We start from the raw sequence: 72,089 nt of genomic DNA, 5'->3' as shown, positions 1-72,089 counted from the left end.
CGGGGAAGTGCCCAACAGCCTCCGAAGAAGAATTATAGATTGGCTGTGGTACGAGCTGTCAAGCCACACACTGTGAGTTTTGTGCACTTGTTTAACTGAAATTGTACCAGACAAGCCTTACTTCAAAGTGACCACATTTTCAAAATTGCTAGTTAAAAATGTTTGTCAAGTGTTTCACGGGCATTGAGACGTGTAATTGTCATTACTTCCTGACGTAATGAGCTAGTGAATGCCATAGCAGAGGTCATTTTTTATACAGTGTTCTTCCAAGTAGTTAATGCAGTTTATGCTAGCATTCTGCAGAATGGGCAGGCAGAGATTTGAATTTCTATCTTTCCATAAACAATTCAAACATATTATGATGACTGCTTCCCTAGAGGCAAATTGTGCGTCAGGGACAAAGGCAATCTGCCAGTAGTATAGGGTAACATGTCCGTAGAAGTGTCAATGAACCACTTGTATTTACACAGGCTGTTTATTCGAATGTTGACATGACTGTCCTCTCAGCAGTTTTGCCTACAAAGCAAAGATTACTGATAAGCTCCAATCTTTTGCTGTATACTATATTGCAGGACTTATGTAGCACAGCACATTTCTAGGTCAAGCATTTTAACATTGCCGAATTGCCAACATTGAAGTTAGCATGTGTTGTGTTCAAAATTAGGGATCTATGAAGAGTAACCTTTGATAAATGGTGTTGCAACATGCTGCAAACTGTCTATTGTACCGGTGTTTGGCTTGGCTACATAGGTGTACTGTGTTTGTTGTATTTCTCTAAACATATGAAGTGAAGAGACAATTGGCCCATGTAGATACAGGATGTTAAGTTTCTTTTTACTTGAAACATACAAATAATAAAGTGAAAGTAAATGAAATTGGATGAAAAGTAATCTTCCCACATTTGGGAGATCCCACTTGCACCAAGTTTTTATTGTGATTAGTACTCTTTTGGGAATTTCGGCCAGTTTTTGGTATATCTGTCTTTCTAACCTCATTCATGCCAACTTGGGTCAGTGGGTCGTCCATGGTCTAATCGGTAAAGCATTGTGCTGCCGTGCTAAGAGTTTGAAGCCGATCGTCAGGCAAACTTGGGTCACTGAGCATGTGACACTGGCTGGTGATGCTCTTCAGTGGCGAAAAAAAACTATTTACAATTTCTCCAGTGCTTGACAGAATCTAACCCTGAATCCACACCTGAATGTGCATGATATGCCTGAATATACATTCACACATGCGCCACATGCAGACTTTGCAGTAGCAGTGTTAACTGGCGCACCTTGTCCAGAGAGATGCATGAGGCCGACTGCATAGACACCTTATAAATGCATTTTGGTGGTGGCAATATGGTGTGTCACTTAAATGCCAATCATGCATTTCTTCAATACTAATCACGTTAACAAAGACATTTATGTGTGGTTGGTTCTGCCAGAATTTTCTTTGTCCACCTTCATTTGAACCCGCTTGCCTTTATTATTCTCACTCAGTGTATTGCTAGTGTGACAATGCGTGCCATTTTTTTCCAATATATTCAGCTACCCAGGCCATCTATATTCAGTTGCTGCCAGGGAGCTTGTCTACAAGTTCCCACAGCTGAAAGATGTATGTGGGGAAGGCCACGTGAGTACTTGAACATTTTATCTGTGGCACTGCTAAAAGTTGCATATGTACGCATAGGAGCTTGGGAGATGACAGCGTGACAATGACCTGGACAGTGGTAATGCTATAGCAGCATGCATTGTTAGAAAAGATTCTATATTGAGCAAAGGATAGCGGCAAAGGAGGAACAACAGTGCAAAGAGCAGGTCTCTGTCATTCTGTTCCAAAATGACATTGTAGCAGAAAAGTGTGCAGTCTGTGCCAAAGAGAGCATAGAAGAGAGAGCCTCATTTCGTCCATGCTGCCTCGCTAGCAAAGCTGAAACCATAACCTTAAATACATATTAGGGTAGAGGTTTGGGCGAGTTGGTCGTGGTTAATAATGGTGGAGTTTTCGTAGAGCGAGAAAGTAGGAAAGGAAGGACAGACGAGTAAAGAGCGCTAACTTGCCGCCGCTTGTTCTCACGTTTGAATTACCCAATTCAAACACCCTTCAATTTCTTGATTTGAAGCTTTTATTCACACCTACATAAGTTTGCTGGATGTACGTACCAAGAAGTGGTAAACCACCTCTCTGCCTTTCAGCTCGGCCCACTCAAAGAGGAGCATCACTAACCTTTGCTATGCCAATGCCCTAAAGAAATCTTGCCCCCGCACCAATGCTAAATAGCTTCACTTAACAGGCGAAGCACCTAGTAGAAGCAGATTATCCAGTACACTTGCTTTATTTGGTGGCTGAAAAGTTGCTCAAAGTCGTGCAATGAGGACATAAGCCCGAGAAACGTGACATCGTTGAGGAGAGCCGGCCCATTGTTCTGCTGTATGTGCACAGCACTTCGAACAGGTTAAAGAAGATTGGCCAGGGCGGTAGAGTGTGCATGGTTTTCTTGGCCCCAGTGAAACTACAGAAGCTTTGCAAGCGAGTCGATGACTCACCACGCACTCATTTTTCTTCCCGCTTCATCACGCACTAGTCTGGTTTCGTCCCATACGTAGAAGCGGTCGTTTACTCAATCCCAACGAAGTGCGGCAAGACTTATGTTGGCCGAACTGGCAGATGCCTCAACGACCGCTTCCGCGTGCATCAAAACAATGTGCACAATACGGTGCAGAGGCATCTTGGCATTCATTTCCGGGATTGCAAGTGCACCCCCCTCCTTGATCAGCGCGTGGTATTGGCAAGGCACTGGTCACAGTTAACTAGAGGAGTAATAGAAATGGAGTACATTCACAATCTAGGTGACCGCTGCGTAAGCACCCCTTCCATTGCTCTGTCACGACCTGAGAGAGATTACCTAGCCGAGTGCACGGCAATCGTGGGCACGTGATCTGATTTAACTTATCAGTGATGTGCAGGTTCTACATATCGCCCTTTTCTGTGGATTTTCCTGTTTGCCGCTCATATACAGGGTGTTTCAGCGAACACTTTCAAAAATCGTTAACAGTTGCCTGTGGCAGATATCGCAGTTCTAGTTCATGAGCTGGTCTACTCGAAGCGGCAGACAATACTTGAAAAAAAAATGACATGCAATATCACAAAAATCGCTAATTAACTGAACTGATTACCTTGTGGCCCATATTGCAATTTACCAATTATAGCCGTGGAGTTCACAAGGCGGATTCACTTGGAACGAATTTTCAAGATGACACGAGTTTTCAAGATTCCCAAACTATGCAGAGAAATGCATTGGCGTTCCAGTTCATTTGTTAACAAAACATCATTTCATGCACTGAAGCACACAAGTAACTGGGACACCAATGCATTTCTCTGCATAGTTTGGGAATTTACATCTCGAAACTGGTGTCCTGACAATTCGTTCCAAGTGGATTCACCTTGCGAAGTTCACAGCTACAATTTGTAAATTGCAATAGGGATCATAAGATCATTAGCTCACAAGCTAATTAGTGAAGTCTCGTTAATTATTCTATTTTACATTTCAGTTTTTTGTGCTAGTAGCCACTGCTTCAAGTAGACCGGCTCATAAATTAGAATTGAGCTATCTGCCAAAGCCAACCTTTAAAAAATTTTGAGTGTTAGCTGAAACACCCTGTATATTAAGCTCGTCCGCAAATAAAGATCAGTTGGAAGTTAGGGCTCTTTACTGGTCTCTGTCCTTCCTTTCCTACTTTGTTGCGCTGCGCAAACTCCGCCCTTAAATACATTATCATCAACCTGAATATCAGTGGAGTGGGCATAGCCATGGATATTACAAATACTTCTAGTCCTTAATTCGTTGCATTTTTATTTGGTGAAGCGTCCAATGTGCTGCTACTGAGCTGTTCTTATGCATAATTTTTTCCCTGCAGTTCAGTATTCCTGGTACTACCGTGTTATCGCAGGGTTTGCCAGTGGAGGTTGTCATATGAAAAAGAAAACCTGATATAATGCACAGTGTCATATTGCTTAGCATAGATGTTCTTAATTCTGCACAATTGAAAGAGCTGATTAAATGGTTGTAATTTTACAGCTTTCGTGTGGCCCAAGGCACAGTTATCGAATACTGATTTGGCACATGAAATGTTAAAAAAATAGACTGTACGTCCTCTCCATTACGTCGGTTGCAGATGTCTTAAGGCATTGTATTCCTTGCGTGACTTTTTCTGTGATCACTCTTTTTTGTCGTTTTTTTTCGCACTTGAAACATGCCAACTGCAGAAATGGCTACTGCTAGTCAAATTGACAGAAGCAGCTTTATACCACAATATACACATAGGGAAAACCTCTCCTTTAAAAATTAATGAAACTAGTTTTGTAGTATTCTTCCTTAATGAATCATTTAAGGGAGAACACTACAATGAAATGTTAAACCAGGTTATATTATTTATCTAATGTATGTCGTTGTTTGCTACATGCCAATATATTACTTTGATGCATAGAAAATTGCCACCGAAGTTCCTGCGGCTGGTACACAATTTGAATCGCCCTTGTCAAAATGTATGAGTTGATGTGATTGCCATGCTACCTCTCTTTATACCAGTCTTTGAATCAGCCAGTACTGATGTCACATTAGAAGCACATTTGTCCAAAATACTTAGGTGGAGCCACTCCAACTTTCCATTTTAGTAATTTTCTCGCTTACAAAAGCTCTGTTGCTGCAAATGAATTCGCTATTACAGAAGCCTAATCTTTCAATCTAGCTTGACTTCTAATTTTTTTCTTTCGTGTACCTTTTGTGCTGAAGGACAATCTGTAGGATCTGCTGGCCATTCATAGTATTTTTTGGTAGTACAGATAGTGTGCATTCAGTAAAAAAAAATTCTGATGAGTATTCATCTCATTTATGGTGCTTACAATGTTTCAGTTCACATGGCAGACAGCCCTCAAATTCAAAGCCAAGAATATGAGGAAGAAGCTGCCCTCGGGAATCGCAGAGCTCGATGCGAATCGGCTGAAAGCCAAAAAACGAAAAGCTGCCCATAGTGAGGCAGGTGGCAGCACAAATGCTGCGAAACCTTGCATCAGAAAGGTGACTCATTCATACCAGTGTCCTGTTTGCTTAACTCCCATTTAACTTCACACTATTTGCCCTCTGGTAATTGTGCAATTTTGTGCTGCACTTTTTGCATTAAATCCGACTGGATTATTTGCTTACATTTTCTATGAAAGTTTGGCAGCACATCGAAACTTCATGTCTTCTAATCCGAACTTCAATCTCAAGGAGCCTTTTTTTCCGATTCAGAAATGTATTTTTAAGCTTACTTCAGTGTACAGAATCTAGGATTAACAGTGCATTGCACATTGCAAAACATATGCTTCATTTTCCACTAATGTCGTTTTAGACCTGTAACATTTGCATTCACAGCCACTGCTTAACTGTGTACCATTATCTGTTCAGTTTTGCTACTTATGTATGCCTTGGGTGCACATGTGTGGACAATGCTTATTATTTTGTAATTTCCAGGCAGCATTTTGGAATGCCGCCTTTGATGAAGGCGAAGATGAGAGAAGTCTGAATTCTCACATTGAGATAATGAAACGGGAGCTGCGCAAGGCAGGTGGCAGCCTTGAAAAGGTTGAAGAGTCCATGGTGAAAACCTTTCGCCGCCGAAGGAGCTTGATTGAAGTATCCAAGCCACCACTTGAGGAGCTGCTTGAGCTTTACCCAGCACTGAGGGTTGAGCGAGAGGCAAGTGCTCAGATTGCATTGTCTTTTATATAGGTATTAATCATACATGTATTTCTTTACATTGTGTTTTGCATTCCTGGCCATGCTTACACATTTCTGTGCATCATATTGAGATAAAAATGTGTAGCTGGTCACTTGCAATTTAATTGTAATGCCAGCATTTGAATAGAATAATTTATTTCTTTGCAAAGGTGATTCCACGTGTTCTAAATATCCGCAATCTACTGCCATTGTTGCATATTGAGTCAAAATTTTATGCCAGCAGTATTGGACATTTTAGTCAGCCATCTCAGATTTCTCTCAATTCTAGCAGTTAATTGCATCATCATCATCGCATTGACCGTAAAAAAATTCTGTTCGTCATGATTGAATTTTCTGAGGTAAAACTACCACTTATAGTTAAAAAAACATAAATATAGGTTTCATGCACTACCTTGCTGAAGCACTTATTATGTACTGTAGGAATATTGTTTCTTATTGTTGCCATGTACAGGCGTGGCCACTGCTAGCAGGAACAAGTGCCTCGACTGGCACATTGCGAAGTCTCGCGAAGTGCCAGTCACTTTGCGAATCACTTTGTGCCTGCGCCACATGACTTCATGAGGTGCCGCTTGTGCAGCACTCTGTGAAGGGGTGCCACAGGTTCCATGTTCCTGTCTGGATTGGCTGCGTCTGTACATTGCTAATCTTTCTTCGGTGACTTTTTTTTACATCTAACACTGTTACGAAAGCACAAGGTGTAGCTATTTGTATCTGAAACCACCAGAACTTTGTTGCTGATTCTACAGTGGAAAAAGTCCTATTTAATCACTTGAGTGTTGCTAGTTTCGCAAAGAGCAGGTGTGCCCAATAAAGTGCTAAATTATTTTTAGCAGTGCATTTTTCACTTAAAACCTTGGTAATTCAACATTCGGTTAATTTGAACATTTGTTTTGGACTTGTGAAATCTGAGGTTATAATTCGACATTCGATCAACTGGAACATTTGTTTTGGACCCATGAAATACAATTTAACGAATTTTACTCCATATTGTTTACTTTCACTACATCATGACAATCTGGCCTAAATTTGGAGTTCATTCCTGTAGCATCAATTTATTATTCTAACTTAAAGTGCCAAACTCTGCCTATGTTACAAATATAATAGAAGAAATATTTCCGTGTGATAGTTGAACAATATTTTATGCATCCACCATTTATATAATACTTGACATGAATGCACACTTTCTCACCTTGGAACCTAAATGTTTTTTCAGGGAAGAAATAATCAATTCCAGAAAAACGCAAATTAAATGCACAATAATATTGCACTGTAGTAGTCTAGGTTAAAATATAGAATTGGGTGGTCATGATAGTTCATCTGTCAATTAATCCTGCATATTTTTTCAAAGCGAGCAGAAAGACAATAGGGGCGAAACGCATGAATATTTGTGCACTTAGATTTAGATGCATGTTAAGAACCCTCAGGTAGTGCAAATGTGCATTTTTGGGTTTTGTGCAACATGCTTGCAAGCATGCTTCATGGTCTCTTGTTATTGTTGCTTTGCTGCCACACATAACAAAGCACAGGAGAGCTGCTCTTGGCACTCGGGTCATCACTTTTCACTAAAATGAAGTGCCAAGATAGGTCATATTTTTGTAATCGTGGTGATTGTTCCATTTTAACCACAGTGCTTGTGGAGATTTTTGCTTTCCTGGTCATAGCATATCACGTAAGCCTAAGGGGAAAGTTGACAGTGATGTAGGTAAAAACTGAAATTGTTCTGTCCCCTCAGTAGCTACTTACGGCCCTCTAACATAGTTCGGCTCTGATGTTTTTTTCACCCTTGTCACGTGACTGACAGGACTGTGGCACCATTGAAGTCATGATTGAACCATTCTGATAGCTAAAGTGGTGTCACTGTTTTGTCGTGGAATAGCTCCGAAAATTTTGATTCGGCTGCCAGTTACTTCACTGTATCTCCTATGAAGTCAAAAGCACTTTTACCATCAAATGTCGCAAGAAATTTCCACTCTGCTACCATACTAATATAATTTTTGTCGTGGCAGAGGTTTAAGAAGTTCTTGTTTGTCTGTTGAGATTCTGCACTGTTATTCAAGTAGGAAATCTTTTTCGTTTTCAATAAATAATTCAGCTTGCTTTCATTGAAAAACGAATGCCACCACTGTGTCATACTGCAAGCAAAGGGCAGCAGAGGGCCACACCATAAATTCTACTCTTCTGTGCAAATGTAAATAAAACCATGTGAAGGGTGGCTTGCATGTTAACATGAAATTATGCAGGGCATCTTGCACAATTCAGCTAAGTTGTGGTTTTTGGTAAAGTTTGTGAGACAGTTTTTTCTCTTGCCGGTTCTGGAGATGTTCGATGAATGCAGTGTCAGGGGCATTTGGTATAGATTGACCCTACTAGAAATGCATTTGTTGCTCAAGAAAAATGCATCTAGCTAGACTGAAGCTTACTGTGCTTTCTTCAACTGCAGTGGGAAGTTAGAACTGCCAGTAAATCAACTACTGAAGTTTTATGGTGCTTATCATCTTCAGATTTCTTAGTCATTTGGTGAAGTTGCAGGCCGCAGTTGTCCCTTATGTGCATGCTATCCTTATGGTGATATCAGCATTATTAGTCATGTTTAAAGCCTTTTTTTTTAGAGCTTCGTGCTGCTGAACAGAATACAGTTGAATTAATACTGGTAATCTTGTAGGTGCAGATCTATAGACAACATTCGTGCTCTCCTGTAACACTATTGTTAGTTAGGGTTGCTTACAGGAACTTCAAAACATAGAAAGTGCAGTCGGCTGTTAATTATTGGGAATGTATCATGTATACAACCCCAGTAATGCCATATTGCATACTGAAGAACTTCAGGTGTGTGGTAATCCCAAGTACTACAGTGTGTTGTTTATTGTACTTCAAGCTGCTTTATGTTCATGTTGCCTACTCTTGACATTAGTATTATATTTAGGGCCATCTGTATTCAAGAACTGACCTGATCAACTATCATTGACGTCTGCACTGTGTATCTCCTTCATTTTTCCAGCTCCACAATGAGTTTCAACGGCTCACGGCAACTTCTGCCAAAGCCTTTATAGGGAAGCTCATCGAAAGCAGAGGCGATAGGATTCTCAACCTTGTGCAGAAATGCTCCAAATTGACTGTTGAGAATCTTCACGACAGCAGTAAGTTGTAAACCTCAAAGTGAACCACAGATTCAAAGTAAACCAGTCACATCTTGGCCTGTGTTCAAATGATTCCAAATACTTTCAGAAAATTCCCTGACATAAAAGCGCACTGGAGCACACAAATTTCATGTAAAATTGGCAGCCAGCAAAACATGAGTGGTGACTGGATCTTGCACTATGTCGGATGCAGCAAAGCTTAAACGGATGACCCTTACTAATGGCTGGAATTGTGCTTTTGGGCTAGTATAATTTTGTAATTCATCACTATTTTTTTTCTATAAAATAACAAATTATTAAGAAATCTGGCCACTAGCAGAAAGCCCCTGTGTCATTCTATGGGTGGCCAAAGTATAGCGAAAATTTAACAATCTGCATGAAAGCACAGGTTATTATTAGAGGAATATCGCAGATTTCGTGCCGTGTGAAAATGAGTGACACACGTCTTTGGCTGAGGTGTTCAATTGTGCATTGCTGTTTATTTACCAAGTTTCAATGGTGTTTTAGGGCCCCTTTAACAAATGTCCTCACTTTGACTACAACTATAGCCCAGGTAGCACAAAAGAGATACGTAACGTTTTCGTAGCGTTTATCCAAGACGATAAAAACGGGTTAAAGAAGACACGAATGAGAGAACTTCGGCGGGAAAACGTCGTATATTTCTGCTAATGTCCGGCTTAATTACTTTCTTGAGACGATCTAGAACAGGTCTGCAAGACGTATTCGAAAAGCTGGTCTAGAAATAGGATTGGGAAAGACACAAGTAATCCCTTTGCCAAAACTATTCTTAACCAATTTCTAAACGTTTTTAGGAGGTTATCAAAAAGCTGGTCTAGAAGTGGTCTTGAAAGGTTTACGATCATCTGAAGCTAATTTTCGCGGGTAACGGGTGGGATCAGACATCGTTGTTCAAAACACGCGTTTAGTTTCGCCTCACGCGACTGGCCTATGCCGCGCAGACGTCGTCAGCCGCACCCGTCGGCACGGCCTAGGCCAATCGCGTGAGGTGAAACTGATCGGGCGTTTCGAACAACGATCTCCAATCGCGCCCCAGATGAGTAGAAGCGTCGGTGTTGACTGCAAGAGCCATGGCGCAGTGCCAAGCACTGTTCCCCGCATGGCCGGCGCATCCTCTACCAAGTCCCACGAAAATAAGCCTGTTAGGAATAATGAATCCTTAATACCACCTTTAGTAAGCTACGATGCTTACAACCAAAACGGGAATGACATCCTGCAAAGAACAAATGGTCACGACTTGGCAGGCGGCAAGACCAAGCTCTTCATGCCAAGAGTGCATGAAATGAGAACATTGTGACCAAGCAAAAACACTTTATTAAAATGTAATGCTTATGCAAGCTTCGAACAAACTGTGTGAGAAATGCAAATAGAAGTAAAAGTACATCAACAATGACAAAAGTCGCAGAAAGGATTCGTGATGAACTCGAAAGTGAACATTCACTAGCACATATACAAAATTCCAAGTACACATACAAAAATGAACAGAAGAACCTGGAGTGTACTAATGTTTCTCATTTATCATAGTAAAGAGCACGTGCTATTAGATGGACTAGAGTTATGCAGAAGTGACATCGGAGCGAATGGAAGTAGACTGAAAGATGCAAGAGTATGAATCGGATGGTAACTGCCTCCAAGCAATGTTACCAATCAGCTAGAAGCTTGAAAAGAGCACAAAAAGAAATACCACCGCATACCATCATAAAATAATCCCGTGACAGAAATAAAAAAATGGGAACAATGCAAAATTGGAAATATCGCCTTTAGGATATATCAAAGAAGGTAATGGCGAGAAAAATAACCATACAACAAAAAAGCAATAAAGTGAAATTACTACAGAATACTTAAACGGGGGATTCAGTGTAACAATTGAACACTACTGTAGTACAGCGAACGATGAGACAGTAATGCTGCATCTTGCCACTCCAGAACGTGAGAAATGAATATGCAAGCCTCATATTAGTAACTTACATAAACATGGAAATAAACTGGAATGCACTGGAAGCTGCATTTGTGTAACAAAGGAAGCAATGGTCGTAATAAATAGTAAGTGTTTTATCTAAAAAACCCTGTACAAGAGGCAAAGTTGTACCTCTCTGGCAAAAACAAAGTTGCAACGAATAATTTGCAAACCAGCAAATACATTAATTAGCACACTGACATGTCACACTTTGCGCATATCTTCAGTCTCCTAAAGTAAAAAAAAAGCACTCTGAATGAGAAAAACTTTTAACACCTGTAGCCCAGAGTAAATTCTTTGCCAGTTCACCCACACTTTCACATCCAAAAACATTTGCCACAAAGTCCAGGCACAGTTCCACTGATGTTTACCAATTCACCCCCACTTTCACGTCCAAAAATATTTGGCACACAGTCGAGGCAGAGCTTCATAGATAAACAACTTGAGCGCACCCTACTGATTATACTGCAGTCCCGCTGGAAATAGAACTGCCGCACAAGCTGGTAGTGGTTTAAATGTAGACACACTTGCTGTCCTGGACAGATATGCTCAGATATCTGCACTGATGCTCCGTTTTGTGAAGTAGACACATTGATGCACTACGCTGGTAGTTGAAATGTTTTGAATGCACAAGTATTGGCTTCACCAGAAAGACTTGCCCACATACCACCACTGGCATATATATGCACTTTCTCTTCACTCAGTAGCATTGAACTTAAAGTGTTCCCTATGTGGGAGCCATGTGTAAAACCGGTGTCACACGACCACTCTAGATCGCGATCAAGCCCGATCCAGATCGAAATTATCGATGCGACTGGCTCACTCTCGTAGCTTGCGCAAAGGAGCCAATCACGACCGAGAAATTCGATTTGTAATGGATTGGATAGCGGTTAAAAGAGCCCCGTGTGAAACCGCTATCAAATAATGCACAGGCGTACGCTAGAAAAATGTGTTGCACAAGGACAAAGAACTGCGGCATGCCCTGCTGTGCGAAGCGCGCGAACAGAACACATATAAAAAAAAAAACCGCGCGAGCGCTTCGCAAACGCCATGCGCACACATTGCACCCGCACGAACTCGGCAGGCCGCCGACTAAGTAAAGCGCGAAGGGCGCACAGCGTACATTCCGACACATGTCCCAAACTGCAAACAATCGTACTACCTAAAGCATACAAGTTATTTTTTACCAAGGGCATACTCGACTCACGTATGCAGTATCCACAAGCGAGTTATGCAGCGTACATGCTGTATCCATTCGCCAAGTAGTAAAATTGATAACAAGCACAAAGCTACAAGGGACTCAATACATTAATACCATTTGAATCGTCAAATAAAATAGAATTGGGCCGTTTCATATATTGGACACAATATATGGACACACGTGGTACCCCGTAAGACCATGAAATACCGCTCACGTGGATAAAGGGGGCGAAAACACAATCGAGAACCTGAAGCGTAAACGACAAAAGCACGGTATATATGGTGCACGCAAAATTCTGTCAGTGCGCTGTAGCGCGAGGGAAGAAAATAGGGCGAGCACTTGACCTCACCTTTTGGGATACCGTACTAGTACAGAATCATTAAAAAAAAAGCCTGTTTGAACCAGTTATCTTGTCTGCAACACTCTTGCTAAACGGGAGACTAAAATACCACGATGACGGCTCTATCGCGGAGATTGGCAAGGTGCGCACAGACAGCAATTTTGCCATCTTTCTTCGCATTCTGCAAAATGCTTTCTTGTTAGGATCACGCATAGCGGCCGATCCCGACGCTAGGGACACACAGGCACGATTTCTTCCCTCTAACTTTCGTCCTTATACTGCCCTTAACGCCTGCATTACAGCGTCAGTGAAAAGGCGCCTCAAATACCATGACAATGAACTTGGAGAGCTGATTAGTGCCCTCCACTCGGCGCCCTGCAATTGAAAACACTACTGATTTACAAATTAAAACTACACAAACAGATCGCACAACCCAAACTAATCACAGAATGTCGTTTTCTTGACGGCAAAACACTGCAACACTTACATGACAAAGGGCAGCGGCAGCACATTCAGAACAGCCGCAAACATACCACAGCGCAATGCAAGTGCGATAGCGCTATTATGCCCGGCTCAAACAGATCGCACAACCCAAACTAATCACAGAATGTCGTTTTCTTGACAGCAAAACACTGCAACACTTACATGACAAAAGGCAGCGGCAGCACATTCAGAAGAGTCGCAAACAGACTATAGTGCCATGCGAGTGCGATAACGTAACTATGCCAGGCTTCACGAATAACGTGGCCGCCTTGGTCAGATAACAATTGAAAACACTACTGATTTCCGAATTAAAACCACACAAACAATTTCGCACAACCCAAATTAATCACAGAATATCGTTTTCGTGACAGCAAAACACTGCAACACTTACATAGCAAAGGGCAGCGGCAGCACATTCAGAACAGCCGCAAACACACCACAGCGCTGTGCGAGTGCGGTGACGCGACGACGCGACTATGCCCGGCTCGCCCGGCTGCCCGGCATCACGAATCACGTGGCCACCTTGGTCACATGATAACTAAAGAGATAGAGCGAGTCATATGAAGTCGTTTTCAAAACGTATTCACCCCTCGTTTTTAAGCTGCCTGGCTTCCAACGTTATCCAAACGTATTCACCCCTCGTTTTTAAGCTATCTTGTTTAGAACGTCTTTGATGCGTCGATTTTGGTCAAAAATCCGTTTGAGACGTTGAATCCCTTAATACGACGTTTTCAAGACTTTGTGTGCTACCTGGGTACCACATACTTATTTGCTCACTAATAGGAATTGCTGATTGTATTGCCATCGTAATTGTTCTGTGCTATCCTTGCATTATCTTGCTTCATGCATAATTTGTTTGCAGCTGCTCAACATCGTCATTTCTCTCATGCACTTTCCTCAGATTCATATGCAGTGGGTGTGCTGACAAGCCTTCCACGGCTCTTGAAGGAAGACCCCACTGCGATTCTTTCGCCACTGGTACGCATACTACTTTTATTGCACCATATATAAGTAGCCTCTGTGGGAAATGTTTCTCAGTCCTGTACAAGAATGCTAGTAATAGCAGCAGTGAAAGCAACGTTGATAGTCCAAGAATACTGCTCAAGGTTGTCAAAGCATTTCTGCATGCACAAGTGCTTGCCTGCAATCTGTTCAGTCCGTACCTAGAGTATAGTCATGTCACTACAAATCAACAAAAGTACAGTCAATGCATGTACGAATCTTCATCACCTGGCAAACAGCAGGAGTTAGCTGTGCAGCAAAGCCAAAGGTTTGCAGGATTCTGCGCAAGCCAACCGTCTGGCACTTCCCTTATTTAATTGCTACTGGCGCAGACATAGAGGACTAAGTTGGCGCCACTGGAAACTACTGGAAACCACTCGGGACTATGTCGCTACTTAAGGGGGGACGCGGCACTTGAAAAAACTCAATTTTCAGACAATTTAAATGAAATTTACACAGGTAATGCATTTTTACGAGCTGCTTTCAAAAATGCAATATCTTTTTTCTACAAGTATTTTTTGATATCTAAAACAGGATGTGTTTTGTTTGGATACTAATTAGCTAATTAACAGCAACTTGCACGGTAATGTACAGCACACGGATACAATTGTGAGTGTTCATAGTGTATCTGAAGCTATAAATAGTTGTTTTCGGCCATTTTGAAGCAAAGATATAGGTTGTCAAACTTAGTCATAAAAATGCCCACTTAGATATAAAATATTAACTTGGACATTTTTTATGACTAAGTTTGGCAACCTATAGCTCCGTTTCAAAATGGCCCAAAACAACGGTTTACAGCTTACAACACACTACGAACACTAGATTCCGTGTACTGTATGTTACCATGCAAGTTGCTGTTACTTAGCTAATTAAGCTCCACAAAAACATCCTGTTTTGCATATCACAGAAAGAAAATAATTGCATTTTTGAAATTGGCTCATAAATGCATTAACTGCAAATTTCATTAAATTGGTTGAAAAATAAGCGTTTTTTGAAGTGCTGGACACACTGCACGTGCTGCCTTTACAACTGAATGGCTCAGATTGGGAGGCATTGGCAACATGGCCAGTGGTATATTGTAACCTGAACATTGCTATTTTTGTTAGACTCCACAGCACTATTAGCACCTGTTCATGCGGGCTGCGCGTCAACTATTGAACATCTACCATATTAACTAGAATCTGAAGTGCACTTTTTTTTCCGATAAAACGGGTCAAAAATTGCGTGCGCGATAGAATCGAGTACGACCCTAACTCTGCTTTACCATATCACCATCGGCATTTCAAAGTGGCTGCCTCGTATGCTTTTCTAGCCTAGCTGCCGTAGCTTCCTGTGGTCCTGTTCATGTGGTGCAGTATGTGGGCTTAGGCAGTGCTTCCTTTGGTTTAGGTTAGTGTACTGTCCGTCTTCCCGTTTTCTGCGTTTGCTCTATCAGCATGGAAGTGCCGACTGCAAAGACATGTACCCGCCGTGGTTGCTCAGTGGCTATGGTGTTGGGCTGCTGAGCACGAGGTCGCGGGATCGAATCCCGGCCACGGCGGCCGCATTTCGATGGTGGCGAAATGCGAAAACACCCGTGTGCTTAGATTTAGGTGCACGTTAAAGAACCCCAGGTGGTCAAAATTTCCGGAGTCCTCCACTACGGCGTGCCTCATAATCAGAAAGTGGTTTTGGCACGTAAAACCCCAAATATTATTATTATTATTATGCAAAGGCATGCGAGTTTATCACGATGCCGCAATTAAAAATAAAGCAATCACGCGTCAATCGGAATCAAACGGAAATCGGGCCGCATCACGAGCGTTCAGAGTTCACGGAACTTGCTTGCGGGACTGACGCAAACAGGAGAGGTGTTATACACCGGCTGCTGCTACACTCCTAAACAAATGTACATGTGTACATTTGCCACACAATGATAATCGTCATCTGTCTTGTCTGCATTTCCTTTTTTTAATGCTGCGAGCCCAGTACTTCCAAGTTATGAACAGCATGCACGTTATCAGCATGACACAGCAGTCTTGACAGGAAGGTAGCAAGCGAAGCATTTTAAAGAAAAATGCAAGAAAGATAGACAACGCTTATTGTTGTGTGGCAAATATACACCCCAAGGGGTGTACGTTTGTTTAGGAGTGTACACACGGCATGGCCGCGTGGCCCCTATCTTAAAAGCGATCTGCGACAGAGACAAGAGTCTAAGCAACGTGCTATGTTCTCATTTATTTCGCATTAAAGCGAGGGTGCACACAAAGGTCAATCTCCTCGCTCCTGCTAACGCACTACCACACTCCAGCGTTTTGATAAAGTTTCCGCGGTCATTGAGTGAGACGTGTTCATGTTTGCTTGTGCGCATGCGATGCCATGCTCGTTAATTTAGCTAGGAAACAAATGTTTAAAAGTTTATACAGCTTATAAACCTACTATTACTACTTCTTATATGGCTGTCTAACAATTTGCTATTGTAATAGATACAAGCCTTTCGGGCGAAACTGCAACCTTTTTTATTTATCTGAACTTTAGTGCATTGGGAGTAAATTCTTTCTTCTAAATGAGAGAAAGATGCATTTCTGTATGAAAGAATGAGGTGCGCATTAAACGACTTCTTTTGGTCGCGGAAAACGGGTGTGCATTAGAATCGAGTAAATATGGTAATATCTCAAATATTTTGGTCAAGTGCAACGAGGCTGCTTGATGTGGTGCTGGTGGTGGTAGGCTCTAGGAACAAGTGGGTGAAGCATATGGTGTGCAAATTATGGTGTGGCTGTTGCCCAGTCACTTTTCCAGTTCACAGTGGTCGTGAAATATCGCAGCCACACTAGGTCTGTCGGCTTAGTTCAACTGTGATGGGCCTTGCTTCGATTGATGTATTCATATGACGCATGTGTGGCTTAAGAAGCTGATTGGCTGGCGAGTTCTAGTGTGCAGATTGCTTCATTCCAAATTAGCGAGAAGCTCATGGGGAAAGGTGCAGGGATGCACTTCACCTGATGGTTGCCTATATCCGTACTGATACTAATGACTTCTGTCAGCGCACACACCGGATTCGTGCAAGGAAGTCTAAGGTTGCATGCCACATTTTGCACGAGTTGCATTTTTGTCTTCTCTAACACTTAATATATGGGAAGAAAGGGGGTTAACCGAGGGGCCTGATTTTTATTAGTCATATCTTACGAAACCAACAAACACTTACGCCAAGGACAACATAAGGGAAATTACTTGTGCTTAATAAAAGAAATGGTAAATTAATGGAAATTAATGTGGATGAAAGGTTGTGGAATCATTCCCCACCTGCAGCAAGTTTTTTTCATCCACTTTTTTCCATTCATTCGTTTCTTTATTTCATTTTTTAAACACGAGTAATTTCCCCTATGTTGTCGTCCTTGGTGTTGGTGTTTGTTGGCTTCTTCTAACATTTACTATATCATATATGCATACAATTGAGGGCTCTTTAAAGTAAATGTAGTGTTTTTAGACTTGTACTTCCGAGAGACATTGTCTTTACGATGTATTTACTTATTACCAGTTTTCTTATTGCCAGCTTTGGTGTAGCAGAAATATATCTATGCACATATTGATCCATTAGTCTTGCTCTTCTTTACCTGAATATGATTCATGTGAAAAGAGAACTTCTTGTGCTGTGAGTTAGTTACGCTTTTTGTTTTGCTTCTACCTGCAGGTGCCAGGAGCCACCTCTGCGCACCCACACCTTTTTTATTCCGGCGAGAAGCCTGAGACTTCCGCCACCTTTTTAGTAACATTCGAAAGTTTGAAACTGACAGCCATCGACATAGCAGATGGGTTCGCTTTGCTTCTTGCTGTATATTGGGCATTTAATGTCCAGTATGCACAAAAAGAAAAGCGGACTTTTTTGCTGCTGGAAACCTTGATGGGCATGCAGCCTAGTGCCCTTTTGGCATGTGTTGTCAAGGTGGCAACTGCCATTGACAGTGTATAAAGGAGTTTTTATTCATTTTTTTAATTTATAGTTTTATAATGTGCTTTGTTCAGCATCTTGCCCAGGCAGTCTGTTTCTAAGGTCTTAATCGTAAGAGACTGGCTGGGCGTGTAACAAACTTTTGTCCTAGACCTTATCATTGCAGGTCCTGTTGAGCTCATTATGATCATGTCATTGGGACATAGTTGAATGGATGCAATACCTGGAAATAGTCATTAGCCAGGCTTTTTGATGCCACTAGTCGAAATTTGTATCACAGTATTTATTTATAAAATACTGCATACACGAAGTTCAAGCAAGGTACACAGAACAAGATTATTTGTACAAATGCACGCAAAAAAGTTTGTCACACAGACTGGGCAAATGCTAGAGTTAGTTGGTTCCAGGCAGCCATTCTTTGTAGAAAGAATAACTATGTGTGTCAAATTAAATTATGGATTTTTACGTGCCAAAACCACAATCTGATTATGAGGCATGTTGTAGTGCGGGATTCCGGAAATTTGGACCACCGAGGGTTGTTTAACACACACCTAAATCTAAGTACATGGGTGTTTTCGCATTTTGCCCCTATTGAAATGTGCCCGCTTTGGCTGGAATTCGATGCCTAACCTCGTGCTTAGCAGCCCAACACCATAGCCACTAAGCAACCACGGCAGGTTAAATGTGTCAGTTGTGAAGATTGGTGTTGGAGAATGAGGGTAGTGGTGCTGAATAGGTATTAAGTGGGATAAGTATGTTGGGGAATCTACAGCTAGCTTGTAATTTAGTAGATGTGAAACTAGCCAACCTTTCTTTCATTGAATTTCTAATAGGTCAATCCCGTTAGCTGTAAGTAATGCATTGTGGAGTCAGTGGCCATGAATTGTACTGCTTTTCTGTGAATTCGTTCCAGGTTTTCAATTGTTTTTGTATGAGGGTCCCACACTGTGGAAGCGTACTCAAGTTTTGGCCTAATAAGAGAGTAGAGAGCAGCGTAACACTAGATAGAGCAATTTTAAGCTTGTGGCATAGAAGGCATAGCTTCGAGAAAGTGGAAGAGTAGATGTTGTTTATGTGCATGTTCCAAAATAAGTTACTTGTTATCATTGTACTGAAGTATTCATAGCTGGCTACTTTCAGTAAGGTTGATGATACCAGTTCGTAGACATTTATTTGCATTAAGAAGCATCCCCCATTGCTTACACCAATAAATTACCCAAGTTAGTATTAAAAGTCTTGCTGGTCACTATTGCAGATGATTTCTCTAAGTAAAACACAGTCGAATCTGTGGGGAATCAACCACATTGTCAGTATCATCTATATAAACGAGAAAAAAGGAGTCGCCCAAGTATTCGTTCCTCCAGAATACCACAAGTTATTGGAAGGCAGCCAGAGTTGTTCTCCCACTTGAACGTATTGATTGCAATTATTCAGATAAGCAGATATCTGTGACATAATTACTTCTGGTATGCCAATTAACCTAAGCTTTGTAATTAGTTTACAGTGGGGAACTGTATCGAACGCTTTACTGTAATCTACAAGCATTATGTCAATTTATTGTTATCATCGAGACAAGCTGCAATGGTGTGAACTATGAGAAAATGTTCCAAAAGCCAGGGGAACTCATGCTTCAAAGTGTTGTTTTCACTGGCTTTACTTAACGAAAAATAACAAAAAAACATAGACGTTTCGCCACCTATGCGGGTGGCATCGTCAGTACACAATGGCAACAAATGAGAAATACATCCTATTTATCTATGAAACTGCCGTAAACATCCGGCAGGGGGCCACGGTTAGACTTACATGAAGATTGATTATGGCGGATGAACCATGATTCTACGAACTTTCTTGGGCCCCATCGGTGTTCCCGTGCTAGTGTGGTTACATTGTTAAAATCGAACATGTGTCCCTTTGATAAACAATGATCAACCAATTCTGTCTTGGCACGTGTAGCATGGGTGGCTTTCGTAGCATCTCTTAAATGTTCCTTGATACGGGTGCGACGTCGCCGCCCCGTCTCGCCAATGTAGCTGGCATCACAGTCCGAGCAGTTGACCTTGTAGACGACACCACTTTGTTCGTCCAGAGGTGTGCGGTCCTTTGGCTTCGGGAACACGTTTCCCAACGTGTACGAGGGTTTGAACACAGTTCGAACACCTAAAGGCCGTAAAGCCCTTCTCACTGCTTCTGATACACCGGGACATACGGAATGCACACAAAGGAAGCTGGCCTGTCGGCCTTGCTCTCGCGAGGTTTTTGCATGCGGCGCTGCGTATCCTTGACAAAGTGCTCAGGGTAACTCCGTTTATGCAAAAGAGTGGCAACATTCGTTAATTCTTGCTCCCTCAAAGTTTGCGTTGACGAGAGCGCATCGCAACGAGACAGGAGCGTGCGTGCCACGGCAGTTTTGTGTTCTATAGGGTGGTGAGATTAAAAACTCGGCACACTCCCGCTATCGCAAGATTTGCGATATACGGCTGTCTCCACCGAACCTCCTTCGCTCCGTCGTACCAGCACGTCTAGAAAGGCTAGGCTGCCACTATTCTCCGTCTCACATGTAAATTGAATGGCATGATGGACGGCATTAAGTGCCTCATGCATGGCACGCAGGTTTTTCTTTTCGACAATCACAAAGGTGACATCTACATAGCGACAGTACATTTTGACAGGGAAGGGCAAGGACGTCATCACAGCCATTTCCACGTGTTGCATTAACAGATCAGCCACGATTACAGAAACAGGACTACCCATCGGGACGCCTTCTATCTGGTGATATATGGTACAGGCAAACGAGAAATAAGTTTGCTTCAAGCAGAACCTAAGCAGAATCATGATGTCGTCAACAGTCGGGGAAGTACGACTTTCTAACGTACAGTCCTCCTGCAGGCGTTTCTCAATAATATCCGTAGCCAATGCTATCGGCACATTCGTGAACAAGGACACTACACCGTAGGATACCATAACATCGTCGTCCCGAAGCTGCTGCTGGCGTACCGCGGTAACAAACTCTTTTGAATTCTTGACCGTGAACGTGCTGCCTTCCGCAAGCGGCTTTAAATTTCAATCAGAAGCTTAGACAAGTTGTATGTCAGCGACCCAACAAAAGAAACAATAGGGCGTAGGGGGCAGCTGTCTTTGTGAACTTTTGGCAACCCGTAGGCTCTCGGCGTTGCTCCGTCAGACGAAAAGAGTCGACGGTACAGCGACTGGTCGACCCTTCCTTTCGTTTTCAAGCTGCGCAAATAGTCAACCAACTGCCTTTTGCAAGTGGAAGTGGGGTCGTGCTGTAACTTCTGAAAGTGCAGAGGATCATCCAAAAGCAGTTGCATTTTTCTATCGTAGTCCTTGCGGTTCATTATTACAATACCTCCGCCCTTACCAGCTTCGAGGACCACGACCGATGCGTCAGACTTCAAGTCATGAAGCGCTGCGCGCTCCTTAGTGGTTAAATTAAACTGAGGCGTCTGGGCATTTGCCAAAATGTTCACAATGCGGCTACGAGCAAGGCATACAGCTGCAGTATCTTTCATGTGACGGAAACATTCTTCCGTTTCTACTATAATATCACGTTTCGGAATAAACCGCGGTGTGATAGCAAAGTTCATCCCTTTCGACAAACACTCACATAGGTGGTGAAACGTCTGTTTTTTTTTTGTTAAGTAAAGCCAGTGAAAACAACACTTTGAAGGTGTGAACTATATTTAATTGAGTTGTAAAAAAGCCTTTTCAACAGCCATGTTGACAATTTGTTAAAATCTAGTGTTCCAAGACTTCAATTTGTGAGCCACTGTGTGTTCAATAAATTTAACATGATAATGTTAAGCAGATTGGGTGGCGATATTGTAATGATAGATGGCCACCTTTTTTAAATATCAGCACAACTCGGGCTGATCTCCACTCATCTGGCAAGTCTGCTGACAAGGCAAAGCGACGAAGAAATGTGTTGGGGATACTGTCAGGTCCACAAGATGTTTGTACTCAAGTCAAGCAGTATAGGAACGATGTCAGGATAAGTGAAATTTGCAGCACGGTCCACCTTCTTGATGGGTATGGAGGCACCAGGGGCAGAAAATACACTATGGAGGCATTGAAAGGTTGAACAGTGGCTGTCTGGTCAAAACTTAAGGTCATTTTTGATGAAGTTTTGGAGTGCCATGCTGAAACGTGCTGTCCTTCCTTTTTGTTCGCGTAGAAGTGCTCGTGCAATTGTCATGTACTTTTTCGCTGTACAAAGTATGTACGCTGTGAATTGTAAATAAACATGCTGGTTGTTCTTCGTTCTTTATGTCCCTGTGCTACGCACCCATTTTGTCTTTAAGGGCCCATCAACACAATGAGCTGCAGTGAACATGAACATTGAGGCTCCATGAAAAACTATTGCCTTAAAAATGACACGGCATACGGGGCAAAAATTTGTGCTCTTCATGTGAAAACCACTTTCTGGGATGCAATTTCAGGAAAGCTTCACTATGTTCATGGGTAGTAGGATGCTTTTAATAATTTGAAAAAAAAAAGCCCGCCATTTAGGCTTAATCACGTTTTGTACTATGGAGTAATGGTATGCTGTACCCAGAGTAGCAGTATTCCTCTGGAGAGTAGGGAAATGCTTATCCTGAGAGTTGTGCAACTCTCAAAGGGAGATCATACACTCTAGCTAAATTGCATTGGGAAAACTCTATTAGGGAGTAGCATTCCTCCTGACAACTCTTCGAAGGAGTTCACACACTCTAGCCGAGATAGGATCGTACTACTCTCTGAAGGAGTAGCACAACTCTGCAGTGGCAAGAGCTTTGTAACTCTTGCAAAGAGCACATAGACTCCATTGCAGGAACTCCACTTCACTCTTGTGAAGGAGCTCGTCACTCTCCTACAGCCAGAGTGACAGTACTCCGTTCGAGAGAGTATGCCTGCTGTAGGCAGCAGAGAGTTCCTGGCACTCTCGAAAAAAGAGTGAAATATGGGACAAGCGTTTACTCTCGCTAAAAGAGTTCCCGGCACTCTGTCACTTCTAAGAGTGCATTGGTAGCAAATTTCTATTTGCTTGCGGAATAATGAGCATGGGATTAAGGTAGCTCCGTAACAGACCAGATATGGCACGTCGGGACCACTGAAGGCGATAACAATGGTGGTTGTCGTTCCAATGCGTTTTGCGGCTAGTGCGAGGGGGTTGCGGGTATTGACGATATTGGCGTTGACTTGCTGTGGGGTATCGGAGAGGGGGATTCCGCGGATGACTCCCTTCGTGGTGTCTTCGGCGGCCGTCTCATACGCGTTAACATCGTGTTAGACCCCATTGACTTGAATGGATTTTATGCAGACATACCGGTCGGCGTTCTGCAGACTTGGCGTACAGACAACGACAATGTTTAGCTGGGTGTTGGGGCACACTGTGTCTTGTATAATATCTGCTGGGCTGAGCTGTGCGGCTTGGAGAACGGCTGTAGTCACGGTAGGACTACCGATTTTGGCGATGTTGAGGGCTCCCTTGGGGCGAATGATGATCTTGATTTGGTTGGAAGGTAGCGGAGGCATGCATCCAGCCTTTAGAACTTGTGCCTTGACTGGTGGCCTGGTCTTGGAACGAGAACGAGTGCTTGAGGTTTGGGTAGAGTCATTTTGGGGTGAAGAGTCGTCCCTCAGCTTCGCCAGTTGGCGAAGGCGAGTTGTTCGCCAGCCCGTCTCGGCGGCCACTTCGAGCTCCATGCTCGTTGCTGGGGCAGAGAAACTTGATCGGCGATACGGAGCTCGCTCGAGTGCGCGCCGCGCATCCGGTGCGCCCGGCGTGCACGCGCGGCGGCGGCCTGGGCGATTCACAAAAACGTTCGCAGCACAGGATAATGTCCGTAGCACAGGGAAATGGAGTGTCCCACCTGAAAATGAGGCGTCTACGGAGTCCTGGTATCTTCACGGATCGACTGGTGTAAAAATTAGGCCACAATTCGCACGAAAATGCTGCAAAATCATTTCGCGAACACGGAGCCGACGCGAGCACGTCCACACTCCTCGGCGATCGCAGCGCCTCCTCTTCGCCGAATCTGAGAGAAGGAAACATTTTTCTCTAGCATACCGGCAGCACATCCTCCTACGTCCTGTAACGCTACTCGGCCCAGAACCTTTGTTTGACACGAACACAGTACTAAGTTTTCTGAAAGATGTCTTGCATGTTGTTAGCCCCACAAGTTCGTAGCGGGTCCTCTCTTCAGAGGATGCCGCTGTGATAGCTCTTTCGTATAGCACATGCCTCTACGCCCTTGTGTTTCAAGGGCTCTGGCGAGGCAGCAGTGCTCCAAGTAATTTTACCATCTTATATATTTTCTATTTTGCATCATTCTTCTACGATGGATTTTAATGTTCATAGTATATTCGTCATTAGTCATCGCCATAATTTTTTAGTACGTCGATTTTATGCACTTTACAGCGACTATTTTTAGGCCACATTACAGCCACGTCACATCTTCCATAATACATCGTCAACATTACCACTTGTCATGGCGCTCTTTGGCCAAACCTGGCCCTTGCGCCATAAAACACCACACACACACAAATTGCTCAACCCTTATCAATGCGGATTGATGAGTGTTAACCTTGTGCGAGCTGAGGCACACATACGGGAAGCTTTTCTTCACAAACAGTTCTTGCTGTCTGTGTTCTTTGATATAGAACACGCTTATAACACCGCCTAACGCTACGGAATTTCGCGAGATCTGTCGGAAATGCGTATTCGCGGCAAGACGCTTAATGCAATAAAGAGTTATTTATCCAATCGCACGTTCCGTGTTAGAGTAGGCAATGCTTTGTACAGACCATTTATTTAGGAGACTGGAATACCACAGGTTAGGGCACTTAGTTCTACCCTTTATATTGTAAAAAGACGCACCGATTGCGACGCACCAATTGTATATACCTGTACGAAGTAAGGATAGTAGTTTTATCAGCCGTATAAACTTGTAAACATTCGCTTACTAAATAAATTAACAATGATAGAATGTGTAGGCGTTACTCAACAAGGACGTAGAAGGAAACAGACACACAGAGACAGCGCTGTCTTTGTGTGTCTGCTTCGTTCTACGTCCTTGTTCATACACATTGTGTCATGGATTCAAACGAACTAGCTCGTCAACGTGTTTTAGCTCAATCAAGCCGCACGGTGTCGCGTGCGCGCAGGTAAACATGAACACATATCGCTCGATGACACCGGAAACTATTTGTGAAAACGCTGGAGTTGGGAATCGCGGCCGGAGTCGCGAGCCAATTGTCCTTCGCGCATCGATATGTCGCTTCAACGTGAACGAAACGTCGAAAGCACAGCGCATACGAAGCTACCGGCACTGCGCGCACTCGGCAAACTTGACAAATTGCTTTGAAGATGTGACTTTGGCCACGTCGCAGATCACTTTCAAGACACACGAGCAGCGGCAACGCGTTCCTACGGCATCCGTCAAAGGCGTTCACGACTCGCGTGGTGAACGCCGTAGTAGACGTCGCGGTTGTCTCCACTCTGTATGGAGCGGCGGGCATGAAGGACATCGAGGCAGCCTAGCAGCCGCTAGAGAAGAATGCCCATCCCCCCGCACCTGACCACCCTGCTACGCGCGCCACAGGAGAAGGCACGCATCCGGGCCGCGTTCCTCTCTCGCGCACGCGAGATTGAACCGCGTTCGCCGGCTCATCCTCACACGCTTTCACTGATGCGGAACCTCACGGTGACCGCAAAAATGTGCATGCAGTGTACATATAATTGCTATCGTAATAAAATGAATTCACTACGTTTATTTATTCAACGAAGTATTTTCATTCGCCTGATGTAGACGACGTGCAGACGGGATATAAACCTTGCAACGTCGCCATCTGCAAGCGACAGGTTCAACTTGGCCTGAACAACGTGTCGAGATGGGCAAAGGAGAACATATTTAAGCTAAATTCTTCGAAAAGCTACTCTGTTCTTTTTTTCAGAAATAGAAGCATAGTCCCAGACCCGCATATTGCGCTGCATGTTAAACAGTTACCTGTACGCAAAGAACTAATGCAAAACCAATGAGCATTCTTAAAATCCTTTCACACACAACGTAGGGCAGTGACAGGAAGTGCCTCATGAACATTTACAAAATACTCATACGAACACGTATAGATTACGGGGTTATAGTCTATCAGTCAGCTACTCCTAGCGCCATGAAGATACTGGACCTTGGGCACTACCTAGGTATTCGCCTGGCGACCGGTGATTTAAGGGAAAGCCCCGTCAAGAGTCTCAACGTTGAAGCTAATGAGTGGTCGCTTCATCTGTAAAGGTCATACTCCAGTTTCATGTACTTTCTGAAAGGGAACTCAAACCGACGTGACATCTGCGATGCTGTTTATTAATCGACCAGCAGCTACAGAACCATTCTCTCTGCGCGTAAGAGAGCTTTCTGAGGAAATGTGAGTTGCAATTCTTGAGCATAACCCGATTGTCCCAGTGAAGCCATTGCCGCCGTGGCAGTGGGAGCTCACAGAATGTGATACATGGTTCGTAGAGGTGACATAACGCACCCCATAGGAATATCTTCGAATGCGTTTGGTAGAACTTCAGTCGAAGTACTTGTGCATAGAATTTTCCACTGACGCTTCTAAGTCACATGCAAGCGTGTTTTATGCAGCAATTGGATCGTCCTTTTCCGTCTTGCACCCGGAAACAAGTATATTTACGGCGGAGGCCCATGCAAATAAAAGCTAAAAAAACAATTATATTCACACACTTATTAAGCGTCATAAAAGCCTTAATGTCTCTTCGGAAACACATAAACCCGATACTCACGGAGCTTTATACCGTTCTTTGCACAACGCGTATGCCTCAGCAGCATTTCATTATATGCTCGGTGCCTAGTCATATAGGCATCGAGAGTAATGTGCTTGCAGACCAAATGGCCACGTCGACAACATCGCACGCTTTTAATCCTACAGTTGCTGTCCCTGCCACATATTTGAAGCCTGTCTTGCGAAAGAAAGTGCGTGCCTGCTGGTAAGGCTTTTGGGACGCTGAAAGAAAACACGGTAGGGCGACCCTAATCTTAGACTTAGGTGTCTCTTAGTGGCACTTGCACCTCGGCGCTGGTGTTCGTTAGGTTAAGCGAGTGAACGTCTTTCCTCTGGCACGATATGCGGGCGAGGAGCGAGGGAGGGAGAGGACGAAGCGCAGCGCGCGCCCTCTCTGGTACTGACGTCAGAGCATGTAACGAGCGCGCGCACGCAGCTGTTGCAAGCAAGACAGCAAGCGAGAAGGAGAGGGCTGGCAGGGCAGAAGTGAGAGCGGACAGAGTGACGTCAGATCCGCTGGGCCAGGCAACTGTTTATACCAGGCAACTGTTTACCATTAATTAGCTGGTTAAATACCATGCCCCCTTGTTTGTGACGTCATTAGTGACATCATTACTTCCGATTTCTACTTCCGGGTTTCCAGGAATTTAGGCAATGTCGTGCTGACGTGGCAGATCTCTAAAGTCTGCGACTCTATGCTTTAGTGTGCGGTAATGAGTGATTTCTAACTAATTCTGATTATTCCAGATAGTTCAGTAACTCCACTTATAACTAAACTTGTGCTCTGATATCATATCTATAATGAAACCCATGTATTGTACTTCAATATATTCTCTTTTTTTCTAATTAAATTTCACTTTCTTCCGCGGTCGTCTGAGGAGGTGAACCGGAAGGGCTGCGCAAGAAACAAGAGTGCCATTTGATGCTCGTGCCACTAATTATAAGTTTCACTTGATTTAGCCACACTTATCTTTCTGGCCCTTTAGAACGAAAGCACGACGAACTGATGTCCTATTATGTCGTGACGGAATAGGACACAAATATGGCACCCACAGTTCTTTGCTGACTGGTAATGAACCTCCAACATGCGGTAGATGTGTTGATAGTCTGACTGTCCACCACGCCCTTTTGGAGTGTCGGGAAGCAAAAGTTGAAAGAAAGAAAGAGTTTCCTGTAACATACTGGCAGCGCATCCCTCTTCATCCCGTAATGTAACTTGGTCCAGAACACCTTTTTGACAGCAGAGCGATCCTATCTTTTTTGAACGATGTCTTAAATTCATAATTTCGTAGCATAAATTCATTAATTCGTAGCAGATCTTCTTTCCAGAGGGTGCCGCTGTGATAGTAGTTTTATATAGCATATTACTCCAGGCCTTTGTGCTGCAAGGACTTTGGTTTGGATGTTGTACGTTTATGCAAGTTTTGTATCTGACATATATTGTGTATCGTATCATTCTTTCGCAATGCAATTCATGCTTATAGTACACGTGTAATTTGTCATGGTCATAATCCTACTTCATGTGGTTTTTACGCACTTTACAGCGACTATTTTAGGCCCCTTTACAGCAACGCACATCTAGTCAGAATTCACCACTCCACTGCGAACTCGCTAACACTCACATGGAGCTCTTTGGCCTTACCCGGCCCTTGCGCGGCTAAACAACACAATAAAATATTATCAGCCGAAAGACAAGAGCGCATCGGGGGAATAGCGCTCCTCCCGAGCGACGGAGACGTAGTCTCCCCGGCTCAAAGTAAAATCAAAGGAGGGAACGGGGGTGCCTTGGCTGCGGCGTCGCGGCCAGGCGCGAAACGCAGCGGGGGCCGCGAAACGGTCCCTCTCCCCACTACCCTCCGCAAGCGGGCACGTGATCGTCGCGGGACAAGCGCGCGGCCGCTACGAAGATATGGGACTGCGTATACATCCCCACAACATCTTGCGCAGTCTTTGTTAACTCACTGCAGACAGCTACACGTTCCAGAGTTTGTCGCAGAATGCGCCAATGTACAGATTTCGAATATGACTTGTGCATTTCAAGGGAAATGTCCGCACGCACGCGATGTATTTCTTGGTAAATATTTTTTTCTTGTGTGCTGTATAAAAAAATGCGAATTACTGTTTCTGCGCGCAGAACTGCAGGCAAGAAATGCCTGAGACCAGTAGCTGATGTTTTGTTATTTTCCTTCCACAGGTGCCCCTGGAATTCCACAGAAGCGCATTTCTAACAGCGAAGGACATCACAGTGGGAATCAGGAGACGAGAACACGAAAATTCTCAAGTGTTCTAAATCTTATGGGCGCCTGCGGTTTATTCTCGTAATTGCGTTTGAATGAAGTCTATGAAAAGCGCATTGTGTTGGAATTGTTCTTCACAGCCTGCGCGAACTTACCAGAACTTGCCTATACCCAGACACATTCATGCAGCGTTGACGAACAATGTGGACAGGTGCACGACATTTCAGACTCTACTGATAGAACGGCAAAACGAAGTATTCAACGCTTTCGTCCCATTGATAAATATTCTGAGTAGTCCTTGAACATCTGTGTGCATGCAAAATCCCCGGAAAAATAGAAAACAAGACACAGCGAATGTACAGGGTTCAGGAAAGGTGCATACACTGGTCACTAGTGTAGATGGAGAGATCTAGGCATGTATAGCTAAGTGGGGCAAATGTAGTGGAACTTTTGCGAATAAAAATATTTGTGGGTTCCTTTCCGGATCTGAAAAAGTAATACCGTAAATGGTGACGTCATAGCAAAACACCCCAGAACCCTTCTCACGATGACTGTCGAGAGTAATGCGATTAGGATTGAAAAAATGTAACGACACACTGCATTGCTGCACGGGCTCCATTTCTGACCAAGCTGAAGTGCCGTCATGCTCCTTTGATGCTCCTTTGAGCTTTGGTGGTGATAGTTGTAAATGAGGTACTTTGAACGAACTACTGTTTTATTAGTTTTTAACTTCAATCTTTTTCACCTCAGCGGCGAAGTAACTATTCAAGTTGTTATTGTCAAACTAAAGAGCATGCGGCCGTGACCACCTGTAAGCGCACAGCGGAAAACTGCATAAAACGCCGCCATCACAACATTGCGATGTCAGTAGAGCGTTAGATTACTGAGAAATATTTATGTTCATTAGGCACGTGTATCTTTTTTTAATCAGAGATCAGTGCAGCGACCCGAAAAATATGCCAAACTGGCTGCTCCCAAACTGGCGAGCTGGGCGGAAGGACCACGGCAACTCCGTGTTTACGCCACTTACGGTGGCTGTTCTTTGCGCCTGTCCTCCTCCGCCGCGCGAAAGGGACCCAGCTTCAATGGAAATACGATCGCCAATTGCCGCAACATGCACTGTCGGCAAAATTATTTCAAGAATGGAGTTTTAGTGTCACCAGCATCCTAATATGCCACAAATCTGCCACAAACAGCAGTTCAGGTTCCTTTCAAAGAACCATATAGGCTGTCGAAATAATTCTGGAGGCTCCCGTTTTGGTGTGCCTCATAATCTGATCGTGGTTTTGGCAGGCAAAATTTCAGAATTTCATTTATTGGTTTTACTGTGCCCTCAATCAGACGGACATTCTGCCAAATGTTGTGCACTGTCTGCTCAGTGACGTAGGAGGCGAAGCAAACGTTCACTTATTTTTGATCTCACTTTACCTTGGAAAAATATAAGGACATGCAGGAGAATCGAGTGGATAAAGTATAGCTAAACTCCCTGCCTTTCCTTCCTCCGCGCCTTTGTCTCGCTCTAAGAAGATTGAGTATTCTTCACTATCGTACGCTTGGGAAATGTGTAGAGTAACCAGACCCAGCTATTGTATCTCGCGTCGTGTCAACTGAATTTTGCTCGCCAGATAGATGTGTGCGCACCAGACGCACATCCGTAGCCTAAGGGGTTCAATAATTATCTTGCGGTCGCACATTTTATCATACATGCGTGTAATGATCTTTCTGCTAACTTTACGCGGTCTGACTTTAGAAAAATAGTGTTGTCTCAGCCGAACGTCTTCATCTTCCTGATTCCGCCGGCCATCTCACTTCTCCCCTGGTATTATCTTTCGTTCTTCATAAGATGTTTTCAGATACGACCATTCAAGCACCGCATGGTTCCACGTGCCTAGAATCTTACGCGAACAAGAGGGGGTAAACATTCGTGCAAATTTACAATGCCAAACCTCGTTTGGAGCACGTCGACTGAAAGCTTTACGCCCGGTGATACGGAAGGGGCCGGTGATGGCACCGAACGATGTAGTCCGATGGAGGAGCCTTATGGCGAAGGGGCCAGTTCAGAACCGCTGTCCGGGCGCTGCCATGTTCGAAACGTGAATGCGCCGCCATCGGGTTCCTTCTACTGCTTGACTGATGTCTATTTCCCGCTATATCATTCGTTGATCAGAGGCCGAGCCAGTGAGGAGGGGGGGGGGGGTGAGGGCAGGGGAACCGGGCGCAGGGCGCAGCTACACAACGATACCAATGCCCTCTATGTCCTCTACTGATGTCCTCTACGATGTCCTCTACGATGTCCTCCACGATGTCGTCTACTACGCCCTGCCTGTTTCCATGGACGCGTATGCATGCGTATCTTTAAAGGAAATATCTCCCGTGGGTGCAGCACTGCCGTAAAAGCTGGTTAGCATTTTTCGACGATTTACAGTGCTGGGGCCCTATAACGTAAAACTATTTCAATATGTTTTTATTCTAATCTCCTGATGTCAAATATGCGTAACAGCCGACCCAAGCATGGGCCGCTGACCCGCAGAGTTGTCTGAACAGTCCAATCGAACGCTCTCCTCGTTTATAGGAGGTCACTTTTGTTTACTTTAAAAACGAGTAATATTGCCTAAACTGAGTGGCTTGTCTTGTCTAATTGGCTGACAAGAGCCGAGGAGCACGGTCTAGTGGAGAGGGATTTGATGGGGCCGAGCCAGTGCACTGAAAATCGATAATAGGATGAAGAGGGTGGTGCCGGCGTCTGTAATTGGCCCGCTTTCCCTCACTTAGCTTGCGGTGGCTCGTTTAAAATCACGGCGGCATGCAACGGAAGGTGAAAAATGCAGCTAAAACAGATACCCAGTGGAGAAGAGTTGCCAGAACGAGGTGGTAGACGTGCCGAAAGTGCTCGAAAACGTTACACGGCTACGAAAAAATTTTATTGTACGCGAATAAACCAGCGCTCTCAGGCACGTGCGAGTTGCCAGTGCCTGAGCGATCGGCGGCAGCCATCTTTTACTTCTTTTGGAACGGGGCAGCCTGCGGCTATACAGAAGAAAATTCAGTTTTTTTCGGCATATTAACGAATCTTTAACACTTCCACGTCACTTTGACGCGTGAGTTTTCGTGGTGTTTTGACGTCGCGTGACAGGCAGATGAAGCGGGTGTCGCCTGAAAACTTTTGACCAATAGCCGAGGGCTCATGGTGAAAGGCGTCGAATCAGAAATAACTATTTTTATTTTGTTATTTCAAATGATGCATAATTACTGTGTACACGTCATATAAGATGGGGAGCTAGCGCGGTTTTCGTGACGTCATGTGAGAGACAGGCGAATGGAGGTGGCCCATAAAAGTTTTTGACCAATCTCGGAAGGCTGATTGCAGAATTTGAATAGAAAAATTTTGGAATAGCTTTAGGGTAGAGCGCCCCAGAAGCGTTTAGCCTTGCGCAGTCGTCTTTGCCCTGTAGTAAGATCAGCGACTGTTCATGTCAAGCGCGTGATGTGAGACCGTCACGCCAACCGTTTGCCACAATCGTACCAATTTTATTTTCACTCTGTTTCGAGTAAACAACAGAACACATTTTCCCCTCTTTTTAAAGAAATCGAGTCGTTGCACTGGTGCGCGAATGCCGTGCTTCGGCGACTTGTTGCCGATGTGTTGGTCAAATTGCAATCTTTGTGATACTACGCAACAGGCACGACATGGCGTGAATATCACTCAGCAAAAAAAAAAAACTCACAAAGGTAGGTCATTAGCAAGCACTTATTACTGCTTCATTCACTTTGCGTTAAGATTACTGCATCATGATGACTATGATAACTGCAAAACTGTCTCTTAGTGGCTGCGCGGCAGCCTGAGGTGCCCTTTTAATATGTGGTTATGATCCCACGAAGTTGAGTGCATTTCCCGTCGCAAGTAAATTGTGCGTTTTGACTCGCTGCTACAAAAACAAAGCTAACATATGGCATTAGTGAGGATCAAGGGGTAGCAGCAGTCTCTAGGCACAGGACGTCAGAACATTTAGTGGAAAGGCGGGTGCTGCAATTTCCTTTCGCTCTCTAATGTGGAATTGTTAGCTGGACAAAAAACAGCGGCCATTACTAGCTGCGATAAAGAACTTGAGTGGCTTAGCCTCTCAAAACATTACAGCTTTGCGTGCAACCATGCAAAGGCAGCTTTGTGCATAAATCCGGGTTTTAGTGTTACTGCGGTGAAGATATTCTCGACCGAAGCTACTTGGCAATCTTGCTTGCGCGCTGTCACTCGCAGTGGTCTAGCTGGGTTATTTGAACTCATTCACCGTTTGCGTTTAGTGGAGAATTAAAAACAAAGAAAGCCGGAAATTCGCATGTACTTGCTACTTTAACCTCGGTGTACATGGATGCTGACTCCTTTATTACCAGTGCAAGATTCGCAGAGAATGCTGTAATATTTAGGTTGCACAACAATTTTAGCAGATCTGACGAAACACCAGCGAAACATGCAGGCAAAGCCCTAAAAAGTGCCGAAACACACGTCGTTTGGCTGAATGCTACTTCCTCGATGAACGACCTTTTACGCTTCTTCTAAACAAACAGATTCCTTTGGCGCATTCAGCGCGGAAATGGGGAATTGAATGGCAGAGCGCTATTAGTTCACTGCTGTCACCGCGTTTGATTACTATAAAATCGCGCTTCTCTGGTCACAGACAAACGCTGCTATGTACATTTCAATGCATGCCGCCAGCCACTTATCCATACGAAGGTGGCGACGGTGCTGCCACTTGTAGGTCGATCTCGCGCCCATTACCTAGTATGCCTGAGTGAGCGCTCTCAAACGTGACCACTCCCGCTTGGATCGACAAACGTACTGCCAAGCCACGCCCCCTCTGAAGGCCAAGCGTAAGGCTAAAGTTATTTCTGATTGCGTCATAATGGGTGATGCCACAACGGCACCACCTGCGCTTGGGACATATGCGTAACAGAGTAACGCTTTCTTCGCTCTACAGAACGATACTGTAGTTCACTATACCGATACCAATTTTAGGCGCGTGGGTGGCACAGTTGCAAATATACAGGCGGTAAGACTATAACATGTTTTTTATTACACGCGGTTCCCGCTGGCGTCCACCTCTGAGTGCTGAACAAAAAAAAATCCCTGGATGCGATGAGTCAATGCAGAAAAACACCGCATTAATTTTATGACGTAATAATTCGCTGGTGACGAAGTTGGCGTTCGGCTCCAAGGGAAGCAGAGCGTCGACGGTGGTAGTAAACTCCCACATGCGTGACTATTTCAGCCGCATGACGATCTCAGAAGTATTATTGCCCAAGTGCACGTAAAATTGACCGCATCCTTTACGAAGCTTGAGATCCGAGGAACAGCTTAATGTCTGCGTAGACTGGGAGTGCAGCCTCGTATTTCAGCCTGTAAGTACATACAATCTGCATATGTTTGTACGGATTTATTGGCAACAGTCACAAAGTGCTGCACGAATTGGGAGCACGTGCCATCGCCCACATTTGTCGAATGCCACGCGCTCGAGTCATTCCGAAGGGAAGAAGAAAAAGAATAAGCATGCGGTGTACTCGGCCAGCCAGAAGAGCTTTGTTGCCCGCTGTGGTGATATTCACTGTTATTGTCTACCACATTCTGATGGTGACGTCGAGGAAGTGGCCAAGGAACAGAAGCAGTAGCAGCAGTAGCAGCAGTAGCAGCAGGAGCAGCAGTAGCAGCAGGAGCAGCAGCAGCAGGAGCAGCAGCAGCAGCAGCAGCAGCCATAGGCCTGCCGTCAGTGCCAACGAGTGGATGCTGCGTTACACGATCCACGTGACACCCGTGGATCGATTTGTCTATGGATCAGATGCCAATGACTCTGGTATGTTCACTCTCTTTAACTTAAACTCGCCGACTTCATTGAGGCAGGCGGGACCTTTTAGGGACACAGCTACTTCCTTGTTTGCGTAGCTTTAAGCGGACGGACGTCGGTAATAGTCTTGATAAGGCAGTTTAGCGCAATATTTTAGCTGTTTCTCGACGCACGCAACCCGGGTACATTTCCACCTACACTCATAGTCGAGGATGTCTATACTTGGGTGTTTCGCATCGCTAGAGCATAGGAAACGCTTAATTCAGTGAGGTCATTTTTTATAGACAACCAAAGCACTTTCGCGGAAACGGTGGCGTCTTTTCTGAGGCTTAAGATAAAAAAAAAAACGAAAGCAAAACGACATCTTTAATACTCTGCACCGGAAAGGTAATCTTGCTATTTATTTACTATTTAAAGTTATTACGAAGAAACAGCAAACGCCTCGCCACGCTCAGAATTTTCGCGTCCCTCTCTTCGCAGCCGGTCGAGAGGTTCCGCCAATTTACGTGGTTTTCGTGATTCCGGGCTGCCGATTGCCAGCAGCCAACGTCACTTCGAACCACATCGGCGACGCCCTGGACATGCTGCTGCAGCGCACCAGCCGACCGCTGCACGTGGACGTGATAATGCCCTTGAACTCGAACAACAACAAAGTCGTTACACTGCTGGAGAGCCTGACGCCGCGTATGCAAGCTGGAGTCAGCGCTGTGGTGAGGATGTTAGCAAGCGCGCTGTGTGAAGGTAACCGTTAATGAAATCAGTCAATCACTTCTATTTATTTTTCGTATTGACGAGAGAGAGAAGGAAAAGCTTACTTACTTCTATGAATGTTCCTACTTCTATAATGGACAGTGGAGCGTTAGAGACAGATTTCACAGAACATTCTGTCAAAACGACGCGCCACTCAAAGCCGTACTCGAACAGAAACGCACGTGACGCGTTGTGTCTATGTACAGCAGACACGTGACTTACACCATATAGGTCGCAAGGTGTGGCCGCAATGATGTCGCTGGGGTCGCTTAGGTGTCTCAACGGGTTGCAATCTTGCCTTTCGGAGGTCATCGCTGTTAGTTTCCCCGACGCTGGCTTAGAGACCTGCCTCAGACTACATCTGCGATGGCTCGGCCAAGAGCTTGGCGCTGGTGTCGGAGAGCGGAATCGGCGTTTCGGCATGACGGATGACGGCTACAGTGTCATGGAGGCGTCATTCTCACGTCATATATAGGCTGGTGGTTTTGGTTTATAGGCTCGCGCTATGGGAAAAGACGATGAACGTGGCCGGCTTTTTTGCAATGAAACCATAGCGACCGGTGGTTGGCAGAGCGCCACATGTCCGTCCTACACATCAGCGGACTACTATTAGGTGCCCCTTGCGACCAAGCTGCCGTAGTTGGTGGTGAGTTGTACGGCGAGGCCATGGCCATCAACGATGGGTGAATGGCCTCAGCGACGTGAGTTGTACGACGGAGTCAGCATTGGCGGGTTTTTTTGGCAAAGTCACTTTCGGCGTGCAATGGACAGCCGTCGGATAATTGATAGAGTGCTGGTAATCGGCCAATGAAAAGGCTTGCCTGATTACTTGTCCTAGAACTTCGGCAATAGAAGCAAGTGCAGGTTCTCGAGGGGTTGTAACCAACAAGCTAGAGCGAGGTTGGGAATCTCTTCGCGGACAACCTCTCGAATGAGCTCACGCAACGGACTCCCGCTGCTAGCGGTCAGAGCAGAGGCGCTGATTGAGGCATGGTTTGGACGGCCGTACAGGAGGCACCGCCACTGGAGTGCTCGCTCAATCGTAGTTGCCTCGTTAAAGGCTACAACGATTAGGCTACCTTAAAGACTACTACAACCTGCACCACTGGTCGGGCTTGTTAAAAAAACACAATGCACAGATAGCATACGCTGCTGTGAACATCCCAGCCAAATTCTGCAGTCGTGCGCGTTGCGTGGATCTCGCAAGAAGGATCGTGAAGTCGCCTTTTCCTAAAGAAACTCTGTTTGCAACGGAAGCCTTCTCCTCACTCTTTTCGGGCTGCTATATTTCGTCACATAGCAGATTCCCATATGCGGCTGCTATTGGCCAATAGCGGGCACCTATCAAGAAGGACGTTCGGATCAGTGCGATTCTTGCGTTAGTGTATATTTGTTGACACAGTATAATAAGCGGGCTTAACTGAGCGAGTCTGCGTCTCGTATTTAGATAGGAATTAGGTACTTCCGGAGGTGCTAAATAGGACACTAAAGCGAAACAACAAATCATGCAGTTTAGACTAATAAAGCATTTTTTTAGAACACTGCAGATAGTCATCTCAAAATAATATTTTGATTATTAGATGAGGAAATGAAGGTCGAAATATCAGTATTTGAATTACGTGCCGAAACGTCAGTGTGACGTCAGGGATTCCAAAGTATGTTTTCGCATTTGGGCCGCGTTGAATGAGTAAAGGTTCCCGAAACTTGCCATGTTTAATATTTTGTTCCTTCAGAAGACAATGTAGTCAACCTAAATCGGTATATAATTAAGTAGGCCCTAGAAGATGCCATCAGAATCCATGACGTCACAGCGACCAGGTGCGGGAACTTCAAGGAGGCGTCGCCATCCGTCTTTCGTTCTTGCGCTTTTTCTGGCTTACCAAACGTCTTATCGTGGTAAGAGTGGTGTTTTTGGTGTCCTAGAGAGGTAATTTACTGATGCAGTAGAAATCATTTTTCTCTTTAGTGTCCCTTTAGCTGTCGCGCTATCGCCGGCTATTGTCGGCTAACGCTGGGCCGCCCCCGCCAGCTTAGGAATGAAGCTTTGGTCACATTGCTTATCAGTGTCGTAGCTGAGGGGTCTCGCTAGTTTTATTAGTTTTGAACACTCTACTAAGCACGAACAACGCGGAACTTAAGGTTGCAGTCAACGTAAGCTTGCCAGCGCGCTCACTCTTGATCGCTCCTGGCTAGACACCTTGGCAGACTTCGCATCATGTTGAGTCTTTCGTTACCACGCCTATTCAAATCGATCACCGGTAACCGATGCTACAGTTCGCCAATTTCGACTTATTGGAGCCGTTTCTTATTCATATAAGGTAATCCAGTAGTTAGTAGAGGCACTGCACTTTCAGAATCAGCTTAAATTTTCGCACTCCGGTGATGTTATTTTGTACGGACCTTCTTGCGAACTAATGTGCGTATGTTGTAGCGAAAAGAGGCGCGGTTGTCACGTGATGCCGCGATGGAGAAGAAAGCATGCCGCTCACAATTACGCCGCACTAGCATCAAAATTTTGTTGCCAAATGACTCCCAGCACATCACGAATTAAATTATATCGTCGGCTTTGCCGTCCAACGGTGCTGAGCGGTGATAATTAACCGAAAATGAGGCCACCTATTTACTACTGAGCATTGGTTTGGACTCCAAGTCGTTTTATTCCACTAAAGTGTATTTCTGAAGGTATACTGCATGTTCAACATGTGGACCTGCCTTTTGCAACGAGTTTCCAAGAGTTGCGGTAGCGCTTCTCTCGCCAACTCCCGGCAAGGGGCGCTGCTGGTGTCGCTACGCAATTATCGAAAGTCGCCCCCATAGCGTCGTCCCGCGCGGCTGCGTCGCGAAAAAAGCGTCCTGCTCGAAAGTGTGCTGCACCTGCACTTGAATTTAGTGATGAAGGTTTGAGTTATGATTCAGAAAATGACAGTAAACAGATTCAAGCTCTGACGGTGATGATGTTTCGAGTCAGCAAGGGACATCCGCAGCTGTTCACCGGCGAGTTCCCTTTACGGCCTTGAGCGGTCTCCTTCCTTGTGCATGCTTATCTGCGGATCTCTTCTCACGACCTGAGAGCTCTATTAATTATCTTCAAGGTGCATACTTCGCTTTGTTATGATGTGCTGCCATTGTTTCCAAAGGAACTTCCGTTCACGCCAAGGAGGTCGCCCGTAGCACATCTCGGCCCAGCGCTACGGATCAGCGCGAGAAAGTTTACAACGGCGTTAAATTTTTTTCTATTGTTCTTCTCTGCAGAGGGGATAACGACAATGTGCAAGAATGCAAACAGATGCTTGGATGCATAATCTTGTAGTTCCCCAGCTACACTGAAAGCGATCGATCCTGGAAAAGGTGCATGAGTCGAGACAAGCTGGTGAAGTACATCCGTGGACTTCTCATTGGACCATACTCAGACGATGCCGAAAAGGCGGAACTGCAAAATGCGTTACAAGGACAACGAAGTGGAACAAAAAGCATTCATTCTGTGGGAAAATTGTGGAGTGCACCTATGCTTCACAAAATCCAGGAACTGCTTCGCCGCAAGGCTAGAGTGATGAACTGGTCTTAGTTTCTTTTTTGTATCCGAAGAACGGTGGTGTACGGAGCATTTATTTTTTCAGGCACTATTCCTGGGTTTATTTATCTTTGAAATCTACATTCTTATTTTCCTTTGAAATTAATATTTTTGTACCGGGGCCGCACATTTCCTATAAATAAATAGAGCGGCGCAGTATTGAAGCCCGGATAATCGGCCCGACATCACCGCTGGCGATCTCGCTAGGCCGCGGCGTCGGCAGCGTAAGGTTGTCGCTTTAGCTTGAGCTCACGTTCGCGGCTTAATCTCGCACGCGCAAAATTCAGAAGAGCGGGGCGGAAGCGCTCCGTCTTCCGTCGCGTGCGGGACAGCCAACGTTGCGAGGCACCGGAGGGAGGGGGCGACTTTCCACTCCAGCCGCAATTGCGTTTGTGGAGCGGCCGGATTTCGAGAGCAATCTGCGTGGGAGCAGAGTCTGAGCGCGTCGACGACTCGTAGCTTTGTGCATGCTGTATGTCCTCGGCGCTCAGTTCGCGTTGAAGCGATAGGCATCCCCAGGGTCACTCCGCTCGCTGCTGCTGCCGCGCTTGCTCGCGCCAGCGTTTCGACAGCGAGTGTCCGCGGTCTCTGAGTATTGGCGGCGAGGAGTTACGGAGTCGCCATCTAGCGGAAGTGCCTCGCTGGCGTAGTATGAGGGATCACGTGGCGCGCTCCTCATAGGTTTTGCTGTCAGCGTTTACTGAAAACATCACGCGTGAGCTCTCTCGGACGTTTCTGTAACACTTTCGAAACTAGAGAAGTTTCTTACTGTCTAAATAATAATTTTGGGCAAACTGAAAGCATACAATTGTTTACAGACGCTATCCCTTTACCGAATACGTACAGTGAACGCCACTGCGCGCGGTCGCCGCGATGGAGTCTCCCGAACCGGCTTCTTGCGTGAAAGGTAGGTAAACGCTGAGAGCAAGCTATGTGAAATATGTTCTTATAGTGTTTGTATAACTAAATGGAGCGTAATAGAACGAAGCCTCAATGCAGCGATCGCGTAGATTCGCAGCGACCGACTGCTCGTCTGCATGCTTGTCCGCGCACTGTTTCGCTTTCTCCGCGCGCGCGTTTTCGCACCGTGCCATGAGCTTCAGGCCGCAGAATATGAGCATTTGACAGTATGCAAGCAACCATTGTTACGTGGGTGCTATCAGAGCTGTTCAAAAATAATTTCACTGTAGAGACTTCGACGCCTACGGGGGACTGTGATGTGCCGTCGCGACGATTCAATCTTTTTTTTCTTCTAAATTCTTTGATCTTTCAATATTATTTCTCGAGTTGCGTCGCACTGTATGCTTATCGGTGTTCTCGGCATGCCATTTCCCGCTGCTCCTTTTTTTTTTGTAATCCAGTGCATGAATTCATAACACAAACATGACCATATGCCATGCTTTCTTTAAATGTGCTTCTTACCGTTGCCTTTTCACTCCACTCAACTTCCCAGTATCTATAGCATCGACAAGTTCATAGACCAAACCGTCATGACATTAGTCGGGCAGCGGACTCGGGCGAGCGTCTCGGTGCGCGTTTTCAGAACATCGCAGACCGAGCGCCGTAGCAGAAATCTTCCTCGCGTCTGTGCTTGCTGCATACCCGAGTTGTAGCTGATGACTGTTTGCCGGTTTTATGTTTCGGGAACCAAGCTTCACGCAGCTTCTTGACCGGCGGCTACGTGTTAATAAGGCTGACACCGACCTCCGTTACGTGCGTTCGGCCCTGCGGCGCCGAGCAGTAGCCTACCATGTTGCGCGCGCCTTCAAAGGCAGCCGCTACCTATTGTAGTGCTTTCAAGCGTTGTAAAGGAGACACTCGAAGCGGGAAAATTTCGCCACTAAATGAGGACCGCAGCGTACGAGGGAATTTAAACTCGTTTTCAGCTCGCTTCGGCGCTCCCGAAGCAGCCGACGCGGCCGCTATGTCCACGTGATCCCTCCTAGCACGTCACGCCGACGGTGGCGCCAGCTTTTCCAGTGGTGGAGCTCGAGGCCAATAACGCGTTAATGTTTGCTGTGCGCGGTGACAGCATGGTCATTAGTTTAGTTAGCAGGTGAATATTTGCAAGTTCATACGGCTGATAAAAGGGCTATCCTTACTTACTATCCTTACTCCTAATTTGCTGTCGCGTTCGATGCTTCGCCTTTCAGGCGAAGCTGGGATTTTTGTTTTATAGTGATAGCGATTCAATGAAGAATACGGGCGAATTCCCGCCGTCGTTCTCGCCCTCGCCGTCAGCATTGCCGTGATGCCCCGAGTATTGTACGAGTGGGCATACATCACGGCCGTGCGCCGTGTGCTCTAGGTGCGAGCGAAAGCTTGTGAGAATGAGCCGAAGATGGTGGCTGGCTTGATGCAGCGGTGCCTTCTCCAGCTCGCAATGGAGGAAGGTGGGGATGGTGCTCGCCATCATCTTATGCTCGCAAGACGGGGATCGGGGAGATGTGCATGCACTAGAAGTGGGAGCGGGGTCGGGGGGGGGGGGTGCAGGTTAATGGTGCGCATCTCTTTTACTCTATAGCTGAGGCGGATGAGCGCGACCACTCGCGCGCTATCATGAGGGCAATCTGCGGTGTGTTCGAAGGTAAGTGGACGTGAGATAGCTCATGCCTTCGTGTGCGCTCTGCTCTTGCGCGCCTAGTTTGCGTTGAATCGAGGCAGCAAGTAGGAGAATCCGCTCACCGCTGTTCGCCACTCTTAATCATGTCAGTGTTCTGACAGCGAGCCTCCGCGGCTTGCGAGTCAGAGAGATGTGTTCGTGTTTGCTTGCGCGCGTGACAACGTGCTTGCTAATTTGGCCAGCAAATTGTTACAACAGTTTACGCAGCTGACAAAACGACTAGCCTTACTTTATATAGATGTCTAATAATTTTCTGTCGCAACCAATGCTTCGCCTTTCGGGCGAAATTTTGGCCTTATTTATTGAAAAGGCACGTTTGGTTCGCAGTCAACTGTTGCAATTTTCAAGTTGTATAATACTCATGAACGCGAGTCCGTTTAAATAGTTCATGCGGGCTCCACGCAGGTAGACTTGTACTACCTGCCATCAGATCTTCGGCTCCGGAAGCCCGTAGACATCGGCATGGGAAGCACGCGTAATGACACCGGCCGTCGTGCCAAGCGTCAGTACCTCTATCCGCTGTGCACATCCCTGCGCCATTGGTTGACGGTGCAACGCGTGCTACTCCTGGCGCCGGAAGTGCAGCTCTACGCCGACGTCTCCCTTTTGTGGGCGCAGTTCAAACTCTTCCCCGCAGGGGCCGTGTTTGGCCTGGCGAGGGAGCAAAGCCCCAGGTAGGGACGACAGTTTATGAAACGAGTCACGTTCGTGCGATGTGCTCTTACCACAATTCCATCAGATCAGCCAGCATTAGCGGCGAGCGAGCAATATGTGCTCGCGCGGCATTGGCTATTTGAGAGCAATGTTGTGAAAGCGAAGCCTTTGCGAAAAAATTCCGAAGTGATTCTGTGCTTGAGCAAACGCAATGAGGCGTAAGCTTCCTCTGAATCTGCGAAGAATTCGGTTCACTACAGTTACGCAGGGAAAATGCTGGATAGAACAAGCTTGGTCACGTGCCAGTTGGCTCGACTGTGTTGACAAAATCTGTAATAATGGCTCTGCAAGCACAAGAATCAAGCCAGTCCGGACAGTTGAGTATTTCCTTCAAATATTACAGACAAACCGCTCTCGCATGAGAAGCATAACGCTTTAATAATGTCGCGGCTGCAGGACACCTGACCATGAGAATGCCGGCACTTTTAAATGATGTAAATGAGTTTTTAACGCAATGCGTTAAAGACAGTGTTGCGATTTTTCTGATAAGTGCTCCTGGCTGGTGTATTTTTGACATCTCTAGACTAGTGCAGGCGTTAGCGTACGAGTCCTAGTAAGATTCCCGAGCATTATATTGCAGAATCCGCGGTTGCTTTTTCAGACCTCGCGGGCATTATATTGAGCATAATTGAGTTATATCGAGTTTACTCTATATCTTGCTCAGACATATATCAACGCATATACCAGGTTAATCAACAAGCGTAAGACAGCTGACATAAGGATGTATAAAATGGATAAAATTGAACATGCTCTCAGGAGCGGCGGAAGCCTAAAAGCAGTGAAGAAGAAACTAGGAATCTAGGAAAAACTAGGAACTAGGAAGAATCAGACGTATGCGTTAAGAGACAAAGCCGGCAAGATCATTACTAATATGCTTGAGATAGTTCAAGTGGCTGAGGAGTGACACCAGTGGCACCCATGATGATAATGGAAAAGAGAATGGTCTAGAGGAATTTGAAATCCCACAAGTAACGACGGAGGAAGTAAAGAAAGCCTTGGAAGCTATGCAAAGGGGGAATGCAGCTGGGGAGGATCAGGTAACAGCAGATGTGTTGAATGATGGTGGGCAGATTGTTCTAGAAAAACTGGCCGTCCTGTATACGCAATGCCTCATGACCTCGAATGTACAGGAATCCTGGAAGAACGCTAACAAAGTCCTAATCCATAAGAAAGGGGATGCCAAACGCTTGAATAACTATAGACCGATTAGCTTAGTGTCCGTTGCCTACAAAGTATTTACTAAGGTAATCGCAAATAGAATCAGGGACACCTTAGACTTCTCTCAACCAAAGGACCAGGCACGATTCCGTAAAGGCTACTCAACAATAGACCATATTCACACTATCAATCAGGTGATAGAGAAATGTGCGGAATATAAGCCACCCTTATATATAGCTTTCATTGCAATGCGCACAGTACCATGAACACAATTCGAGGCGTTCTTTCCGATGATGATTTGATGATGTTGACTGAAGCTGAGAAAGCGTTTGATTCAGTCGAAAGCTCAGCAGTCATGGAGGCATTACGGGATCAGGATGTAGACGAGCCGCATGTAAAAATGCTGAAAGATATCTGAGCGGCTTCACAGCCACCTCAGTCCTCCATAAAGAAAGCAACGAAATCCCAATAAAGAAAGGCGTCAGGCAGGGAGATGCGATATCTCCAATGCTATTCACAGCGTGTTTACAGGAAGTATTCAGAGACCTGGATTGGGAAGAATTGGGGATAAGAGTTAATGGAGAATACCTTAGTAACTTGCGATTCGCTGATGATATTGCCTTGCTTAGTAACCCAGAGTACCAATTGCAATGCATGCTCACTGACCTGGAGAGGCAAAGCAGGAGGGTGGGTCTAAAAATTATTCTGCAGAAAGCTAAAGTAATGTTTAACAGTCTCGGGAAGAGAACAGCAGTTTACGATAGGTAGCGAGGCACTGGAAGTAGTAAGCGAATACATCTACTTAGGACAGGTAACGACCGCGGATCCTGATCATGACACTGAAATAATCAGAAGAATAAGAATGGGCTGGGGTGTGTTTGGCAGGCCTTCTGAGTTCATGAACAGCAGGTTGCCATTATCCCTCAAGAGAAAAGTATATCACAGTTGTGTCTTACCAGTACTCACGTACGGGCAGAAACCTGGAGGCTTACGGAAAGGGTTCTACTGAAATTGAGAATGAAGCAAGGAGCTATGGAAAGAAGAATGATTGGTGCAACGTTAAGGGATAAGAAAAGAGCAGATTGGGTTAGGGAACAAGCGCGAGTGAATGACATCTTGCTTGAAACCAAGAAAAAGAAATTGGCATGGGCAGGACATGTAACGAGGAGGGAATATAGCTGATGGTCATTAGTTGTTACGGACTGGATTCCAAGGGAAGGGAAGCTTAGCAGGGGGTGGCAGAAAGTTAGTTGGGCGGATGAGATTAAGAAGTTTGCAGGGACATGGCCACAATTAGCACATGACCAGGGTAGTTGGAGAGGCATGGGAGAGGCCTTTGCCCCGCAGTGGGCGTAACCAGGCTGCTGCTGTTGATGATGGTGCCAACGCTGCGCTTTTGAAAAGTGTAATTAAGATGTGTAGATGTTATACAGCCGGCAAATGAGCTCCATTAGTAGCACTGATCACTTCTTTATTGTCTCAGTAACGGTTACTAACGATACGATCACTAACTGTATACTTACAACATGTGAGGAAAATATGCAACAAGGCCGTAGCCTAAATTTCGGAAATGAAATGTAGCCTTTTTCACAGCAAGTATTAGATGGGTGCGCCATTTTTTTATTTGTTATATCGACCAGCGCGCAGTCGTGTTTCGCCTGGTGTAATGCATTACGCCTTGCGGCAGGAACGCTCGTGCACTGCAACATCAAAGGGGCCCCGCCCCAAGGCAGGAGGAGGACGGATGCGGGGACCCCTCGACCGGCAATTCACGCTTAAACGGCGCCGTCGCCCTGCTAGATCTGGACGCCATGCAACGGTCTCCAAAGTACCAGCGTCTCTTCCCAACCAACGGCGGTGGGGCCAATGCAGACGGCTTGTACGGATGGCCGCTGGCCGACAGTGACTTCTACACGATGGCCTCTTGTCGGACACCGGCGCTGCTGCACCTGCTGCCCTGTACCTGGAAGCGGCAGGTAATGGCAGTTTGCTGCTCCCTATGCAACGTTGTCGGCAGGAATTTGTAAAAATGCGTCTTAGCGAAGAATTCGCCGCCATTTTCCGGTCATTATGTTTCGTAACACGAGAGTTTGGTGTTGTAGTAATACTGAGGCCCCTAAAAAAATTAAGGCAAACAAATGAAAAAATCTCGCATGAGAAATAACAATGTGTAAAAAAGGAATTTCAAGAAAACGACTGTAGTGTTTAGTAACATCCCCTGTCGGGCTAGTTGGCACATCGCTTGTAGAAATGATTTTAGGAGCAAAAAATGACACGGAAAGGGCTCTGTAGCGTTCATGTGCACTTACTGGGCAAGAGCTTGCTATTTGACGACGATTAGGTTTACCATCACTTTAATTATTTAATCAGTAATTTAACCTCTTTAGCGATATTCGATCAACCTATATACTACACAAGCCTTGATCGTCAAAAAAAGTCACAGTTTTTAAGGAAATTTTATTGATGCTGGTGGAGAACGATCGACTGTCAAAATGGTCATTCGCCAAGGATTTTAGCAGCTTCTTTCTTGCTATTGTGAGCGTTATTGCGCAGCAAAGTTTCTCAACCGCATTTCATTGAGCCTTTAGTTCCTGTTGAAAGCAACGTAGCGGATTTTACTGTTAAAGGAGTAACCAGCTCCGCGCAGTACGTCGCTGTGAAAATACGCGATATGGTGGAAGTTGCCGCCAAATACATGCGCGGGAATGCCTTTGTGTGGGTGCCGATGGAAATTGCAATGGTTGTGTCGGAGATAATGGGAAACTATATTCGCAAGCTCTGCTGCATTCATCTACACACAACGTATTTTTTTTTTCGGAATAAAAAGTGAGAACTGGTAGAAGCAAACAAAGAGCAGGTAATTTAGGGCAGGGCTAGACCACGGCCGCACTGGGCTCCACTCGCGTACACTCCTTACGGCCTTCGCAAAACGAGTGCTTGCCACTGGCGGCGCTGGCCTGCTCTTCCGTCCCAGCAGGGGCATTTCCGAAAACAGGCGTTTAGTGTGTTGCGACAACTCTTAGCCGAGCACATGAGGGTCGGATGCGCCACAGCTTAACTGTTCATGGCTTAGCTGTATCCATGAAAAGGGGATCCTGGTGCCGATGCTGAGTGTTTGGACGTTAAAGGCCCCTGGGTGGCGGCAACATACTCCTTTCGCCTCGGCTTCACGTAGACGGCACCTCGGGATTGACCCATCCGTGGGAAATTGGTAGTTGCCTTTTCCTGTCCTACTCGTCAACCTCCGTCTTCCTCTATCACTTTGAATCTTTTCTTTCTTCTCTTGACTTGATTTTGCGTCTGATTTTCCAGGTAGCAAGAGTTAACCTTCTGTGGGCGGCCAGCCTTCGTTATAACATATTTCGTTGTAATGGCTGTGTACAGATGGTGTAGGCACACCTTGCTTGTTTACACACACATCCTGTCATGTCCCTTTGCTGGGCTCCAGGGTGCGCGGATGGCACCGCTGCCGAAGTCTCCATGTGTGCTTATGGCTAGCTGTCCTCCCGCTCACTGATCACGCTCAGAAAAGAGGGTGCACCGATTAGGTGTTCCACTTTTTTGGACGACAAAAAGAAAGCTTTCCTAGATATCATGTAGTACACTCCGAGAAACCAGAAGAAGCAGTGTGGATAATATCACCTTTCATAGTTGCCAAATCTCGTACAGATGTTCTTGTTGCAGGCTATAAAGCATAGAAGACGGTGAGCGGTGATCTCCTAGGACTCCGTGATAATAAACAGCATGAAGGTCTGCTTAGGCTAGTGTCATTTGCGGACAACCCGGTGACGATGACCGCGCACAGTACCATGAACACAATTCGAGGCGTTCTTTCCGATGATGATTTGATGATGTTGACTGAAGCCGAACTTCTAGAGGGTCGGAGTGACCAGACTGCGATTAATGCGAAACGAATTAAAATGAGGCGTGATGGAAAGGAGATCAGTACCAAGGCCTGATACTTATATTTGCCTCAAGCATGCTGCCGGACACTATTCAGACTATGTATGTGAAAGTCCGGATCGGAAAATATGTCTCAAATCCTCTGAGCTTCTCTAAGTGCCAACGATTCCGCCAGAGTTCACAAAGCGGCCGAGACCCTGAGACTTGTGCGAAATGCAGTGCTAATGAACACCTCTCTTAATTACGTGAAAACTATCTACACTGTGTGAACTGCAACGGGGAGCATGCCGCATACTCGCGGTTCCGCCTACTACGGAAAAAAAAATTATAACACTCGGGAGAAAAGAGAACATAGTTAAGGAGGCATGCACGCGGGTGCCCAACTTGCCTATAATCACTGTTACCGAAGTGGCACGTCAGGAGGCGGCATCTCAACGGCCTCTGGCAGCTGTCCGGCGCACCCAAATTGAACCGGCGGTGGCGCCCTCCCCCCCCCCCCCCCCCCCCCCCCCTTGGCGGCTGCAGCTAGCGCTGCTCCGCCATCTCAGAAAAGCCTATCGTCCTTCGGGCTGGTGGCCTCAATGGTCTCGTCTCCCGAGACGAGGCTTGCAAGGGGGACAAACTGCTGAAAATAGCGCGTCCAGCCCGTCCCGCAAGAGGCAATGGATACGAATCCTAGCCAAACCATGCTGTTAGCGCCTAAGGAGCGGCGCGAATTTCTCGAGCGCTCCAAGAAAGACAAACCACTCATCATGGTGCCCGGAAAGGGCTCTTTGAGCTAACTTCTGTCTCCTAAAAACTCAGCACAAGAACCACCTTCCAGGTGGATACACAAGTATTACTTTAGATGTACTTATGGTTGGGCGTGTTGGTAATCTAAATCAAGGAAGAATTCCGGAAACGAACAGGGACGAATCAGAAACAAAAACACAGACTGCGCTCGTCTGTGTTTTCTACCTCGTTCCTGTTAGTTTGCGGCATTCTTTCTTGAGTACATATATTACACTGGATTGTCAGAGGTCTCCTCCACAATCTCGATTACATTAAAGAACTCCTACATAAGTGTCGGGAGATTGGTTTAGCAGAGGCAACCGATACATTCTAAAGCTGGTACAGCACAACATAGAAAGGAAGAAACAAGCCGAGCCGGCCAGATGAAAGAACAGAGCGCTCTGTGCTTCCATCTGGCCGGCTCGGCTTGTTCGTTCCTTTCTATGTTGCGCTGCACCAGTTTTAGAATGCAATACCAACTCGCCCAATCCTCAATCCAAGCGGTACATGTTTTGACAGGTTGAGAAGAGAGAGTCGACTGCTTTATTCAGAAGTAAAAACAGGTTGGCCAAGTGGCTGTGGTGGCGCGCCAGTCGGGCGTGCAGGGGGCAATGACTCCCACGTGGAGGCACGGAAAACGAGGCAAACTGGACTCCCGCGGAGCGGCGACAGCGAATAGACTTATGGTCGCAACATCAGTATATTCCAAGGAAGGTGTTTGTCCAAGAGATACATTTAAAGCCCACGCAAATAAATTTTCTCTGCTAATATGCCATTTTACGCATTGATTGTGAGAATGCTAACGCACCGTTCGGCGGCGCAGCAATAATTGTCGCCAGAACCGTAGCTTGTAAGCATTTAGCCCTTCAGACGCCTCTCGATGCAGTACCAATACGACTAGTTCTATTCAATAAGTTGGTCACTGTCTGATATTTTTATATTCCACCAGTTTACGAACTCGGAAAGAGCGAAACATATAGCCTAATTAATCAACGCCCTCAACCTTACGTTGTCGTTGGCGACTTTAGTGTCGACAACAGTCTGTGCGGAGACTTCCGCATGACTCGAAGGGTCGACTACTAGAAGACTTTCTACTCAATTCTCGTACTTGCGTGTTCAGTGAGAAAGAGCCAACTTACTACAACATACAGTACAATTCCTATTCTTCGATAGATTTACGAGTTAGCTCTCTGACTCTTTTCCTCCACCTGCAATGGAGTGTCATCAACAATCTTTTTGGAAGTAACCACTTCCCTGCGACGCTCAATTTGTTAAAACAAGATAGCTGTCTTCATTGCATCCCTAGTGGAAACTATCATCTGCAGATTGGTTGGTGTTTTAAAGAAACAACAAGTATAACACGCGATAGACGACGCAGCAGCTTAGTTTACAGCTATTATGATAGACGCATCAGAGAAATGTATTCCCCAAAGGGCAGCGCATATAAAATACGGGTTCTTTTGTGGAATAAGGACTGCAAGCATGCCCGAATGAAACCAAAGAAAGCACAAATACTATTGCGCCAATTCCCAACTGCGGAAAATAGCCTTGAGTTTAAGCACGTCAAGTCACAGCGAAGGCGGACGTGGTGACAGGCAAGGAGGGAAACGTCGGAGAGGTTTCTTTCTTTCAGGCATAAACTCTTAGACACAGGAGCCTAAAGTTTGTAGCGGTCTCAAAAGACTTAATGAACAGCAAATCTAGCCATTACCCCTGGTCGATGACCAAGGGAATACATTGGCAGACATGGCCGACGCTCTTGGCGAACACTTCAAGCGCGTATTCAGTTTAAGTCACTATTCCTAGTCATTCCTAAAACAAAAATAGCAGAACACAAGGCATTCAACCGTAGATGTAGACGTACCGACCCTTATAACCTTCATTTTATTATCGCCGACATGTAAGCTTCCCTTGCTGCATGTCTTAGCTCTGCATCCTGACCTGACAGAATCATGTTAAGACATGATTAAACACCTTCACAACGATACTCAAATGACACTACTAGCACTTTACAGTGCTATATGAGCTACCGGATACCTTACATGTACATGAACAGAAGCCATTGTTGTTCCACTTGTAAAACAGGAAAAAGAGCCCTCCTCTGTGGCAATTGCACCCAATTGCGCTCAGGAGTTCCCTTTGTAAGTTATCGGAGAAAATGATTGTTAAAGCGCAAACAATTCTTTTTATCTGTATTTCTAGATATGGAAAACGCGTACGACACCGCGTGGCCTTACAGAATCCTGGGAGACCTGTCGGCAATGGGTATCCGCGGGAACAGGCTAAACGTTACAGAAAGCTACTTCCACAATCGTACTTTTCGGGTCTAAATAGATGATGCACTGTCCCGTCCATTCATACAGGAAACTGAGGGCACCTGAGGAAGCCCTTCTCAGCTGTACGCTCTCTATAGTTAAGTTGAATTCACTTGCAACATCATTGCCTTCAGTTATATTGTCACGTGGTAGTGACGTTAAAGAACACAGTAGCAATGCTGTGGACGACAAAATTAGCTTTTATTGGGCGATACGGTACCCGCAATGGCAGGCTACACTTAAAGCACAACAATAGCGGCGAAAACAGTCGGCGATCGTCGGAAATCTGATCAGCGGGTCAAGCGCGTCGGCTTTTATAGATCAGTCGTGGAATGTTCCAGAGTAACAGCTGGGACCCGCGTGTCTTCCACAAAGTTCTACACTATTCGCGTCGCGCATACATGCAATCAGATTACTCAAGTTGCGGGAAAGACAGCGGATGGAACCATAGATAACATTCCAGAAACTTCTTTTACATGCAGGCGCGTCCTGCGCTGTGCGATAACATTTGGTGAGAAGTGGTCGCCCGATAAAGATAAAGAAGTACACGTGACAATATTTTATTCCGTGTACGTCGACGAGGTACAGATAGTTTACAAATCATGTAACCTTACAGGGTGCTGTCGACAGGTTCAAAAACCGTGAACAAAGTTTCTAGATGGGCCACTGAAAATGGCTCCAAAATAAATCCGAATAAAAGTTCGTGTGTTCTAATGACACTAAAGAGAGGACTCTAAGCAGATCCCTAAGTAGAACTACCCGGCCGGAACATATTAGTGAGCAGAGAACACAAATTTTTAGGTACCATTCTAGACTCTCAAACTTTCATTCCCCACCTAATATATCGTAAGTGTGAATTTTGCCGCGCACCACATGGCGCAGTGAGAGGAACTGTTTGTTAAACTTCTGCAAAAGCCTCATTTGCTCACGCACCGACTATGGTGCAAGAATCTATCAATCCGCTGCACCCAGTGCTTTAAAGATGCTGAATCTTGTCCACAATTTAGGCTACCGCCTTGCGACTGGTGCCTACAGGCTAAGCCCTATGGAAAACCTTTATGTAAATTCAAACGAATGGTCACTGAACCTTGAAAAGTCTTACTCTAGTTTTATGTATTTTGTTATAGTAGATTCGTACTGCCAACATATTGGTTACGCCTTCACACATGATATTATGTGTGCCACACTTTTCCGTAAGCGTCCTAGAGCAGAGGAGCCCCCTTTCACTGCGAGTTAGGAAACTCGGTGAAGAAATGGGTGTTACGCCCCTTAACCCATTGAGGGTCGACGCCGTAAATATACGGCGCCGCGAACAGGTCCGAAAATGGTCGATGCCGTATATTTACGGCGCCGTCTGTACGTTTAAAACGCGCGCTAATTTCCTAACTTTTTCTTGCCTGGCATGTGGTGCTACTATGTGGAAATACATGAAATTTTTTTCTCGCGTCTCTCTCTTTCACTTTTCGTTCTATAGTTTTTTTCTTGCTCCGGCGCGTCTGCTACCGCTCGCGCATTGGCGCGCTCGCGGGCGCGCGGCGGTTAGTTTCGGTTTTGTTCCGCACGCTGTTTCGGCTTCTTTTGCTCGCAAAACTGATGGCTATCTCGTTCTTGTCACTCAAAGGGTGACCGCCTGTAACCCGCTCGGTTGTTGCTCACAGGAGTCCGCATACGAAGGATGCCGCCGTGCATGCGTTTCCTTTTTTGGCCCTTTATTCCGAAGTTGCCTCCCACGTCTGCTCAGGGAAGCAGTACCCAGAGGAGGTGCCATGTCTGCGCCAACACCACTCGGCAGCAAAAATATCGCGAGGACACAAGCTACATGCGCGCTGAGTGCAACAAACCGCTCTGCGTGGAGCCATGCTTCAAGAACTACCACACGCTGAAGAAGTATTAGTGCAAGAGGAACATTTGAGACTTGCAAAAAATTTTCGTGTGCGCATTCTTCTTGTGTATTTTTCTCGTGTGCACATTGTGTATAACAATGCGCCAATTTTTTTAAATTCTTATAACTTCATTTGCTATTTTTTATTGTTTTTCATGAATAAACAGTCCATATATGCAACGCCAAACATTTTTTTCTCACTTCACGGTCACCCTAGAAAAATAACAGTAATTTTTTTCCAAATAGCTCCCTCTGAAGAATTTAAATGTGCAATAAAAAAAATCGACCCTGAGTGGTCGCATGTGGCGAAAAAAATCGACCCTCAAAGGGTTAAGCATCCTGTAATGCCTCCGGCAAGGCTGTTGCCGCAATGGCAATGGCAAATTGCAGACTGCGGCACATCGTTTACTGAGGTCTGGAAGCATGCTCCAGAAGCACACGTCCGAATGCATTTTCTTGAACTTCAGTCAAGACGTTCTCGCCCGGATTTTTCCAGCGATCCTTCAAAGTCACGTTGGCGACTTCTATGCGGCAGTCGAACCATGCTCTTCTGAATCCGATGCCATGCACCCATACACATATATATTTGCGGGTGTGGCCTATGCCCCATTGTCTGCAGTGTAACGTATCAGGAAAATAAATATTCTAAAATTGTTTTATTTACCGACTCTTTAAACGTCGTAAAAGCATTATTATCGCATGCATCGTAATCACAAAATACTGGGCTCAGTGAGCTCTGTTCAGTATTGTGCACAACACATACGTCTTGCCAACACGTGACAATATGCTGAGAACCGGGCCACAGAGCTGTTGAGGACAACGCGCTTGCAGACAAAACTGCCGATTCCCTATCAAGAAAGGGAAACTCCTCTTCTATAGCTGTCCCTGCGATATAGTCGAAGCCTTTCCCGCGGAAAAGCCTTAGGAGTTATTGGCAGCTATTACGGGACACTGAACGAAACACCTAATTAACTCAACCTAATTAACCCACAGTTCGTTAATGGGCCATGTTTTACGAAAATATGACGAACTGAGCTCATTATGGTACGCCAGACATACGGTACACGCTCTCATTCTTTGACTTGCAACGAATCCCATATGTGCAGTAAATCTGAGGGAACGCTGATCGTAATGCACGTTTTAATAGAGTGCAAGGAATTAGACCACAAATGAAAAAGTACATTCTTTTAGCCTTTAATGAACACGTTCCACTTCACCCAGCAATGTTTTTTGGCGTGGAGCCGTTTTATGACCACAAATTAGTTTTAAATTTTCTTCAAGATGGCCGTTACATTGCGAATTATTAGGTCCCTAGACAAACACCTCCTCCAGCAAAATCAGCGATAACTAACGCACGTTCCGTTGAATGCGCCTCAGTGCGATGGGAGCGAGCGACAAGACAGGGGCTCGTGGACAGCGACTGCAGAGAACGGCGGTCACCCCAGCCACGGCGGCCCATGACAAACGCCTCCTTTGCGAAGGCCGTGAGGTGGGAACGCGCGCGGAGTCCAGTCCGGCCCGTGGCTGGGCGTATCTCAGTAGGAGTGAAAGCAAAGCAACACAGTGAACGCGAGTACGTTCCAAATATACATATAACACCCCCTGAACCGACCTAGGGAGTAAAGTGTATGATGCCTCAAGTGCACACTTTTGCCAACAAGCGCACATGAAGAGAACTAACGCAAGTAAATGCTCCTTGACAGCGCATGCCAATCGCGAAAGACGGCTCGTTTACCTAAGATGGAATGGTTTACCTTCGCTACCCGGCGCACTTATCAAAGAAGGCCACTTATTTTCACCGGTCACAGAGGAAAGGTGAAATGACGCAACAGGTGCACGTTAAAGAACCCCAGGTGGTCCAAATTTCCGGAGTCCCCCACTAAGGCGTGCCTCATAATCAGAAAATGGTTTTGGCACGTAAAACCCCATAATTATAATTATATTACGCAATAGAAAGAGAGCGCTGCTGCTAGTCGCCTCGTACCAGCCAACTCACATGACTGCCAAATTAATAAGTGTTCGACAACGTGCGTGGTGTGAGAGTTCGTCTTTATAGCTGACATAAATTTTCCTTTATATTGATGTACAGATACCCCATGCACTTCTATGCTGAAAATGAAGCTTTACTTGTGTTATTTCCTTAACTGTACCTTTGTGGCATTTCGTTAATTCAGTTTTTATTTTTGCATGTTTTGATCTTTGTAGCAATGCTGATGAGCCCTGCATTGAGGCGTACCTTTTGTACTAAACTTGAGCAGGCTGCTTACTCTTTTTTTTCTTGATTTTGTAACACACCTTACACAATGCCCCCGTAGGCCCTGCAAGGTATTATATATAAATAAATAAATAAATAAATAAATGGAGAGATGTCGGCTGTATCGGCCTTTCACATACTTATAAATGTGCCATGAAACGTACGTAGATTATAAATTTGGCAAAGTGCCTGTGTTCTTTTTGAGAAATGCGTCAAGTTCTATCGCAGCGACGCTGTTTAAGGCTGTTGATTCACGTTGAAGGTCAGGAGGTGCCTAGTATTGCTGTGAGGCTTGACGAGAGAAGTGATGCAAACATAGGGCTGTGTCGCATCGAAGAAATAACGAGACTGTTCCAAGACGTTGAGTAGCTTGGATCGCTTAAGTAGTAAGGCACTGGGCCCGAGAGAGAAGAATCGTAACTGAGGACTACATGTCGGTCGTAAAAGCGGACACGCAGCGTAACATAACTGATGTCTGCTGGAAGAGTCATCCGGAGCGTTATTAACATGTGTAATCTCAGCTGCTTCCATTTGTCCAAGACGCTCATCATGAAACATTACAATAAAAAAAGGGTTGCCGTCAGAACATGTGGTAAGACCTTCGTTGCTCTCAAGAGCGGCAAACGACAGTCTGCGAAGGCACACGCTTTTCACGAAAAGGAAAGTTGTCACACGCCGAATAGTAACATGACGCTAGAAAGGAGACTGCTAGGGTTTTGCAGAAAGAATGCTTGGCAGTTCGAGAAACATTCATACTGGTCACGGTTTCGATTCCCCGAATCAGAACAGGATTTTCTTAAACTGCGAAGCTTTCTTTTTGAGAAACCCGTATGAATTTCCTTTATAGCTTGGTTCTACAATTGCATGGATGACAGTTTTCTCTCTCTTTCGTGAACCTTCCTCCACCTTGCGGGTTTCCACAGGACTAATTTACCACTAGTTTTCCACGTTAGGAAGGGGCCGCATGGTGGCAATATTGCGGTTGCAGAAGGGAGGGTAGAAGCATCTAGAGGCCCAGGGTGAAAGTTGTTGCTTTTTTCGGGGAGAACTTTACGGGAAGGCTGATTGCAGTAAGCGAAACACCAAGAGCCGCCCATAGGTACGCGTGCAGGGGATGACGGCACTGTGGCGCGTAAGAAAGCCTCGAACGAAAACAACACTGTAAGAGCGTAACGAAATGACGGTATAGTTGATGCTGCACAATCTGTCGTGAATGACTGCGCGAAGTGCTTGCTCAACGCGTACTGGCTGTAGGAGAGAACAGAGAAAGAGGTGGTGGTGTAGTTCTTTCATCGATCGCAAAACTTTTCGTCGAACCAGCTATCGCTGATCCAGTGCTCACGAGTGTGAATATACGAACCTTTTTCGAAGAAAAACTTAAAACTAATTAAACAGAAAACTTTACAGACTTTTGTATTTCGTTGGGGGTACCGCAGTTCTTGCCGCGTGAAGTGTGACAATCAGTTTTCATCTTCTCATGTGTACGCTTATGCACAGCGTAATCGAGCAATCAGGCCGACTTCGGACGTGCGAACTGTCGCGGGTGCGATACTTCCTACGTCGCCCCGATAGGATAGCGTTGGCCTATAGACATATAGCATTGTCCGCTCGTTGTTCCAAGCTTCTAACTCGCGATGCTGTGGGTATTTTTGCTAGCTGGTGATAGTTGTAGCGAAGAACACGTATGCTAAAACAGTACGATAACCTACCCTGGCAACGGGTCGGTTGCTCAAGCATAAACGTAGGTCGCTGTTATTTACCTGCGAGGTGTAAGACATGTCAGGCGCTGTTCAATCAATCGCCTTACTCATGCCTGATGTGGCAGTATTACGGCGCGCCCTTTATTAAACCTTGTTTGGGCACGTGATAAATGCGGAAATATTACGTAGTAAGTACTAGCATGAAGCACGGGAGCATGAAAGAAACGATAACAAAGAGTTCCGGAGACGAGAGTGCACAATCGCTGTGCGATAAGTCTAACGAAACGTTTTTGAATGCTGATGTGAAGCTAAGAAAAGAACACAGCGATAAGAATAGAGATTGCGAACCTACATATTTATGCGTGAGCTCGTCCTATCTGCCGGACATATCAAAGTAAGAGTTATCGAATATAATCAGCATCACTGCGGAAGCCTGCGGGCTATGATAGAATTCGTATTCGGGATCTTAATACAGCTTTAATGACCTCAAAAATGTAGAAGTTTTCGGTCGTTAGACCCTTGTACAAAAGCGGAAAGTTGAGTGAATTTGGTAATTGTAGGTTGGGTGAATTACATGACAATTATAAAGCAGTTATATGGGCACTTTTGCACATCATGGAAAAACACGTAGCATCAACAGCAGAATCGATTTGTGGAAGATAGACGTTGAGCAGTTCTGCTCAATAGGAATTTAGAAAGACTAAAATAGTTATTTCTCTCCGGGAGTAATTTTCATTAGGTCGATTGAGAGCAGTTATGTCGTATGACTGCCCTCTTTAGATCTGACAAGAGCTTTGGACACAGTGGATCACAAATTATTGGTAAACATGCACGCACTTTAGGGTTCAGAGGACAGTTCAAGTTCCTTGTGAGGTAATTTGACAGCAGGGCACAATGTGTCAAGTTATATGATAGGCAGATGGATTTAAAATTAATAAAATATCGGGTACCTCCTAGGAAGTACGCTAGCGCCTATTTTGTTTAACATATATGTCTCGGCTCGTGCTCTTCTTGTGCAGCTAACTGCAAGGAGGTTTCTGCACGCAGACTCTATTGCGATCGCACTTCGCATTGCTCACCAGGAAAGAGGATACATCTGATTTGGAGCAGATGCATCCAGGGTTGCGTAATGGTTTAAAAAGATTTATTTGGATCCGACGAATAATAAATTATCGTCTTTTAAGAATGGCCACAAGGGTCTAACTGTGAGCAGGCCAATTTTGCTGCACAGTTCTTGTAATAATTGCAGTTCTCGAGATTTAATTCCTGAGGCCGCTGTGAAGTACTTGGGTTTGGTTTTTTAGAAGCACTTTACCTGGCTTTATACTTGTGAAAAAGTGAGGGCTGTAATGGCTGTATTGTATCATCGGAGGCCTAAAGCTCCATTGAATGTGAAATTTTCGACATATAACGCATTCGCAGAACCGTTACTATATGGCATAACTATGTGCGGCGCTTGTTTTAAAGAACGAACAATACAAAAACAGATCAACCACGCGAATAAAGGAAAAGTGAGAACCAAATTATGGCGCAGCGTTAGGCGAAACGAGTAGAAAATAGAGCTATGAATCGCTACGTATACTGCAAGCCGACGAGCTTTTAATCACTGTGCTCCCGAAACCGTACCTTACTGATGAATGAAAGGTACCGGTTAGGAACGTTGCAATCAAAATAAAGTCGCCGTTATGTCCGAAAGCCGAAGCATCGATTGCGATAGCAAATTAATAGATGGCTAGCTATACGAAGTAAGGATAGTAGTTTTATCGGTCGTGTAAGCTTGTAAACATACTCATGTTAACTAAATTCACAAGAATAATGTCACGTGCGCACAAGTAAACGTGAACACATTTAACTCGATGACCGTGGAAAGTCGCTGTCAAAATGGTGGAGTTTGGAAGTGCGGCAGCAGCAGCGAGCGAAATTATCTTTGCGCTGCGTCTCGCATCAACGCGGACTAAGCCGCGAAAACGCAGCGCGCTGTGGATTCTTCCCCCGTCTCATGACTTGCAAGATACAGCGGCCCGGCGTGTAAAGGTACGTCCTCACTTGCGGAAATGAGCGCGCGCAAGGCACTCTCGCGGCAAGAATTCTCTGCCGCGCAAGGATGGGTCCAGAACCAATTTTTTCGCTGCGCCACGTTTCCGCAAACCCGAGCGAGCCAATCACAGGCGCCGAAGTCGTCACTTGGGCGGTGAGCTCAGTGATGCTCTCGCCGGCGAGCCCAGCAGCCGGGGAGGAACAACGACTGAAACGCGCGAGAATTCTCGCGGGCTCCCGAGGTATCTCGAGACAGGGCGAGAACTCTCGCCTACCCGCCGCTCTCCACCACCGCGAACGCGCGGTGGTGTGTGGCCTTCGGAAGGCGCGTGCGTTCTTAGCGCGCCGCCTTGTGCGCGCTCAGTTCCGCAAGTGAGGACGTGCCTTAATGCAGGCCCCCTTTGTTCCCTCCCGCCAGATCCTTGCGCGCAGTGGAATACGGCAAGCTTCCTACCCGCTTTCCTCGCTTGCGTGCGCGAGGTTGAGCCGCGATCGTGTGCGGCGACGGCGGAAATGCACCTGGAGTGCCCATATACTTGCTATCGCAATGAAACGGAAGTATATGTTAAGCCACGAGTGTTCGCTAGCTACGGCCAAGGAACAATGAATTTCATGTGCCTAAATTATTTAATGACCTCAGTGTCGACTCGTATAACATAAGGGACTCAACGTGAAACGGTGAAAGAAATGAGGAAGAGGTGCGTAGTTAGGCAACTATGCGTGAACTCTGCATGCTTTTCAATCATTCGCTTTTTTGGTTTTGCAAATTATGTTCATATTTCGTTATAGCATTTTATGACGATGCAGATTTACCATGCTTCCTACTGGCCTTTCTTTTTCGTTTTTTGTAAACAATTACAACCCGTTACGGGGTGTTGCGATACGCTACGCATGTACCAGTTCGTTTATTGTTTGCGAATACGAGTAATGTCAATGTGTTATCGTGGCGGCATCAAGCGCTACACATTTACAATGTACCACTTTAACTTGAAAGGACGATAAGAAGCTTACTGAACTGCGCTTTATATGTATGACGATGTTCGACCACTGCTGGTCAACTAACAGGCATCGTGTGCTCAAAGTGACCATGGAACTCAGTATGTCACAAAGAAAACGAGTGAAGTAAAAAACAATATTAATGTAGGATATGTTGAAATAACTGCAGCGTGATTTTTTCATGAATGGAGTCGCTTTATAGTACTCGTAAAATCTCCAAACCGCGCTGTAAAGGTGGTTAGACAGTGAAGCTGTAAAGAACTACTAGAATGATTACCCATTGCGACGTAGTTTGAAACTACTCACATGTTGACATTTACAAGCAGTCCACCTTTTTATTCGCCTAAGACATTTCAACGGTCTGCGACTTCACTCGCGCCCCTACTTGGTGCACCTTCGCAGAGTGGACCAGGAGGCATAGAAAGGCCCTTGACCGCACTTTCGTCGCGCCTCGTATGGAGGCTGCTCTCCAGGAGTCCTCGCTGTACGTGACCTTCTTATAGAACAGCCATAGCACGAATTAGTTGGGCGTGTTCTTTCTTTAGATATGAATCTGCAGTTTCGTCACTCCCAGCTTGATATGCTACAGTTGCCGCTTCCCGTCAACTGCAGCTTATGCAGCCGTAGCCCTTACCGGAAAACGGTTGCGGCGATCGTTATGCATGAAGGTGAACCATCTGGTTGTTGTGTCCATCGCCTGGACGGCCGGCGTCGCGGATGGATGGATGGATGGATGGATGGAATGAGCGTCCCCTTTAGAACGGGGCGGTGGGTTGCGCCACCAAGCTCTTGCTTTTGTAGCGCCTAATGTCCTACCTAGGTTAAATAATGAAAAAAATGAAAAAAAAACTCTATGAACTACCACGCCCAAATTTTCTGGTCGCCTATTGCGAACTGTGCTTTTGTACGTCTCCATCTTTTGTCGTTTCCCTACTTTTCTTCCACCAATCCTCCAATCGCATCTTACTAATGGCTATTGCGGACATGTTTGCTTTACCACTGCTCCCGCTGAACCCAAGGGCTTCAAGGAGGCCAGTGGTGCCTAAATCGACCGCTGGGTAGACCTCTTCCCATTCTATTAAAACATGCTCCGTCGTTTCCCTAGCTTTACCGCAGCAAGCACATGCTTCTTCTTCCTTCTTATATATCGCTTTATAGGTGCATGTTCTAGGGCATCCTGATCTCGCTTCGAAAAGTAATGAGCTTCGCTTTGGGTTATCATACATTCTTTCTTTCCTCATTTCGTTTTTTCCTCTTAAGTAGTTATTCATGCCCCGCAGGGGCGTCTACGTCAGCAGGCGTTTGGTGTGTTGCGACACCACGGACCCGAGCACACGAGGGTTGGACCCCCCCGCGTGTAGTCGTGCGCGGCTTAGCCGTGTCCGGGGAAAGGGGGATCCTGGAGGTTGAGCCGATGCTGGGTGATCGGACCTTTAAGGCCCCCCGGCGGAGGCAACACACCTCTTTGGCCTCTGCTTCACGTAGACGGCACCCCCGGACTGACCCACCCGGGGGAAATCGGTAGTCGCCTCTTCCTATCTCTCTCTCCTCAAACCTTCGTCTTTATCTCTCACTTTTTTACCTTTCCTGCCTTCTTCTTTCTTCCATTTACTTCCTTTCTCCACGGCGGCAAGGGTTAACCTTGTGTGGATATCCTACCTTGGGTACACCATATTTGGTTATAGTGACGGCGTACGGCTGGCGTCGTGCAGGCTTGGACACAAGCCCTGCCGCGTCCCCTCGTTGGGCTCCGTGGTGGGCGGTCGGCGCTGTTGCCGAACACACACACTTTCCTATGGCAGCTCAAATCTCTGTTGTCCATGATCGGCGTCTCAAAAGATGCCGCACCGAAGTACCATTTCAATTCTCCTTTCGAAGCAACGCTCCATCTTTCCCCAAATACTATGTAGTCCACAGTGAAAGTAACACACCTATTAGAAAGCTTTCTCCATTCCTGGTCGCCAAATGCCTGAAAGATAAAATCGGACAGACATACAAAGCCGCCAAAATGTCTAGCGGGGACCTCCTCCTAGAATTAAATAGTAAAGACCAAGCAGATAAGCTGTCTGAACTTACCAGTATTGGCGAGGCGACAGTGACTGTTTCAGCCCACAGAACACTCAATACAAGTAGGGGAGTAATATCTGAAGAAGATTTTATTGGATTGAGCGACGAGGAACTGCTGGAAGGTTTCCAGGAACAAAATGTTACCAAAGTACAGAGAATAGTAATCCGCAGAAACGATCAAGAAATCCCCACCAAACACGTTATACTCACCTTCGGAACAAGCGTAATGCGTACCTCGCTCGATGCAGGTTATGTTAAAGTTAATGTAAGACCATATATTCCAAACCCCAGACGATGTTTCAAGTGCCAAAGGTTTGGACACGCTTCACATGCATGCCGAGGACAAACAACTTGTGCTAAATGCAGCTCCAACGAACACCAATCTGAGAATTGCACCTCTTCCCCACATTGTGTTAACTGCAAGGGAGATCACCCAGCTTATTCACGGTCCTGCCCTTGCTGGAAAAAAGAAAAAGAAGTCATTGCACTAACCGTTAAAGAAAAAATCTCGTTCTTCGAAGCCAGAAAGAGACTGTCGTACCTTCCCCGAAGAACCTATGCCGATGTGACGCAGGCGGGGGCAGCGTCACAGAGGCCTCCGGAGTCCTCCGAGCCCACGCGCAGTGGTGCCGCAGTGACTCCTCCCGCCCCCGTGGTGGAAGCAGTCAGTACTGCTCCACCCTCTTCGGCGGCCCTGCAGACACCAGTTCCACAGGGCCCTAAAATCAAACGAACCCCAAGGCCCGAGGCACGTGTCTCGGCGCCTAACTCTCGGTCCTCCAGCGCCTCAGAGAGAGCGATGGAGGTCGACACAAAAAACCCGGTGTCATTGACACCGAAGGACAAGCGCTCTCTTGAGCGCGGTAAGAGGGACAAGATCCCAATAACCACCCAAAATAAGAAAGCGATAACCTGAAGGTTATCGCCCCTTTGTATCACCCTTCCTGAGATCAACGTCACCTAATATCTTACCTATCTGCTATTAAACTGTTAAAGCCATTTTTACCCTTCAATTCCATAATGGCTTTTATTATTCACTGGAATTGTAGAGGTCTTCTACATAACTTAGGTGACATTAAAGACCTGTTATTTAATTTCTCTCCTGTGGCTTTATGCCTACAGGAAACAAACCTAGGTGAAAAACACAAACATATTCTAAAAGGTTTCACTGTTGTACGGCGCGACCGTACTCAGATGAACCGGCTTTCCGGTGGTGTAGCCATTGTTGTGCAGGGCGGCATTGCAGTTCGAGAAGTTCCGATTACCAGTCACATAGAAGCCGTTGCCGTCACTGTTCTAACTCACAAAACCATCACCATTTGCTCGCTGTATATCCCACCCCACACCCATTTTACCACTAAACACTTAGAAAATATAACAGGTCAATTACCGGAGCCATTTGTTTTAGTGGGGGATTTTAATGCTCACGGTACTCTTTGGGGCAGTATCAAAACTGACCAAAGAGGGCAAATGGTTGAGGGTTTTATTCTAGCAAATGATATCTGCCTTTTAAATTCAGGTGCACCGACATACTTTTCACCGACTTCCCGCACTTTTAGTTGTTTAGATTTAGCTTTTTGCTCACCATCTCTTTTTAATGATTTTAAATGGGAAACCGTCGACAAGTCTTATGGCAGTGATCACTTGCCCGCAATCATCACATTTTTATCGTCACCTCCAACTTTAGTCACTAGGCCACGCCAGTGGAAATTACAGCTCGCTGACTGGCCGCTTTTTACGGAAAACGCGAGACTGGAAGCTATCTTTTCACAAGAACTAAGCATTGATGAACTTAATAAAAAAATTACTGAAGTCATAATCTCTGCAGCAGAAAAGTCAATACCCCAGTCATCCGGTATTGTACACAAAAGGTTAAATCCCTGGTGGACGAACGAGTGTACCGAAGCCAAAAAGAAACAAAATAAGGCCTGGGGAATCCTACGTAGGTACCCCACATATAGCAATCTTTTAAATTTCAAACAGGCCAAAGCCAAAGCACGATTTATTCGAAGACAGGCAGAGAAATCCTCATGGCAAAAATATGTGTCTTCCATTAATAATACGGTCACGTCAAAACGAATGTGGGACCAGGTAAGGAAATTTAAAGGAGTATACACGTCATACACAATACCACTACTGACATGTCCAGGCACACAAACAACACTACAGGACCAGGCCAACTCCTGGCATTAGGTAACACTTTTACAACATCTCCAGCTCAGCACACTATTCAAATTCATTCCTAAAATATAAAGAATCGGCGGAGAAACAGAGACTGCCCACCACTGGGGCTTCAACGGAACCTTACAATAACTTCCTCACAATACAAGAACTGAACAGGGTTCTCTCTGCCGGTAAAAAAACAGCAACAGGTCTTGACCGTGTCCACTACACAATGCTAGCACACTTATCTCAAGCATCGGCAGAAGCACTTCTTAAATTTTTCAACAAGATCTGGGAATCTGGAGCAATGCCGACAGACTGGAAAAATGCAGTAATAGTGCCTTTTTTGAAATCAGGTAAACCCGCAACGTCCCCAAGCAGCTACAGGCCCATTGCCTTAACAAGCTGTCTAGCCAAATCCTACGAGAGTATCATAAACATAAGGCTCACATTCATCCTTGAATCACGGAACCTGATAGACACGCACCAGTGCGGGTACAGAAAGGGCTGCTCGACAACTGACCACCTCGTACGCCTGGAACATGAAATACGTAACGCGTTTCTACACAAACAACACTGTCTTACAGTATTTTTCGATCTAGAGAAAGCGTATGATACCACGTGGCGGTATGGAAATTTAAGAGACCTGGCTGACTTGGGAGTACGTGGCAGAATGCTAAACTGCCTATCTGATTTTATGGCAAATAGAACATTTGAGGTGCGTCTCGGCACAATACTTTCCCGCACATTTACACAGGAAAATGGCGTTCCACAGGGTTGCATTCTGAGCACGACACTCTTCATAATCAAAATGAACTCTGTTAATAAGATCATACCATCCTCTGTTATGCACTCCATATATGTCGACGATCTGCAAGTGGCTTGCCGCGCCTCAAGTCTACCCACTTGCGAAAGACAACTACAAATAACCATAAATAACCTTACGCAATGGGCTGACAAAAATGGATTCCGTTTTTCAACAGACAAAACTGTTACAGTTCTCTTCTCCCAGAAACGAGGGTTATACTTCAATCCAGTTCTCACATTGCATGGTACAACGCTACCGGTCAAAGAACACTATAAATTTCTAGGCGTAACGTTTGACACTAAACTGAACTTCCTGGCCCACATTAACGCAACTAAAATTAAAGCAAGCAATGCGCTAAATATCCTCAAGGTTTTATCACACAAGCACTGGGGATCTGACCGAACATGTTTACTACGTATATACCGATCCCTTGTACGTAGCATCCTCGACTACGGTAGCGTAGTTTATGGTGCAGCTAGGCAGTCCTACATTAAGCGACTTGATCCAGTTCACAATCTTGGCCTACGACTGGCGAGCGGTGCCTACAGGACATCGCCTGTACAAAGTTTATACGTTGACGCTAATGAACCTTCATTACAACACCGCAGAGCACAACTTACACTTTGCTATGTATTAAGAATTCGGTCATCACCACAACATATATGCCACAACATCGTAACAAAGTGCCAATCACGACTACACTACACAAATAAACCAAACATGATTCGGCCACTCATCTTAAGACACGAACAATATTGTGAGACCTATGATGTTCCTCCCGAACCCCTGCAGGTTGCCGAAAGGCCACCAAGGTTGCCCCCGTGGTACGATTTCACACAGTTGTGCGACTGGACAATGACACATTTAAAGAAGAAAGACACCCCACACGAACACATTATACATGAATTCCGTGCACTTCAGGACAAATATTAAAATAACATGCAATATTACACTGATGGCTCTAAAACAAAAAATCACGTGGGTGTGGGGGCCGTAACGGAAAATTGGGAAACAAGTATTCGATTACCACAACACGCCTCTGTTTTCACGGCCGAAGTTTTTTCTATATGGGTTGTTGTCAAAAAGATTATTGCTGATAAACACAAAAATGCAGTCATATACACAGATTCTTTAAGCACACCAAAAGCTCTACATCCTAAATCTGAGTGTGAACCCCTGATTGGAGACATTTTGAACATGGTGGCTTTTAACGAGTACGGGAGGTCAATTCGGTTCTGCTGGGTCCCAAGCCATGTTGGGATACCGGGTAACGAAGCAGCTGATAGATGTGCATTGATGGCAGCGCACAAAGACATTACAAACACAACAATCCCACATAAAGATAGCATCCGCGCAATTAGAAAGGCCTTAACGGTAAAATGGCAACGCGAATGGGACCGTTGTGCCGACAACAAGCTACATCTCACGAAACCCATAATTGGCGAGTGGAAGTCTTGCTATCATCAGGAGCGGTTCATCGAAGTAGTTTTATGCCGACTACGCATTGGGCACACACACCTCACACACAACTACTTACTTACGAAAGAAGACACACCAACATGCGAGAAATGTCAATAGCCACTAACAGTTATGCACATATTACTCACATGTACGGAGACTGAAACACACAGACGAACACTTTTGCACAAATTATATCAACTACACATACCTTTACACCCTGCTCTAATTTTAGGTGATGATCCACTAGTACCATTATGTGAAGTCCGCAAATTTCTAGAGGACACTGGCTTTTTACATAAGATATAGATTAACGAAGCCTTTTCCTTCATAAACTAGATTTTAAAACACCTCGTGTTTGGCGCAGCATAGCCTCAGCCGCTCTTGCGCCATTAAACCCCATTTAACTAACTAACTAGTTATTCATAGTAGGGTTTTTTTTTTCCATTGCCGCTACCCATGAGATTATTTCAGCCTCTCCGACTTACCGCTTGGCCTTCTTTGTTGGTGTGTTGCCTACCCTACAAGCTGCATGCTTGCTGGTAAGCTTCCTGATTGTTTTCCTCCACTGTGAATCAATGTTTTTCTTGTACAGATACCTGAACACTCTCGCAGCCTATTTACTTTCTTCCATATTCGTCAGCCGTTCTTTATACTCAATTTTACTGCGAGCTTCCCTCACTTCAAAACTAGTCCAGCCCATCTCACCCTGCACAGCTTCATTTGTAGTCTTCCCGTGAGCACCCAATGCGAGGCTACCCACTTACCTTTGGTTCGCGTTGAGTCCTGATTTAAAGCAAAAAACCGCATTTCCAAAAGTAAGTCCTGGAACCAATACACCTTTCCACATACCTCGGAGGACCTCGTACCTATTGTATCCCCACAGCGCTCTGTCCTTCATTATGGCGGCATTTCTCTTCCCCTTTACTGTTATGGTTGTTTCCTGTGTTTCCATATATATATTGCCTTCGTTTATTCATATACAAGGTATTTGCCCGAAGTATTTCTTGGCCCTGTATCTCCTCTGTGTGTTCACTGTTTTAATTGTGTACCATAACACCTGATTTTCGAAAACTAACACGGATGCGTGGAGGCGAGCGCCATCTGCTGGTGCTGCAAGCAACTTAGCTGTGCGCGCCTCCCGCTGATGCCGCCGCTGCCGCGTATGCGTAAATGCCCCTACCCACGATTTCTACCCTTATGGCGTGCATTACGATTAGGCGCACAAATTGCGGCCACGTAGTGCTCATGTATTTATTTATTCGAGTCCCCTCACAGGCTCCAAGCATCAGAGCACTGTGTGAGGGGGGATTACAAAGATAGGGGCACAGTCAGGAGCACGAGTAACATGATTATACAGCACTTATTCACTGTTAGTACCGATCAATAAAACGGAAGAACAGTACATGTCGCGTAGGAATTGTGTTAAAACGTGTATATAGAATGAAACATGCTGAATTAACTGCCACATATGCTGCGGTATGGCCCGCAGGAAGTTACACCTCGACACAAACTATACCATGAAAGACTCGCAACTTGCCTCACATAGTCGTTTGGAGGCAGGCGGTATGAATTTTTCCCTCCAAATTTGTTGAACCAACGTCATGCTTCCTACACTCTTAGGCAAAGCTACACCCTTTGGCTTGCCCGTTCTGCTACACAACAATAATCGTTATCTGCCTTGATGCGTTTCCTTTCTTTAACGCTGCGAGTCCGGTAGTTTCCAGTAACGAACGGCACACGCGTTATCAGCATAGAGCAGTTTACACCCTTTGGAGTGCCCCTTCTGATAAAGCGCGTGCCGTTCGTTACTGGAAAGTTCCGGGCTCGCAGCGTTAAAGAAAGGAAACGCATCAAGGCAGATAACGATTATTGTTGTGTGGCAGAAGGGGCAAGCCAAAGGGTGTAACTTTGCCTAAGAGTGTAATCCGCGGCGCTTACGGGGCGGTGTCGCGAAGAGATTTTTGCCTTCGCTGAATCTATTTTGACATCCGAAGTTGCAGCAGCTCACTGTAATGGAAAACGCCGCTAAGCGACGTCGCACTTGCGATAAAGCTTAGTCCAGGGAGTTCAGAAACGACAAACACAACGCACACTGAAAGGCGACGATGCGAACATGCGCTCCCCGCCATTCGCTTGGTGCTTTTTATACATAAATAGCGCTGGAGGGCGACTGTAAAGAATCGAAGCAGGCGCGACGCCCCTCGTGACGCAGGTAGACGAGAAGCGACAATGCGTCAGGCGGAATTCTTTAAAGCGTGTCACTACTTAACAAAGCTTCAGGGGTTTTACAGATGGATGGATGGATGCTGTGAGCGTCCCCTTTGGAATGTGGCGGTGAGTTGCGCCACCAACCTCTTTGTATTGTATTTCCTAATGCCCTCGATCTCTACCTTCAGAAAATGAAAAGAAAAAATATACACGAATAATTCTCATCACAACACTTTCTGAACCTCTGTTGGGAACTTTGTTTTCGTATGCCCTCCGTTGTTTGTCTTTTCCCTACTTTTTTGTTTTGACCAGTGTTCCTATCGCCTCTTCCTAATCTCTATTGGGGACATGTTTGCTTTCCCCCTGCTCTCGCCTAACCTAAGGGCTTCGAGGAAGGAAGAGGTACGTAAATTGACCGCTGCGCAGATATGTTCACATTCTGAAAGTTCGGCAGTATGTTATGCTCCTGTAACGCGCGAAGGCGAATCTTGCTGCACACTTGGCAATACATGAAGTTTCACGATCGGAGAGGGCAGGCATAAAGAGCCGCAGTGTGAAGTACACATGTGAACAAAACTATACGGAGCAGCGATTGCACGATAAAGCTCCTTTTCTCCTCTGTATTTGAATGCAAGTTGAAATTTAAGACCGCAGTCTTTAATTTGGCATTTCGAATTTTCTTGTCATGAGGTATTTACCAGTGCACTCGCCAGTTTCCGCTCAAGCACGTAATTTACGAAGAAATTCTGTTTTATCGGTGACCCTGTGGTCACTATAATTTTTCTCACGGGTGTGCATGTGTGGCATGCCGTTGTCTGCGAGTATCAGCCGCCTCTTTAAGTTGCCGTCTCGCATCGTCCTGTTGCTGCTTTCGTAGTTCAGCTTCTTCGGCTTGTTTTTGACGCTTGGCTGTGCTAGACTCAAGCCAACGAAGTTTCTCTGCGACGTTACGTTGCATCCTCTTACCAGGCGAAAGCAGCACTCGCGATCGAACGCCTACCGCCTCGCAAGTCGCACCTTATTTCTCGCTTGGCGAGCATCCTCAACCAAGCGCACTCTCGAGGGGGGTATGCAATGCTTTATTGACACCCAGAAGCTTGTTTTGAGATTGTTCTCTATTGAAACGTATGATGTTTGTTGCATGGGTGATTTCAATAAAACGGTGTATGAACCATTGCTGCTGATGACGTTTTTGTAGCACTCTACGGGACGCTGCGCTTTAAGGCGAAAACCGTAGATCTCTATGCTTCAAGGTCGCGTTGTGAGGCAGAGAAAAACGGAGCGCACCGGGAAATGGAAACCGCAGCGCCGGAGGAGGGTTGTGAGAAAGGGAGACGGAGGACGAGGGAAATGCAAGCGGCGGCGCCCGTAGAACTTTCTGTAAACGGCGGCATACGTTCACGGCCTTCTCTAGAGGGTGTTGTCGCAGCGCGCTCAGGCGCGTTGTATACGTCGCCGCGTTGGGTCAGTGCTTCATTCCACATCGCTATGGGTGACGAAGTACCAGGTTCTAGTCGCGAGCGGGGAAGACCGAGAAAGTACGCCACGGCGGAAGAGCAGCTCGAAATGCCGCTCGTCGTAACCACCGTCGAAAGCAAGCGGCTTTGGATAACGTTGCGGCAGCGACCCGACGAGAGCAACATGCGGCCCTAATGTGACGCAGGCGCATTGGGAATGCAGAATTGGTGGAGGGAGAGGCCGCTGCCTAACGTCTAAGACGAGCCGCCTTGAGAGCTGAAGGTGCGGGTGGGTGGAACAGGGGGCTCCTGGCGATAGCGAGTGCGTTCGTCTTCATCTTATTAGAAATTTATAAGCATCCCCCAAATATTACTCTGGTATGAGCCATTGCAACGAACGCCTTAAGGCTTTCGCCGTAATAATACATGCTCCATTGTTTTCTTAGCTTTACCGCAGCAAGCAGCAAGCAAGCAAGCTTCTTCCTTGTAACTCGCTTTATAAGTGCGTGTTGTAAGGCATCCTGATTTCGCGTGGTAATAATAAAAAAAATTCCTTTTGGGTTACCATAAACTGTTTGTTTCCTGTTGTCGTTTTTTCATCTAAAATAGTTACTCATAGCAGGTTTCTTTTTCATTGCCACCACCAATGAGATTGTCTCAGCCTCTCTGACTTCCCGCTTGACATTCTTTGCGGCCCTGTTGCTCACCATACCAGTCGCATACTTATGGTCAGCTTCCCAGTAATTTTACTTCACTGTGAATTAATGTTTTTGCTGTACAAATATCTCAACACTCTACCAGCCCATTTACGTTCTTGCATATTCCTCGGATGCGTAAAGGTGAGTGCCATCTGCTGGCGCTGCAAGGAACCAAGCGGCGCGCGCCTCCCGACTATTTGCCCCTGGAGACTATAGACCCATTGCCATGTAATGCGATACAGGTTTGCTGTAAAAGTAAGGAGAATAAGTTCTCAGCTCACATTCGCCTGATTATTTTGTCACAGCAATGATCAGGCAGCAAGAAGAGCAGATCTGACCGAGCCGAACGTCTTCGTCGTCGGTTCTTCTCTAAGAAGCATCTCCTGAGCGCAACTAAAGATGAAGCTTACTGCCACAACACCACGAAAATCGACAGAATCTGCGTGCGAATATCCGCTCTCCACGGTCTATACGAAGTACTACACTCCGCTCTTTCATGCATAGTTACGCTTGTAATGTTTTTCTTGTGCTTCGTTTGGTACTCCAGCTTTTGTGTACTCGCTACCGAAAGCCTGCCGAGTCTTGCTCTCAGGCGAACGCGGATAAGGACGATATGGCAGGAACGATGGGAGCAGTAATTAAACGATAAACGACACCTTGTTCAGCCTTACATATCCGAATGGAAAAGCTGCAGGCATGGAAATCGATTTCGTGAAGTTCTTTGTTGTTTACGTATGCCTCGGGCATTTCTCGCCCAGATTATCGTCAAGCCATCGTGCTCACACCGTCTTCGCCATCCAATTGTCGTCATGCCATCGTCATGCAGCCGCCTTCGTCTTTCTATCTTAATTATGCTGCCGTCATGCAGTCACCCTCGTGCCGTCATACTCGTGGAACATCATGGCGAACGAGTGTCGTAGCAAGGTGGGCTAATCCCGGAGACCGTGCATGTCGCGTGTAGCGGAAGCACTGTAAATATCTGATTGATTGCTAGATGTTCTAAACAAAGGTGTCTTGAGCAATACAGTGTGTTGATACATTGCTTTAATGTTAACGCATTAACGTCGACAGTCATTGCGAGAAGGGTTCTACCGGAATTTTATGACTGAGCAGGCATATACACTACTTCTGTTTGCTTATGATTGACACCGGCTATTCTGTGTGTGCTTGCGCATGATAGCCTTTAATAAAGGCTGCTACACCACTAAGCCACATCTCGCACACATACGCTTCACTCACGCAGGTGTATGTTTTTGTTGACGCAGGTTCCCATCAGCAAGAAGGCGCCAGTGGCATCGCCAAGTGAAGCATTTCGTGACGGCGGCATCTGCATGTGGTGTGAAGGGCGCGTGTACGCCTGCTCGGCCCACTGTACCTCGCACTAGTCACAGAGCGGTTGTGGTTATGCTCGCCTCCATGCCTACCTCTACAAGAAGAGACGCACGGCAATTAAAAGAAAAACAAAACATTGAATGGTGTGCATGAAACGCATACGCAAGAAATGCAGTAACGTCAAAATAAAACTAAATATCGTGGCCACGATCAGTGCAAGAAAACATAGTGAAATACATAAAAACAATAAAGAAGCTGGTTACGACGTCAAGGAGACTCAGAGGCATTTTACAGCGTAAGCTGTTGTGGGTTCTAATTATTAGCCAGAAGTACATGTTGCTGGGCTAGTCGGTTAATATTGCTCAGTAGATCGTAAATATGATCGCTTAGCGCAAGCAAGGAATGATGGAAGGGAACAAGGGGAGGGCCAATGCAATCCAAAAGTACATGCTGCTGGGCTAGTCGGTTCTTATGTGCTCCCCTTCTTCCTTTCCGTCATTCCTTGTTTGCACTGAGCGATCATA

The 72,089-nt window shown here is 45.7% G+C and overlaps 1 protein-coding gene across 1 annotated transcript; it reads left to right on the top strand.

Moving 5' to 3' along the window:
* The first annotated feature begins 34,386 nt into the window (after positions 1-34,386).
* On the top strand, positions 34,387-71,825 carry LOC139055407 (uncharacterized). Its single transcript, XM_070532860.1, has 5 exons — positions 34,387-34,706; positions 35,178-35,407; positions 42,047-42,315; positions 45,201-45,489; positions 71,499-71,825. Exons 1-5 carry the CDS (start codon positions 34,406-34,408, stop codon positions 71,616-71,618), a joined length of 1,209 nt encoding a protein of 402 aa, XP_070388961.1. The 5' UTR covers positions 34,387-34,405; the 3' UTR covers positions 71,619-71,825.
* The last annotated feature ends 264 nt before the right edge of the window (positions 71,826-72,089 follow it).

The sequence above is a fragment of the Dermacentor albipictus genome, chromosome 2, assembly GCF_038994185.2.
Source record: "Dermacentor albipictus isolate Rhodes 1998 colony chromosome 2, USDA_Dalb.pri_finalv2, whole genome shotgun sequence".
Lineage (NCBI taxonomy): Eukaryota > Metazoa > Arthropoda > Arachnida > Ixodida > Ixodidae > Dermacentor > Dermacentor albipictus.
Note: the sequence above shows the minus strand (reverse complement) of the source record. Positions and strands in the feature narration are given on the sequence as shown.

Coding starts and splice junctions, on each gene's coding strand:
- LOC139055407 (XM_070532860.1), top strand. CDS start 34,406: ATGCGGTGTACTCGGCCAGCCAGAAGAGCTTTGTTGCCCGCTGTGGTG. Junction 34,707..35,177: donor ATCAGATGCCAATGACTCTG/GTATGTTCACTC, acceptor CTCTCTTCGCAG/CCGGTCGAGAGGTTCCGCCA. Junction 42,316..45,200: donor GCGAGGGAGCAAAGCCCCAG/GTAGGGACGACA, acceptor GCCTTGCGGCAG/GAACGCTCGTGCACTGCAAC.